The sequence below is a fragment of the Pistacia vera genome, unplaced genomic scaffold (genome assembly GCF_008641045.1).
Source record: "Pistacia vera cultivar Batoury unplaced genomic scaffold, PisVer_v2 Contig227, whole genome shotgun sequence".
Taxonomy (NCBI): Eukaryota; Viridiplantae; Streptophyta; class Magnoliopsida; order Sapindales; family Anacardiaceae; genus Pistacia; species Pistacia vera.
The window spans coordinates 1,487,635-1,559,723 of record NW_022196032.1 but is presented as its reverse complement, the minus strand read 5'-3'; the positions used below and the strand labels follow the sequence as shown (position 1 = coordinate 1,559,723).

The following is a 72,089-nucleotide window of genomic DNA, read 5'->3' as shown; positions in this document are numbered from 1 at the left end:
ACACTTGGTTAAGTCTAACATAACCTTTCAACTCCAATTCTTTCCTTTCCCAAACAATTTCTTCAACAAGATTTAACAAACTCACACATGCATTTCTCTTTGAATTTTCATCAAACAATTCACATGCACATGCAAATACAAATACTTTGTTGGCCACACTTCCGCATCTCTCCAAATCCACCAAAATTGGAGCAAAAACTCACAAACTTAACTTCAAATCTGGCCGGATTCGACAATTCCAAATTCCAACATCAACTCATCAAAATTTCATCCAAAGTTCAACCAAAACATCACATCTACATAACTACTCATCTTGGCTGAATTTCTACACATTATTCTCCATCAAACAAGCATCGAAACAACCAATACTTCTTATCATACATCATACACAAACACTCAAGAATCAACTTACACATATACTACTCAAATTAAAGCTTAGATTAGGTTTACTTACCTTTTTCTTGCAAGAATCCTTTTTTTTTTTTTTTTTTGCTTCCTTTGCTCACTTTCTCCATTGATTCATGCTAAAAACACATAAATTCATGAGAACTCATACTTATAAAACACAAATCACAAACTTTTGCTAAAATTATTACCTTAGAAAACCACAAAATGAATATATATTCACTTAGGCATGAATCCTCATGTAATTCTCTTGGAAGACTTTGAAGAAATGGAGGAGAAATGGGGGAAGAAGGTGGCGTGCCCAAGGGATGACAATGACTTGGGAATTATGTCACACGTGCATTTATCGATATACCCTCACTTTCAATGGATTTAACACATGTTCTTGGTCATTTTCACTCTCCACTCTTTCATCTAGTTGTGAGTGAAAAGACCATTTTACCCTTATTCTTTAATTTATTTCTATTACTTTACAAACACGTATTTATCTCGGCATCACACCACGTGTATTTTCCATAATCTTTCTACCACTCTATTCTCATGGCTAACACACTTAATACATTATATTTATCATACTCACTTTTCACTTAAACACGTGATTCTGTGTGAAATGACCATTTGGCCCCTATTGAAACTTTTATGGAATTCCTCTAAATATATTCACTATGACTATAAAATACTTCCTACCATATTTCTGAATGTGGGTATTATAGTACATGTAAGCAAAGCAGTAAATATCATATCTGCATATGAATATCAGGCTGGTGGCCTTACCTCTCTCCTGGTTATGTCCCTTGCAAATTGGTACTGTTGTAGGTCAACAGGTTGGGGTTCTATGGTTTCTTCTACAACTTCTTCTTTTTATTGGTCAAGGACAATTTTTTCTGCTTCAGCTTCTGGTGGTGGCTCTAAGTCTGGTTGGGGAGAATTTGGTTGCTATGTCATAGGCTCCATTTTAATTTGTGTACAATTAGTAAGATTAGGAGATGTTTCAGGGTTACTAAGGGGTCTTTGATCAATGGTAGTAACTTTACAGGGGAATAGGGGAATACCCCTCAAACTTCTTCAGGACATTTATCATTTATGGCAGTTGATGGACTTCTATTTACTAATAGGTTGTTGTGGCTAATGCTTCCCCCCAAAAGGTGTTTAGTAGCCCTAAGGTGAACAATAGGCACCTAACCTTTTCCAATAAGGTTCCATTCATTCTCTCAGCCACCCCATTCTGCTGAGGGGTCCTAGCAATAGTCATATGCCTCAGGATACCTTACTCTCTATAGAATGTGTCAAACTCAGTATTGCAAAACTCTAGCCCATTATCTGTTCTTAAGGCCTTCACCCTTCCTATCTAACTAGTTTTTCACTAACAGTTTCCACTCTTTAAACTTGGCTAAGGCTTGGTCTTTGGTTTTCAGGAGATAAATCCAAACTTTCCTTCTGTGGTCATCAACTATTGATAAGAAGTAACTGTTTCCACCATGGGACTTGATTCTTTCAGGTCCCCAAAGACCAGAATGTAGGTATTCTAGGCAGTTTGTGGCAAGGTAAGTTCCCTTTGAGAAACTCAACATGTGTTGTTTCCCTAACACGCAGTTTTCACATAATTCTTAGTTAGAGACAGTATCCCTACCAAACATCCCCTGGCTATTAAGTATGTTCATACCTTTCTGACTTATATGTCCCATCCTCGGCTGCCATTTTTCAGTCACAGATAGATTAGTTGAAAGCAATACAATATTGAAACATTTAGGATAAAAATCTCCACATAGGATATAAAGACCATTTCTTTTTCCCCTTTAAGAACAAGATTTTGATTTCTATACACATTCAAGCAACTATTACTAGCCCTATAGGAACATCCAGCCTCATCCAGGCTCCCTATATAAGGTTCCTCTTTAGATCAGGTATATACCTGACCTTGGTCAGTTTTATAAGTTTTCCATCACTTAGTTTTAGAGTCACTGATAAGTGTTCAATAATTGATATTTTCAATTCCTTTACATTAATCTTTGTGATATATTTTGTGATTAAATGAGCTGATTAATGCATTTTCTGAATTAGGAAAGGAATGGAGGCATGCGAATGAAAATGGAGCATAATGTGTAGTTTTCAGACATTGCCAGATTCGACCTCTGAAGGTTCAGTGGAGACTTTGACAATCTTAGAGTTCTAGAATAAGAAAGAGTCTTCTTGATATTTGAAGTAGACATCCTGAGCTTTCCAAATTGGGCTTGCATGTTTTAATCCTAGTAGATTTGGGTACTCAAAGTTTACATTGAAGTCAGAAGATCCAATCTCATTACAGCTTGGGCACTGGTCAATAATTGGGCTATAACTTGAGTTATAGAAGTCCAATTGAGAAGCCTAAAGATTTGTTGGAAAGCTTATAATCAGGCCCAAATTCAGTTGTTTTCTGACCCGAAATCAGCTCACAAGTTCTAGCAGAAAACTAGTCACCTTGTTTTAAGTAGGACTCAATGTCTACAATTTAGGAATTTGAGTTGTAAACCTTTTGGGAGGCTGTACACACATTTTTAGGGTTATTTGAAGGGGTTATAAATATAACATTAGGTTTTTATGGGAGAGAGAACACACACACGAGGGGATTTATTCAAAAACACTTGTTATTCTAAATTTACAATGTTTGGCTAAACTCTTTCAATTCAGTTCAAGGGATTTCAATTCCTAACACATGTCAATGGTCTAATTGATAAAGTAATGTTATTTCTTACCTTTCTATGGATTTGATTTATGTTATTCTGTTTTAATAGAATGTGATATTTGATTCGTTTAATTTACTTCAGGTTTGGTAATTGATTGAATTGATATTGATTGCTAGAATTAGGGATTGTATTACGTAATCGATCTATTCCTAATCACAAAGTAACAATTAGTAATAAAAGATTGTGGACAAACTTTCTATTTTATTACTTGAATAAAAAAAAACTTAGGTTAGATAATCCGAGCTTGTGAGATTGTTGCTTAGATTAACCTATTTCATTGGAACTTAAAGCAACCATTACATTAAATCTAGAGAGCTTCTTCTATGCTATCTAATGGTTAAAGACTGTTAAATAGCATGTTTCATTAGTGAGAATTAAGGGGAATTCAGGTAGTAGAGCTTGTTACTGCCAGGGTTGATACTTCCATGAAAGGGTAGGATAGTGTTGCAATTGAGAATATACATTGATTGTGAGGATGAGATTGAACCGAGAACTGAAGTTGTTTTTATATTGATTTTCATTCATAATTTTGTTTTGGTAATTAATTAGTGTCCTTGATTTTACAAACCCTCGGTTTATATTTTTGTTATTTAGGTCAATTTGGTTATCTAGGATTTTTTTTAAAATAATTGGAATTTAGATTCTACTACTTCCCTATGGGATCGACCCTTACTCATGCTATCTACTAATTAATAATTAGAAGTAAGGTTTATTAATTTTGTAGTGTTTACGACACGTTGTCAATCACACTACCTATTCCCTTAACATAACAAGCCTAACTGTTTCCCATAAAGACAGCCTCATTTTCATGTGTTTCTAGTTCCTTAAACCAGTTCTTATTTGGGCTCATATGGAAAGAGATGCCTGAGTCTAGGACCCATTCCTTAGTACTGTCAAATGTTGACACTGGAAGGACTTCAAGCTCATCTAATTGGTTCTTAATAGAGGCTAGGTTGCTCTTAGTGTTTCCCTGTTTTTGTTTCTTTATCCCTTCAAAATAGTTTTCTTTATGTGCCCTATTTTATTATAGAAAAACATTTTCCTGTCTCTGTTTTAGGTTTGTTATTACCCTTCCCCTTCTTCTTGTTCCTAGACCCTTGATGATACTAGTTACTCTTTCTTGTTTGGCTGGATTTAGGCCTACTTCTTACAAACAGATTGCTACTTGCCCTCTTTTGGACTTTCAGTTCTAGTTCCCTAGCTTTATGTCCTGCTATTATTAAGTCCATGCTAGATACAGTTCCAGAATACTGAAAGGCATTCTTTACTACTAGGTATTCATCAGTTAAAGAATTCAGTAAGATCATTGGTAAACTAGTGTCCCCTACTTCTTGGTAAGTTCCTTTAAGGATCAAGGTCATCTTTAAAAATTCGTCTAAGTTATCCTCAATAGACCTAGCACTATCCATTTTATAAGAAAATAAGGCACCATTCAATAATGCAAGTTTGGTGCTGACTGTAATGCATACAAGGTTTCGAGTTTACCTCATAGGGCTAGTGGAGTTTCTAGCCCATCTACCTTCCGCAGAACACTATTTGATGGGTTCATCACGATGAGATTGTATGCCTCCTCATTAATCTCATCCTTCTTCTTCAATTTCTCCTCTGGCCACTTCGTCGTGTCCTTTTCGAGTGTAATCCCCACCTTGTTGTGCAAGAGAAGCACTTTCATCTTCTTCTTCCAACTGTCGAAATCTATCTTTCCATCGTATTATGTGATTTCCAATCGAATGGTGGTCATCGTGTAAGCGTTTGTGTTGTGTTTAAGAATTGTCTTTGTTTCAAGAAACCCTAATTGAAACCCTAGAGATGAAAAGATTCCTATGTGAGTTTACAAAAAAACCCCAAATCTTCAAGGAACCTCTCAAATCGATGATTTAACAATTGAATCTTTAATCCGAGAACTTTAGATCACTAAGGAATGACTCAATTTGAAAAGTCCCAAATTTTGACAAACCCTAGAATTTCCAAAAAACCCTAGATCAATCTACGATTCAATAAATCAATCAATCCTAACGCCTTTAGGCTCTGATACCACTGTTATACCTCAATCGAATTAATCAAACACAAACACACAACAAATTAAGAACAATCATAACACCAAAATTATCGTGGTTCACTTATCCAAATTGGATAAGCTACATCCACGTTGAGCTCTGGAAATGGGTAAGCCCACTACACTATTTCTTGAGATCAAGATCCAACAAGATCAATTACAATTGAAGATCACACTCTTCACAGTTTACAAGAAATCTTCTTAGCAACTTAACCATAGGGAATCTCACCAGGAAACCCTAAGAATGAGAGCAACAATACCCTCCTAGAATGACTATCCTAATCACTCAACAACCCAAGTTACAAAGATTTATCACACACGAATAAACCCTAATAGAGAGCAATTTATATTAAATAGAGACAATAATCGCAGAGCACCAAAATTTGACTGCTCAAGCGCTTATATACCATTGACCAAATTGAAGGACTTCAGCCATTGGATCAACGACTAGGATTCAACACAAATTAGCTCAAAATGGTAGCATTCCTTAATCCCCAAAGTGACACTGTTTCAATCTTCACTTCAACAAAAGGTTAATAAGGCAAGTTCTTATTGTATAGGGACTTGATTACTATCGTTATTACAAGGACTCCAAAGAGGCCTAGCCACACTAGATATATACTTGTTATTTGTTTGCCATGTTAAATTAAATTTGATTTTATTATTATTTATTTTAAGGAATAGTAGCTGCCGACAGATTTTTCCAGGGTTATAAATATTTCAAAATTTATATCCATTAATCTAACTTGCTAATTCTCTAACCTCCTCATTCTTTGAATCCCCAGAATAAGTTGCTTGACTCCACCCCTTGTTCTTGCCTCTTACGTGTTGAAAACAATATAAATTAATTGTCATCCAACTTTTAACCCTTAACATCTACCAACTCTATTAGTTATTTTGCTTATGTACTCTATAGTCTATATGCAATCACAAGTAAAAATGAAAATAAAAAAGTTTAAAATATTGTGAAGGTATGAGAGAAAAAGAGAAGTAGTGGTCATATGAATTGAGACTGCTTCATGAAATAAAATAAAAGGTTTTTATTCTTAAGAATACACTTAGAAGGATATTAACAACATTTTCTATGAGCCCCCACTGAGCCCTTGGTGTCTCCGTTCCTACTCTTGATAAAGCTAGTGCGTCCAATCTGGAGATCGATCATTATATTGGATACTAGTTGGCGGACTGATCGAGGTGCTATAACCAAGGTTGATAATGCAAGTATAAGAACTTGATTGATATTGTTATTACAAGGACTCCAAAGAGGCCTATACTAGGTAGATGAGTTATACTACACCAACAATCTTTTCTCACAACCTAGACATGGTAGGTCGCAATTGGTCAGCTCATAATTAATTAATGGGACCAATGTGAAAGACATAGCAGAGTTTGTAACTAAATGTCTGACATGTCAACAGGTGAAAGCAGAACACCAAAGGCCGTCAAGTTTGCTTCAGCCCCTTAGTATTCCGGAGTGGAAATGTGAGAGTATTTCAATGGATTTCATCACAGGTCTCCCTAGGTTACAGAGAGGTTATAATGCTATATGGGTGATTGTGGATAGATTAACTAAGTCTGCCCATTTTCTTCCAGTAAAGGAGAGTACCACCTCGGATCAGTTGGCTCAAATTTATGTGAAAGCGATAGTCAGGTTACATGGTGTACCCAAGATCATAGTGTTAGACAGGGATTACAGATTTGTTTCAGCTTTCTGGGTGAGTTTACAGAGGAATTTGGGTACCCGTTTGGCATTTAGTACTGCCTATCATCCTCAGACGGATGGCCAAACAGAAAGAACAAATCAGGTGCTTGAGGATATGTTGAGAGCTTGCTGTATGAATTATAGAATGTCCTGGCATGAAATGTTACCATTGGTAGATTTTGCCTACAACAACAGTTATCAGTCTACGATTAAGATGGCGTCTTACGAGGCTTTGTATGGTAGACGATGCAGGTCTCCACTACATTGGGATGAGATCGATGAAAAAGATGAGTTACGTACCGCTCTTGGGCCAGAGATGACTCAGAAGATGATAGAGGATGTAAGATTAATTAGGAACAGAATGAAACAAGCCCAAGAACGATAGAAAAGTTATGCCGATTTAAAGAGGAAAGAAGTGGAATTCCAAGTGGGTAATAAGGTATTTTTGAAAGTTTTCCCCTATAAACGAGTAATGCGCTTCGGGAGCAAAGGAAAGTTAGCACCGAGATTCATAGGTCCGTTCGAAATATTGCAACGAGTGGGTAAAGTTGCATACAGATTGGCACTTCGCCCTAGTCTGGACAAGGTGCATAATGTGTTCCATGTCTCATTGTTACGAAAGTATGTAAGTGATCCCTCCCATATTCTGAGTGTAGAGGATGTTGAGTTATCAGAGAACCTTGTGTATGAGGAACGTCTAATACAGATTCTAGATCGAAGGATTAAAAAACTCTGAAACAAGAGTATTCCGCTAGTGAAGATCCTTTAGAGGAATCACAAGGTAGAAGAAGCGACATGGGAGGTAGAACGAGACATGCAAATTCGCTTTCTAGAGTTATTCATGTGAATTTCGGGGACGAAATTCTTTTAAAGGGGGGAGAATTGTAATGCCCCGCTTGAGGTACGTATTTAAAATTTGTTGTATTACTTAAAAGTTCATTGATTCAGTTTCAATTGAGTTTGTATGTTGTATTGGTTAAGTATTTGCTTTGAAATTGGTTGAGATTTGGTGAATTTTGGAAATCCAATCTTCGCCGGGGCGAAGGAGAATCTTCGCCGCGGCGATGAGGTGCTGCACCCACGGGTAGGTTCTGCCGTGTTTCGCCGGGGCGACGGAATGTTCTTCGCCGCGGCGAAGAGCCTAACAACAAGTTTCTTAAGTTTTCTAGAGAATTCTTCTTTTGGGGCATAATGACCATTCTACCCCTAATTAGTAGGAATAGTGGGGAGTAAAATGTAAGGAAATTAAGTAGAGAATGTGTTGGTAATAAGGGTGTTTTTGCAAAGAATCAAAGGATATGAATGGAATTTCCAAGGAAGAGCAAGGGCAAAATGGGAAATGATGGTTATAATATGAGTTAAAAAGAGTTAAAGTGTAGAGAAACCTTTTATTCATTCATTTCCACCGCCATAACCATTCTCTAACTTCTCTCAATTCTCCATCCAATCTTCCAAGATTTCCAAGGACTTTTTGAGTAGTTTTGAGTAGATTTTTAATCTAAAGCATCCCTAGGTAAGGATTCTTGCTTTAGATGAGAGTTTTAGTATGTTTTGGTTAAAGTCTTATGTTGTTGTTGTTGTTGTTTAAAGTTGTAGAGAGAAATCAAGCTACCAAAGGAAAGGAAAAGTGTTAAAGAAGTTATTCCCTCACAAGGTAAGTAAATCCAACCAAGTTGAGTTTTGAATAAGCTTTTGAGTAGAGATTTATTTTAACTATATATGTATATGTTATACCTACTGAAAAATTGAGATGAGATGTGTGCTTAGTCCTAGTTGTTGGGTATGATTAAATTATGAGAAGTGTTTTTAATGTGTGATGAGAGAGTGAAATTTAGTTGAAGTTGTAGGAGTTGTGTATGAATATTTTTGGGAGTGTTTTCTTTGGCAGAAACTATGACTGTATGAGGGAGTTTTCCTCCCATTTTGGATGATTAAAGAGAATAGTAGAGTTATAGATAAGTAGAGCTTGGGTATGCACATGAGTTGTTTGAGGAAATGCCTAGGTGAAATCTGCCCTGTCACAGCCGTTACTTTCTAAGTGAATTTTGGGCATTTTACGTATTGAACTGGGCTGAGACCAAAACATCAAAGTTTTAGCCCTGTGGTTTAGCTTTAAAACGAGACCAAAACCGTAGCAATCCGATATGTATAACGCAAGTTATGCCCTTTTTAGTGCAACCTGTGCAGAATGACTATTTTGATGCAATATTGCATTTGGCATTTCATAAGTGCATTAGTGAGCATGAGTTGTTCTTACACATTTTTCTTATGCACTTAAGAAGTAGCTTGAGACATAGTAGAGAATGTAAGTATAAGCTACTTTAAGAGTAAAGAGAGAGAAAGAGAGTATGAGCACTAGAGAACGAAGAGAAAAGAGAATAGAGTAGGTTATGCGATGGGGAACCCATGAGTAATGGGTAGAGTATTCCCGCATGTACGCCGCATTGAGAGAGCGGCATGAGTATAAGATAGAGAAGTGGTGTAGCCCGTGAGAGTGCATGCAGATGAGGGCTATACCCGAGTACCCGAGAGAGAGATTATACACTCACATGGCCAAGGGTTCCGAATCCATGCATAACCAAGTCCGATCGGCTAAAATGAGTAGAAGTCACGTAGAGTGGGAGCGAGTCTCGGCCGTGCCTCCGGTAAGATGAGGCCGTGACTACTAAAGAGAATTAATAGAAAAGAGTTCTAAGAGAAAGAGAAAGAGAGAGAAAGAGAGAAGTACCAAAGAGAAATTGAATGAGAAGTTGTAAGGAAAGAATTAAAGAGAGAGAGTTACGGGGATAGATGTGTAGAGGATTTATTTACTGAGCATTAGTTGTGCTCACCCCGTTGTTTTTCATGTTGTGCAGGATCTATGTGAGGACACGGTCGGATGGGAGTCGGCAAGCGAAGGGAAATGGCTACACTGTCCACCCTGTTTTGATGTTTTGTACATGATACAACTTTTTGTATTTAAAGAATGTATATATTTAATAAAAGAAAAATTTGGGCCCAACCTTTTTATGTTATTTTATATGTATTTTATTATGTACATGTTTTATGAGTATTTGAGTGGAAAGCGGCTATTACAGAGAATGATTTATGTTTTAGAGTTATTATCACATCGTTTAACTTGCGAGTACATTACTCGCTAGCATGGACATGTTCTTGTTCAAGCCAAAATATTTATAGCTTCTCAAGCATGTTTGGAGCTTCTTGGCACGAAACTTTTTGTATTTCCGTACTATCATTCTTATGATTATTTCCTTTCTTTTCTTGTGTAATTGTAGCAATGATTTCTTCTTCAGTTAAAGTATACACGAATTGTTGCTCATTTGAATGATTGAGGAAGACATTAGTATCCATTCGATTAGTATAATGAGGTTGTCAAATCTGATCACTCAATTCTACAATGACTCTTTGATTCTTCTCATCCACTTTATTTATAACTTGCAATTCATCGACATCAGGGGTCATAATTTTGTAATGCTTAAAACAATTATCAATTGTTTGTGGCTTCACATCAGTTTAACCATATAGTAACTATATTTACAATTCCATCAAGGACACTTATCTTTGCTGGTTCTAAGATACGATCTTCTATTTGTTTGAAAAATAGACAATTGAAGCGCCGAATTGAAATCATAATACTATTAAAACATGAATTCAAATCATAATATTGTACTACTAAAATATGAATTATAAAATAAGAAATTTTTGTAACTACACCTCTATTGAATTATAACCTCCTCATAGTAATAAAATTAATTAGTCCCACTATTATGACTATAAAGAGGTTTTACTGTATATTAAATCATTTCCCGTCAAATCATTTCGGATTTGAGGAGTATATAACACAATAACACTTATCCTAATCAAGCACACGTGTTAAAAGAATAATTCTTGTAAATTGTCAAAGAATGTAAATTATTTTTATTCAACTTTAAACGGTAAACTATACTTACTAAATCAAGTAAGATTCATTTAAAATAAAACACGATAACACGTACAAATTCTAAGAACACACGTTAACTCGAGGAATCTCATTTCAATGAACACATGTTTATGTAAGCATGCACTTGAGTTTCAAGTTCATGATCAAGAAATGCATAAGAAAACAAACGCACATCTAATACATAATCTATGATCATGTTTATTTTGAAAGAAAATGGAATACAATGTTTGAAAATGTTTATTAAATATAAGATCAGAAAATGAATGAAATAAATTCAAAGAATATTCATAACTTGTTTAAATCAAGAAATGTCAGTAGCTTTTATGGGTTGTATCAAAAACATAGCTGGCTGGGGCTGGCTTGAATTAATATTTGAAGAGATAGTGAGGCAATCATGATCGTACTGCAAATCTGCAAACTAACTTAATTCCATTCAACCCTCAAATTTCCAAGAACCTTCATCTAATTGTATTTTTGAGATTTATGAATGTGTGCAACATCATTTTCCGAAAACAATATATGAAAGAAAAATAGATTTATTTGAAAATAACAGAAAGATGTACTAATATACTAAATATTGAATAAAATATTTTCCTTAAATAATTTTATAATCAAATTAAAATATATTATAAAATTATCTGAAAAATAAAATAAAACATTTATAGNTATACTTCAATTTAATCACACATGGGGTATTTTTATCACCAAAATAGAGTCACTTTCATGACTCTAATAAAAAGTCTTTTTTATATATTCAAAAAATGTATACATAAGTTACAAGGAGCTACATTAACAAAAGAGTAAGCAAAAAGACTCCGCTTCAGCAGAAAAGGGAGCGATCACTGGTCTTCATTTTCAGGCCCTCTAGGTGCGACCTCTTGGTCGTTTGGCTAATCACCAACCTCCGAGTTGATTGCACGATCTTCAAGAATATCTATTTTTGGCTGATCATCCTCCGGAGGAAGTTCTTGTTCCTCTCGCTGTTCAGCCTCTTCAGCCTCAAGTATAGAAACAAGAATCGCTTGGTAATCATCAGGGAAGTCGAAGATATCCATTTCTGGATTTCTCGGTCGCAAGCTATATGTAGCTTGTATTGCCCAGTGAGCAGCCTTCCTCTTGATCTCAAGGTTCTAGCGCCTCATTTGTTCGTTTAGCAAAATGACTCACCCTTGGACTAGCTTGAGATCTGTCTATGTGCCCTCTTTTGCTTCTTTGAGTTTTCCTACAACTTAGCTCGGGTCTTTTATGTTGCCTTTTCACGCTCTAAGCTCGTTTGCAGTTCCTTTTCTCTCTAGCTCAACTCCTTAGTGAGCGTTACTATTGTTCGTTGGAACTCTTTATTTTCATCATTCTTCTTCTTGAGCTCGACCTTGTTGAAGTCTGATGCTCGCAAAGCAGAGTTCCTTTCAGTGTCATGTATAGATTCACCTAAACTTGGGCAGCTTTGGCCTCCGCATCTAAAGTCGTGAGATCTTGCTTTAGTTTGACATTCATTTAGTTCGTGAAGTTTGCCAACAAATTCCATATCCATCTTCTATTGGGACACGTTCAAGGCGAGCAAAGACTGCATGAGAACGAAATGGGAAGTTAGTTTTTTTTTTTTTTTTTTTTTGTAAGTTCTTAAAAAAACTAAAGCTTTGGCTAGTAAGGAAGAGTTCTTAAAGAGAACGGGTCGCTTTACCTGACTTTGCATTTAGAATGCAGTGGCCACTAGGTCAGCGGGTCGAGAAGCCACGAACCTGTCAAAGGTTGTGGCAAGTTGGCATTCCAAGAGGGTGTAAACCATCGGTTGTAAATGTTTTGGTAGTTGCCCCATTGAATCCAGCATGGACGGGTCTCGCCTCGAGGAGGCAGACACTCCCTTGACCTATTGTTCACTTGCTCCCCCTTGGGCAGTTGTGGCCACTCTCTCTCCCCTTCTCGAGCACTTGGGAGCAGCCAAAGTCTAGGGAGCCTTTCTTGAGAATGCCCCCGTAGACAAGATCTGATAAGGCAGAAGCCCGCCTGGCAATACCCTGAAGCCCTCTGCTTTAGATTCAGTGTCTTCTTTGACGTGTAATTGCTTTCTTTTCTTGGACTTCTGGCCCACATTCTTCTTCTTCGAAGCCCGAGCAGCCGCGAGTTGGGGAGCTTCTTCGCGTCACTCTGCAGGTTGTTACCTTTTGACCCCAATTCATATCCCCCGTACAGGGATACCTCTAGGGGTCACTGCGGTTGGTTCGATTGGATTAATCCTGCGGAATGTGAACCCCTCAGTTTTCTTCGACGTCTTTGGGACCCTTGGTGGCGTGGTCGCTACATGGCATGAAAGTGAATCAGCAAGAAATTCTTCTCTTGTTAGTAAAAGACTTAAAAAACTCTTTTTACAAAGGAAGTTACTTATGTGCTAGAGCTTCCAAAGACGTCTCGGGGCTTAAAAAACCATACTTTTGCAAATTGACAGTAGTCATGAGCAACTTCGCGTCGCGACTCTATTTGGGCAAGCGACCAAATGCCTTGATGCAGCTAAAATCAGCTAGCATGGACAACCTAGTCGTTTTGTTCTCTGCAAGAAAGCAAAAAATTCATTTGCCTTAGTTATCAAAGGAGAGTTAAAGATAGAATATGGGTAGTCTGAGAATTAAAAGGAAAACCTACTCGATTCCCTAAATTTATGGACTACGTCATACTCAAAGAAGAAATATTTGGTTTCATAAGCCCCGACGTTGCTAAGGTAACCTGAAAGAGCAGCATGCATGCATGAAGAGTGGTGGAAATGGAGAAGAAAGCATGAAAGGATGGATTCAAAAAAAGGGTTTTTAAACAAAGCATGGAAATGAGATTATACCTACTCCTTTGCTTTGGATTGATGAAGATTAGCCTCAAAAAGATAAGACCTCCACACTTTAACACCACCTTGAGAGGATTAGAGAGTGGCCGTGGCTAGGGAGAGAGAGCTTTTAGTTTTTGTTTGAGTGAACAAGTTAAGAATGAACTAAAATGCAACCTTTTGCATTTATATATACTTGGGCAATTTTGCAATTATTTATTTTTCACTTCTAAGCCCCTATAAAATCTTATTTTAAAAAGGGACCCCACGAATTTATTATGTTATCCTTTGAATAATCAATATTATTCAAGGGCCCATGTAAACTAAACTAGTTTACATTAACAACCCATAAATTTACCCTTTTTAACCTTTAACTATTAAAAGGTAATTTTCGTTCATCTCATTAATCTTGACGCTTTAAGATATAATAATTAAATATAATTAATTATCGCTTGACCATTTTAACCCTTAAAATGTCACAAACAATTTTCTATGTACTATTACCATAGAAATCTCATCATTACCCTCGGAAGGTGTTAGCCCTCTTCGGATAATCATTTCTCTCTCTCATCCATCTCTAACTTCTCAAGGCTATTGGTGTGATCATGTAGGTCCACCGTGGATTAGCCGTGAGCCGGTTCTGGATGAATCCGAAAACCTGTCTGGAGGCCCAACGACTATGGTAAACATCTAGCAATGTGCCATAGTCCCTAAACCACGATGAAGAAATGCTTCATCGAACCCATTTCAGATCATACGTACCATGCAGGTAAAGTCCCTCCATTGAAATATCCTGATCAAGTACGGATTCATGGAATGTCAAAATCCTAAACTCTATCTTCTACCGAATCGTTGATCAATATGTCCGGAACTCGTCATCATAAACTTCCTTTTGTATGACTAATAATAGACTCTAGCCAGAGATTCTGTTTTTCAACATTTATCGACGTTTGTCTAGGAACTCGAATCCAAATGGAGTCAGCTGTACTCCCGATCCTATATTTCCGAATCAATGGATCCCCTTTTGACCATCGTTCGTTTCCGCATATGAACAACGCATGACTAAATAGGCTTTATTATATGAAACATGATTAGTCTCGTACTTATACACCGTATGAACCATACGCATCTGTATCGGATCTGACTACAGTGTCTCAGGTCAAAGGACTACATTGTGCACTGATATAACCAAACGATAAATCATTGACTACATGCTTTTCCAACTGATTTGTCGTTATTCGGTCATGTTCGAAAAAACAGTTCACCAACCGCTAATCCATACCAATGCCCTAGTGACATGACTATTATCATCATCCGTACTTATATCAACTCATGATATCTTTCGAAAGCATCCGATATGCCTACTGTGCAATATAGTTGCCCAAATTATATTGCTTTCATAGGGAACCCTTTTCGATAATTCATTTACCGATTAAACGAATCATCTGGACAATTCATATACATACTTTATTTTAAATGCATGATTGAATAAAGGAAGTAATTTATATATATGAATTGAAGAACTCTTTCTTCTATTATTTATGATATATATAGATACAAGATAAAATGCTCTAAAACCGACAACACGAATGGTTTCTAGGGCATACACTAATATACACTAACATAACCAAATATGCCTCCTTCGATCATTGATCACTTAGAGAGGTAGTATGAATCCTTGTATTTACTCCTCTTTAGATAATAGGCGCAGCCAAGTTCCACTACTGTCGGTTCGTTGAGGTTGTTTTTGCAAATGCAATCTACATAGCGATTGCTATCAAATATGCATTGGGCGTCAACTGGAATGGTGCGGCTTGGAAGTGGTCGAGAATTGACGTAATGTACCCCTCCACCCCACATTTAAAAATCACTTCCGAGATCACAGCCATCCCTTCGGGAGGGTCCTAAGCAGTGTGTGACCTATGTTGGTAGACGTTTACGTTGATCGCAAATTGGTTTATCGCTTTTGTATCTCCTCCTCTATAATTGTTGTTCGCACCGCTAGCTAGGGACCTACCGAGGTACCCCGTGGCCGCAAGCTTCCCTCTCCTATTGTTTTTACCTCAAAAGTGTCCATTGCTCTTAAAGTTTGAAAATGTGCGACATGTAGAGGTGACTCAGTCTCTGTACACATTGCCTCGTACAACAACTTACAACAAGTTCTATGAGAAACTTGGAATGGGCTTAGGGTTTTACTTTTATAAGGAAGAATGTGACGTTTGGTTTCTTTTATACGTGACGATTGGGTGGGACATGTTTCTAGCCATTGATTGTGACCACGTGTCATCAATCTGCACGGAGAGTAACTATCACGCTTCGTGGAAATCAACCAACATTTCCCTTCATTGAAATCGCCAAGCGACGACATGATTATCTCTTCCACATTAAATTCGCCCTCATCTGCGTTTAATGCCTTAAAAGAGAATTTCGTTTCAGCATAGCTTACATTTAATGCTCATGGCTAGCACTTATTGCACAAAGACACGTCTATCAGATAAAGCTTATTTTATTGACTAAGACAACTATCAAGCGCAACAGATAACATTTGAAGATGTCGTTCGAATAAAACACTCTTCTTCATGTGTCAAGCTCCAAGCGAAGTGATTCTTAGTTTTCGACAGTAAAATATCCAAGTGTCTTCAGGTCGCGAATGACAGATAAAGTTCGAAGCACATCAGTATAGCACTAAGTAGGATCCGACATAGGTTGCTGAACCTCTTTGGAACAATCACCTCAGGTCGCTTGTGTAACGCTCGAAGATCCATGTCATGACCTCCATTCGATTCGCTGGTCAAGTTAAGCCGGCATCCTCATGTCGTTTTGGTATTCTCAACTATTAGTTCGGGTAAGTCCTCCTTGGGACAATTTAGGTCGCGACATAATCATGAAGTTTTCAAGATTCAATTCTTTAACCTTAAGAACTGTGGAGCTTCTATTATACCTAAAAAATTAGGGTTGATGTAAGCCTACATCAGCTAGCTCCAATCAGAGTTCAGGAGGGATTTGCGCTATCCAAGAGCTACCATGTCGCCCCAAGACAAAGAGAATACAGCTGTCACCAACTTGGCAGATTTAGGTTTTGTCTATAAGTCAATGGGAGCCACACACTTATCCAAGCCTCAAGTAACTTAAGGATATATCGTAAGTTATCAGCCAATGGGAGGCAAGGAAAGACTTGCACAACACTTACCTATTTGCAGATTTGTAATCATTACCTTGAATTCATCTACCATAAATAAAGGACTCCCCCTTTCATTTTCGGGATTCCGAGACAGAAAGCTCACACTTTGATTGTAATCTATATTTTCAGAGCAAAGATAACCTACGAGAACGAGACTGACTTGATATTCTATCTGAATAATCAGCTGTTGTACCTCTGCTCATTGTTCGCTATACGCGACTTCTTGTAATCTCTCATATATAAAAGAACAATGGACGTAAGACTTGCCTTCAATATCCAAACCACTTTAAAAATTGTCTTTTATTTATTATTTAGTCTTTGCATTGATTATCATATTTATTCACGTGTAATTTCTAAAAGTAACTTAGCACTTTACACATACAAGTCGTTGGTGTCAAAATCAAGCATCAACAATTATGTTATATATAGTTACATGATGAGAATATATAGTGAAATATTAAATGATTAGGTCAAGAGAAAGAAATCAATACCGCCTTAAGATGCAGTCTTGAGATTATTATAATATTTTTAATTAGCTATGGGACAATACATGTCTCTTGTTTGGAAAAGGACAAAAACTCAGGGACAATCAACAAGAGAGCATGGGTTAAGCAAAATAATACGTTAAAAAAAAAAAAAAAATAGGGGGTTGGGGGGCGAAATGTCATATTGATAAACCGAAATTGATGAAGTAAATCACAAATATTAAGGAGCTCATTATTTAAGGAATGCATTCAATAAGGATTTAAATGTTGGCAGTATTAATTAATCTGAGTTTCAAAATTTAAACCAATTTCAAAGGGGTAAATTCACTAACCCGAAACAATGAATATTGAAACCCAATATGATAATCAATGTTCAACAAGCCTAAAATAAATGAATAAGGGTCCATAATATAAAAATATAAAGTTGGCCAGTGTGAGAGATTTAGGAACTTAAGGGCCCAAACATGAGAGGTCTTCCTAGAGAAGTAAGCAGGCCCAAATATGTTTATTGGGGTTTTGATCTTGACCCCTAAAAAGGAAGAAGAATTCTACAAGAAATAAAGAAGAAAGGACATGTTGATTGTTGACATGGAGTAACCAATGTTCTGATACCCAGACCGCCCTTCGGCCTGTCAAGGGGACGGCTCCTGGGTTGATCGGTCCGAACTTTTGGACCGATCGGTCGGATCGGTGATGTCAGCATGTTCAACAGGTTTGAAATCCAGCAAACACTCTAAGCTTATAAAGTCTCTTCTGTGAGACTACTCCCGGCAGAGGCAACATGAGGTATGCAAGTTGTTTGAATGCTCTTACTTTTAGTGTGGGTCAAATGCTTGAATATCTGCACTAATGTCAAAAGTAATTGTTGCAATTGTGTGCACAGAACTAATTGAAGTTGTGATAACATTCAACACGAACGTCACATTAAATTGAGAATATACAGTTTGCTTTTGAAGTTCAATAAATGAACACCACATTAAATGAACTTTTGACTGCATGGCTATCATATTACTATCTTGTGTTGCCTCACTATCCTTTTAAAACAAGAAATGCAGACACTTTACTTGAGAGGTTTATCTTTAAATTTAGCCTACCTGAGAAAAGAAGGCCAATAAATTGATTGTAGTGGTGTTATTAATCATACAAAATATTCAGTACCATCATGGCCATCTATTTTTCATTCTCATTTTTTTTTCTTAAAATTTAGTCCCCTTGTTTTCGTAGAGCAATATAGGTTTAATCTGATTGCTTTCTGTGCATTTTTGTTACAGAGGATGATGTTCGACCTTATACGACATAACAAACCATCTCAAATGCATGATCAAGAAGGAGATTCATCGCTGGATCAGAGCAATATAGATAAAAGATTTGAGATACTAACAGAAGCTTGTGAAGGAAACTTCAAGCTCAAGTCCAGTGTAAAAAGTAGTTCATTGTGACAGATTAAATTGTGTATAAAAGTCCAGAGAAAGAAGAAAAAGGATTACTTATTGTGGGGTAGGGTTTTTGCAAACTGTTCAACCAACCCCCTCTTCCCCTCATGTTTTGCACCATAAACAAGTTAAATTGTTGTGAGGAAAAAAGATGTAAATTCTTTTTAATAGGAAAATATTTTCTATTGCATTCAAAACATCAATATCTTGTCTGTTTCACTTTCTTCATAGCAGATCTTATCATTGTTATAATGCACTTCATTTATCCTTAATTTTTTAATTAATGATTGAAGCTAGCTAGGGGCCCTGCTTGGATTTGCGAATATTCAAATGCAAATGCCTTCATCATTATTCAAAGGCTTCTACTAGAGACTAAATAACAACTATGCTAAAGCAGGAAAGCAATAATGGAGATTGCTTTGGTCCTTCAATGTCAATTTATATTAGAGGGGTCAAATCATATTATTCTAACAAAGTAATGATTTATCACTCAGTGGATTGCATTAGAAATATCTTTTGATGAAATTTTTTTGTGTATAATTATACAACCATAATATTCTAACGAAGGTTGTTTTCTTTTTTTTTTGGATAAACTGATAATTGCCCTTCATGTGACTCGAACACAAAATTTTTTAGTATAATTAACTACAGTGACTATCGCGTTTGTCATATTCAAGAATGCATATAAAAGTATTAATATACAACCATAATATTCTAACAAAGGTTGTTATCGTATGCAATACTCAAGAATGCATATAAAATCTTTTAATATGGACTTTATAATTTTTTAATATGTAAATTATGTTAATTATAGACTATTAAATGATTAAAAGACAAAATATACAATTTATTACGCAAGAAGTTCAGTGAAACTTGAAAAGTTTTCTTTTGTTAGTTAACAATCTAATGGATAAATGAGTTAAACATACTGCTATATATATATATTGAAATAAAAGTATTAATACCATAAAAAAATTTACCATATATATTTTTTTTTTTTTTAGGTAACTAGAGTATCCAAGCCCACACTGGAGTCTGCTTAATCCTTAGGACCACGGAACACTTACATGCCCAATTAACCAAAATAATTACACAAATGTGATAAGTACCTCTCCTACGACTCGAACACACTAGTGACTAAAGGATTTACCATCCAGCTAAAAGGGGAGAGGTAATTTACCAGATTTTATCAACATTAAATGAAAGATGTTGATAACTTATATTTGAGACTATAACATCACAACTACATGTGAAGATTACTTGAGAGTTGAGATAGATCATTGTTCCAGAAACTTGTACTAATAAACAAAAACATATAAAACTGTTGCCAAGCTACTCAGAAAGGCTAATAATTTTAAATGAATTGGTGGCCAACCTAATTAATATATTTTGATGAGAGAATAAGTAAGATTAGTTAAAGTAAGATTAGTTAACAAGAACTACTTCTAAGTGGTCGAGTGGTTCAACCAGGACTCTAATGATTTGTTCGGTGCAGGATAATGAAGAAATTTTTGAAGCGTATGTGAAGTCATGGACTTCTGGTGCCCTTGACAGAGCTGCAACTCAAAAATCAATGGCATTTACACTGGTCCTGCACCACCTTTCATCTTTCGTATTCCTCTTGCATGCCAGTGGTAAGTTATTACTACAGAATAAGCTTGTAAAGTCTCTTCTGCGAGACTACTCCCGACAGAGGCAAGATGAGGTATGCAAGTTGTTTGAATGCTCTTACTTTTAGTGTGGGACAACTGCTTGAATATCTGCACTTATGTCAAAAGTAATTGTTGCAGTTGTGTTCACAGAACTAATTGAAGCTGTGATAACATTCAACACGAACGTCACATTAAATTGAGAATATACAGTTTAGAGAAGCAATTTTTGAAGTTCAATAAATGGTCACCAGATTAAATGAACTTTTGACTGCATGGCTATCATATTACCATCTTGTGTTGCCTCACTATCCTTTTAAAACAAGAAATGCAGACACTTTACTTGAGAGGTTTATCTTTAAATTTAGCCTACCTGAGAAAAGAAGGCCAATAAATTGATTGTAGTGGTGTGTTATTAATCATACAAAATATTCAGTACCATCATGGCCATCTATTTTTCATTCTCATTTTTTTCCCCTTAACATTTAGTCCCCTTGTTTTCATAGAGCAATATAGGTTTAATCTGATTGCTTTCTGTGCATTGTTGTTACAGAGGATGATGTTTGATCTTATCCGATATAACAAACCATCGCAAATGCATGATCAAGAAGGAGATTCATCGCTGGATCAGAGCAATATAGATAAAAGATTTGAGATACTAACTGAAGTTCATTGTGACAGATTAAATTGTATATAAAAGTCCAGAGAAAGAAGAAAATGGATTACTTATTGTGGGGTAGGGTTTCTGCAAACTGTTCAACCAACCCCCTCTGCCCCTCATGTTTTGCACCATAAACAAGTTAAATTGTTGTGAGGAAAAAAGATGTAAATTCTTTTTAATAAAAAAATATTGACTTTTGCCTTCAGAACATCAATATCTTGTCTGTTTCACTTTCTTCATAGCAGATCTTATCATTGTTATAATGCACTTCATTTATCTTTAATTTTTTAATGAATGATTGAAGCTTGCCAGGGGCCCTGTTTGGATTTTGCAAATATTCAAATGCAAATGCCTTCATCATTATTCGAAGGCTTCCACTAGAGACTAAATACCATACTATGCTAAAGCAGGAAAGCAATAATGAAGGTTGCTTTGGTCCTTTAATGTTAATTTATATTAGAGGGGTCAAGTCATATTATTCTAACAAAGAAATTATTTATCACTAGGGAATGCATTAGAAAGATCATTTTATGAAATCTTTTTGTTTATTATTATACAACCATAATATTCTAACAAAGGTTGTTTTTTTGGGTAAACTTGATAATTGTCTCTCTTGTGACTCGAACATAAATCCATGGATATATTTAACAGTAGTGACTAAAGGGCTTGCCATAATCAAGAATGCATATAAAATTATTATTATACAACCATAGTAGTCTAACAAAGGTTGCTATGGTAATGGTATGCATGTCTATGCAATACTCAAGAATGCATATAAAATCTTTTAATATGGAATTTATATACTTGTAATATGTTAATTATGTTAATTATAGTCGATTAAATGATTAAAAAGACAAAATATACATTTTTGTATGCAAGAAGTTCAGTTGAAACTTGAAAAGTTTTCTTTTGTTAGTCAACAATCTAATGGTTTAAAAGGGGATGAAATACGGATAAATGAGATCCTTGATTATATATATATTGAAATAAAAGTATTATTAAAAAAAATAAAAAATAAAATAAAAACCTGATTTTATCAAACATTAAATGAAAGATGTTTATACTTTATATATGAGAGTATAATATGACAACTACATGTGAAGATTTACTTGAGATAGATCATTCTTCCAGAAACTTGTACTAATTAACATAAACATATAAAACTGTTGCCAAGCTACTCAGAAAGGCTAATAATTTTAAATGAATTGGTGGCCAACCTAATTAATATATTTTGATGAAATAACAAGTAAGATTAATTAACAAGAACTACCTCTAAGTAGTCTAGTGGTTCGACGGAGACTCTCAAATGTATTACTCAAGAGATCTTGAATTCGAGTCTCTTCTCGGCTGCTAATAAGGGTAGTCACTGAAATTTTTACTTAGCCGGTAGTTCCAAGGTTCTGGAAGATTAGTTGAGATGCGTGTAAACTGATCTGGAAACTCTAGTCATAAATAAATAAATAAAATAAAAATAAAAAGATTAGTTAACAAGTCGTGAACCATGTTAAACACAAGATTAGCATGCTATAGATCAATGCATTAACTTTAGATAATTTTTACAACTTAATCATGCAAATTGCCACCTTAAATAATGTTGAATTGGAAAGTTAATATGACCCTTTCGATTAAAATATTTAAAGTAAAGAAACTATAATAGATTTCCTACTCATCAGGATCCCACTGAAAACAACTTTCTCTTAACATTTTACTACCATATATTCACGGAGCCAATTGACAAAAATCTTAATCACATTTGTCAAAACACAGAAAGAGAGAGATGGAGGCAACACAAATTCAAGTGAAAAAGGAAATGGAAGAAGAAGCTCAAACAGAAGTAGAAATCTGGAATTACATATTCGGGTTTGTAAAAATGGCAGTAGTTAAATGTGCCATAGAGCTCGGAATAGCTGACGCCATTGAAAACCATGGTGGCCCCATGACACTTTCAGAGTTATCATCAACTCTCAATTGCGCACCCTCAAATCTTCACCGACTAAGATAAAATAAAATATATGTTTAAAGTTATTTGAGACAATAATTTATGTTTTAGAATTGTTATTATATTTTTTATCTTGTAGCACGTAATAAATCATCAACATGGACACTTTTTTTTAAGTCAAAATATTTCTAACTGCATGTTTGGAGTTTCTTAGTATGAAACTTTTAGTATTTCTGTACTATATTCATCCTCAAGATTATCTCTTTCATCTTCTTGTCTAACTCCAGTAATGATTTCTTCTTCAATTAAAGCATACACGGCATGTTGCTCATTTAGATGATTAAGGAATATATTAATATCCATTTGATTAGTATAGTGAAGTTGTCAATTCTGATCACTCAATTTTGTAATAACTCTTTGATATTAATTTCCATACTATCCTAATGCTACTAAAACAATGAATTGAAATCCTAATACTACTAAAACATGAATTATAAAATAAGAAATCAAAACAATAATTTTTTAATCAAAACAACAATTCTTATAACTACACCTCTATTAAATTATAACTTCTTCGTAGTAATAAACTTAGTTGGCCCTAACATTATGACTATAAAGAGGTTCTACTGTATAGTGAATGTTACATGCTGAGTGCTCATGCAAACTTTATTGCTAAGGGACATTTATATACTACAGATATGTAAAGAAATAAAACTTTATACGTAGATATGTATTTTTTTTTCTTCAAGTAATCCATTCAAAGTTTAATCATATAGTAGCATCAAAAACATGTTTGGGCACATATATTGAATAACATAAACATTATACATATGGAGAATAGTTGATGATTGATCATGTGTGATTTGACCGAACGATATTAATATAATAGTTAAACACCAAAGAGATAAGACCAAGTCTGTCATCCACTGTTTTCCTAATAAATAATACAAATTATTTTTGAAAGTTTTAAATTTTGTGAAGTAGTGGTATGAATATCATTATTGTCTTGATCGATAATTCATCCATGTTTTTGATGCAAATTTGTCAATATGAGTGAGTTTGAATTTGGGAGATAAGTTTTTAGCCATATAGTATCGTATTTTCTTGATCATGGCCATGAATAAACAGTTAAACTCAAGTTTTAGTCCAAGGGAAGCAAGAGAAAGATTGATTCCTGAGATTGATAGGCATCGAGTTAGATCTTATATAACGAACAATAAAGGAGTTTTAGCATGGTAATAGGATTAATTTGGCTGATGGTCAGGTTAATCAACATTTGTTGTGCTTGGTTATTGTAGATAGTAAAATCTACAGTTGATTCGAACAAGGTTGATCTTGTAAGGACGAGGCTATTGACAATCGTATAGACCTGTAAAGACAATGAAGGCAAACGTGAAGGCTCATGGGACACTGGTGTGGTCTAAAGTAGGCACTTCGACGTTCAAGGCTCAAGTCAACACGGTTGAAAGAAATATTTAAGTGAGGTTGAGAGCAGCAAAGAGTTTACCGTGAGTGTTTAGTTAGGGCAAGACTATAGTAAAGTGGCCGGATCACGACTTTACAAAAAGTAAAGTTAGTCGAAACTAAACTTTATGGTGGGGAAAGGCGGCAGTTCTTGAGAGTTGTTACAGATGTATATAACTTCCTAGATTATAGGGATCACACTGATATCCTGGATTATAGAGATCACATTGATATCTAGGATTATAGGGATCACATTGATCTTGTATCCTAATAGAAATTAATCTCCTACCTAGATTAGAACACTACAAGTGTTTATAAATATGTATTATTTTATTCTATGAATGAAAAAAAGAAGCGTGAATATTCATCCTTAATACATTTTTACATGGTATCAGATCCTTAAAAGGTAATTAGGGTTTGGGTTTCAAATTGGGAACACCTGTTTAGGGTAAGATTTGTTCGACACCGCCACCCTAGGGAGAATCAGAAGCCGTCGATCGGCAAAACCCCGAGTTCCGGTCATCAGAATCCCCGCGCATGAGCTCTATGCGCCACCCGAAACTCCAGTCAACAATACCACGCGCCAACGCATGAGAGCGCGTCCACTGTTGACATCTCCTCCGGTTCTCTTCGTCTGCTTCACCGGCACTTGTACAGCACATTTTCGTGCTGGATTGGGCAATCTCTTACTAGTTACTGTTGTCCTTTGTTTGGATATTTCTGCGGGTTTTGTTTTGTTTGGATATTTCTACGGAGTTAGTTGTGAGTTTTTTAGAACTTTATTTTCGTTTGGTTATTGGATTTTTTACTGTGCTTTGGTCTCTGGTTGGTGGTGGATGTTGATTGATTTGGTGTGTCACTGAAGTTTGGTTAATTTGCTTTGTTTTAACCGTTTGTTGGTGTGCATTAGGATTATAGGTTATTTAAGACATGTCTGATACAAAGCCAGTGATGGAGATGATACCGACGATGTCAAAAATTACAGAACATAAGCTCATGGGTATAACTAATTATCATGATTGGCGTAAAATTGTTATATTGTATTTGCGGAGTATTGATAAAGATGATCATATGACTGATGATCCACCTGAGGATGATTCGAAAAAGACATGGCTCCGGGATGATGCTCGATTGATTCTACAAATACGAAACTCTATTGACAGTGAGGTACTTGGCTTAATTAATCATTGTGATTTTATTAAAGAACTGATAAAGGGAATGTTTCTCATATTTATGAAGTGTGTAAGGCATTCTACCGTGCAGAGAAACAAGATAAGTCTCTTACAGCTTATTTTATGGAGTTTAAGAAAACTTATGAAGTGTTGAACATGTTGTTACCCTTCAGTGCTGATGTCAAAGTTCAACAAAAACAACGGGAGCAAATGGCAATCATGAGTTTTCTTGTAGGTCTTCCTTCTGAATTTGAGACTACTAAGTCTCAGGTTCTAGCAAGTCTAGAGATCTCTTCGTTGCAAGATGTCTTTAGTAGGGTACTTCGCACAGAAGGTACCCCTACCGGTTCAATTTAGTGGTGCTCTTGCCAGTCAAAAGAACAACTATGAATGTGGGCGATCACAATTTGGAAGTGGCAACAAAAGAGGAGGGTCAAATAGTAATATGGGAGGAATTGTGTGTCACTATTGCCATAAGCCAGGACACATGAAGCTTGATTGTAGAAAGCTTTAGAACAGAAATAAAAGAAATCTCTCTACCCATGTTGCATCCACCAATGATACATCTGATCAGTTAGTTCTTATCTCTGCAGATGTATTTGCCAAGTTTTCATTGTACCATGAATCATTAAAAGCGTCATCTACTCCTGTCACGGTTTTGGCTAACTCAAGTAAGCCAAATACATGTCTCCTTTCCTCATCCTCCAAATTCGTCATTCACTTTAGCGCAACAGATCACATGTCAGGCAATCCCAGTCTCTTTGCTACTTATCAATCAAAAACCATTTCGAATGTAACTTTAGCAGATGGGTCACCATCCTACGTCCTTGGGTCTGGCACAGTTACCCCTACTGTTAGACCGATCGTCACAGTCTAAAAATTAAACCTAAGTACCATAGTTAGCGGTAAGCAGGATCGAATCCACAGGGAGCAAGACTATCAACCTAATGTATTTTAAGTAGCGGAAATGAAATTGGCAATGGATTAATGAAAACTAAATAAACTAGATGCAAATAATGAAATAGTGCAATTAAAACTAATAAAGACTTTATAATAAAAATGTTGCCGTTACGGTTTTGGTTCGACACGAGACCAACTCACACAATTCTCCTCCACCCTCTACGATCCCCTAAACCTACAAGGCAAGGTAAATCAATGAAATGGTTTCCCGACACTCTAGGTATAATCTATCCTGTCTCACCCGATCACTCAACTTCGATTGGTTAAAGACTATCATTGAACGTCGATAAACGCTACAAGGTAATACCACTATTTGGTACGCGATTAACAAATACAATTTGTCAACACGTAATATCCAATCAACCAACTTCACAATAAACGCAACAATAGTAGAAATTAAATTAAATCCGAACACAACTCAATTACAATCAATGCGAAGTAATGAAAAGCAATATTCATCATTTAATTATTCCAAACCAACGTTTATCATTTAGCAAGTTCTATGAAAATATTAAATCATAATGGACAACAATATTCATCACAAGTTATGCTCAAATCATATTAAAGTATCGAAATCAATCATGAAACGAAAACAAATATAATCCGAAGCACAATACTACCAAATTTCCTATAATCGGGCTCATCCAACTAGTCGAGAGCTGATGAGGAGAGTCGTGGAGTCAATCTCGATCTCGCCTATGCCGTAACAGACAACCGGGAGCTTAGCAACTCATGGTGGTGATGACAGAGGCCGAAACGGTGGAAACGGAGCTGACCATGGAGGAGAAGAGGTAACCGACAGCGATATGATGTGAAAAAGGGGCAAAAACGACCAACGGACAGCTCGGAATATGAACAGCCGCGGTTCGCCGAAAAACATTAATTTTCTGGCAGGTCTCCAGAAAACGGTGGCGGAAATGGGATCCGAAGGTACCGATAGAAAGCTCTGGTGATGGGGAGTTCAGATCAGGTCCTGGGGAGGTGAGAAGTCACCAGAAATGAGCAAGATCTGGCCTGAAGATGAAGAGGCGCGGCGGCAAAATCGCGGATTCCGACGGTTTTCGCGACGGCTGAAGCTAGGGAAGTGTAGATTCGGCCGTGGGGAAGGGAGATCTACCCTTGGGGAGCTGAACCGTCGCCGGAAAACGGCGAAATCTCGCCTGGAAGACGAAAAGTCACAGTGGTGGAAGGCAAAGCGTCGCGACGTGGTGGTTCTCGCTGGTGGTTTGCCGTGGTTTTGACGGGATGATGATGAGCTGTGCACGAGGGAGATGAAACATCACCGGAGGTCACCGGAAATGGAAGACGAAGGGTCGTCGGAAAAGATGAAGATGAACAGCCCCCTGGACGCGATCTGCATTTTTTTCTTTTATAGAACATATTGTAAAATATCAGTTTAGTCCCTACATAATTGAAAAGTGACAAAATCAGCCCCTTAAAACTTGACATTTTACCCCCTAAACAGCATAAATGAGACAAAATCACCCTTAATCCATAAACCACAACCTAATATCAACTCATATACTTTCCAAAATCATTCCAAACACGTTAAATTCATAAGAAAAATATTAGGAAGCGATTTTCGTGAATAAATTCATAAATTCTTTAATTGTCTCAATATACTTCAATTTAATCACAAATTGGGTATTTTTATCACCAAAATAGAGTCACTTCAATGACTCTAACACCTACCCCACAGCTTCCCTTGTCAAATGTCTTACATTTACCTTATTTTCTTTCAATTTGATCTCTGTTACTCGTGCTCTTAACTGTTGTGTTTTATTCTTTCCCAATTATTGCTTGTTTCAGAATCTTGTAACAAAGAAGATTATTGGTAAAGGACATGAATCTGGAGGTTTATATAATCTTGACAGACCAAAATCTACACCTGTCGCTTGTTCTAGCGTTGCATCCCCGTTTCAAGCACATTGTCGTTTGGGTCATCCATCTCTTCCTTAACTGAAGAGCTTGTGTCCTTAGTTTAATAAAGTGTCTACATTAGAGTGTGAGTCATGTTAGTTTGCTAAACATCATCGTGTCAGTTCTAGTCCTAGAGTCAATAAAATAACTAATTCTCCCTTTGAATTAGTTCACTCTGATGTTTGGGGTCCCTATCCAGTTCTGTCTAAAACTGACTTTAGATATTTTGTTACATTTATGGACGATTACTCTCGTATGACTTGGTTATTCTTCATAAAAAATCGTTCTGATTTGTTTTCTTGTTTTAGTGCTTTTTGTGCTGAGATTGAAACTCAATTCAATGTTTCTGTTAATACATTGCGCAGTGATAATGCAAAAGAATATCTATCAGTTTCTTTTCAAAATTACATGACTCAGAATGGCATTCTTCATCAAACTTCATGTGTTGATACTCCATCTCAAAAAAGAATAGCAGAACAAAAAAACAGACATCTTCTTGAAACTGCCAGAGCCTTATTATTCCAAATGAATGTTCCTAAACCATTCTGGGCTGATGCAGTTTCCACCGCCTGCTTTTTGATTAACCACATGTCGTCTTCTGTCCTTCATGGTGAGACCTTGTACAGTATTCTTTTTCCTAACAAAGCATTATTTCCTCTTGAACCTAGGGTATTTGGTAGCACTTGCTTTGTTCGGGACGTTCGACAGTTAGGCACTAAATTAGATCCCAAGTCATTAAAATGTGATCTTTCTTGGTTATTCTCGACTTCAGAAAGGATATCAATGTTATTGTCCAAGTCTTAATAAGTATCTTGTTTTCCATTGATGTTGCTTTTCTAGAAGAAACACCACACTTTCCCTCTTCTCCTTCAGATCGTCAGAAGGATGATGATAATGATGATTTGTTAGTTTATACCTTCACTTCCCCTACACTGATTCTAAATTAGCTCAAGTCTCTAACCTTATCACTATTCCTACGCTCCCTACATCGGCTCCTATCTCTGATCCTGCTCTTGTCAAAGTCTACTCTCGTCGTCCACCTCCTTCTGCTTCATGTCCGACACCAACTTCTTCGTCATCCGATCCAGTTTCAAGTGACGATCTTCCTATTGCATTACGAAAAGATAAACGACAATGTACTTATCCTGTTTCTTCTGATCATTTGTCACACTCATCATGCTCCTTTATTGCTTCCCTTGATTCTATTACTATCCCTAAAACTGTTCATGAAGCCCTTTCTCATCCTAGTTAGCGTAATGCCATGATAGAGGAAATAAATGCCTTCGATGACAATGGTACTTGGAAATTGGTAGATTTACCTTCAGGGAAACAGCCAATTGGATGCAAATGGGTGTTTATAGTTAAAGTTAATCCAGATGGGTTAGTTGCTCGGCTAAAAGCTCGTCTGGTTTGTAACGCCCCACTTGAGGTACGTAATTGTTGTTTCTTCTTTCGCTCTTATTTGAGTTGGTTTCTTGGTATTATTGTTTGATTGAGTGTTGTGTTGAATGCTTGCCCTGAATATGGTTGAAAATAGAAGAAGTTCAGTGTGCCAAGCTTCGCTGGGGCGAAAAATAATCCTCGCCGTGGCGAAGAGGTGTTGAAACCACGAGGAAACTCTCTGGACAGTTTCGCCGCGGCGACAGAAGTTTCCTCGCCGCGGCGACAGGCCGACCAAAATGTTTGCTAAGTTTTAGATAATTTCTTCCCTAAGGGCAATTTGACCACTCTACCCCTAATTAGCAGGAAAAGTGGGGAGTTAAATGTAAGGATTTTTCATGGAGAATATGTTGCTATGGGGGTGTGTTTGTAATGAATCCAAGGATATAGATAGAATTCCCAAAGAAGAGTAAGGGCAAAATGGGAATGCTTGTGTATAAATTTCATTAAAAGGAATTAAGACTTTGCAAACCCTTCATTCTTCTTCTCCATCGCCACTCTCCTCTCTTGCTTCCTCTCAAATTCTCTTTCTTTTGATCAAGGAGTTTTAAAGGGCTTTTGGAGTGATTTGGGGTAGAAAATCAACCTAAGGCATCCTAAGGTAAGGATTCTTGCTTTGGTTGTGAAGCTTTGTGAGTTTTTGTATATATTGAATATTGAGGGTTTTTGTTCTTTTGTTTAAGAGTAGAGAAAAAGTCAAGCAAACCAAGTGAAAGGAAGAGTTAGTGAAGTCTCTCCATAACAAGGTAAGTAAACCCCAACCCAAGTTGAGATTTGGGAATTTTCTTGATTAGGGTTTTGATAGCACTTATGTATGTATGTTATATACATGTTATATGCCATGTTATTGAGGCTTAAATAGAGATTTCTAGTGCTTTGTGATTGTTTATACATTTCAAATATAAGAAGTGAGATGTGGGTTGGAAAGGTAGTTTGAGATGGAATTGAAGGATATTGAGGAATCCTTTTTGGAAGTGTCTTTCTTTGGCAGGATTTGTGGCTATGTGAGGGGGTTTCTCCCCATTTTGGATGGTTAGAGAAAGATTTAGAATTATTGTTATAGTAGAGTTTTATTATGCACTTGAGTTGTTTGATGAAATGCCTAATAGAGGTTTGAGTATGAGTAGTGAACCTTAATTCTTGCAACATTGCATGTTGGCATTTCATAAGTGCATTAGTGGAGATGAACCATCCATAGGCATTAATTGTGCATTGAGAAGTGACCTAAGAAAGAGTAGGAAACTTTGTGTATGCACTTGCTCTATGAGTAGAGAACTTTGTGGATGCAACTACTCTAAGGGTAGAGAGAATGAGAAGTGCTAGAGTAGAGTGAATGAGAAGAGTATTAGAAATGGGTTGATGCTTTGTGATCATCACCCGACAGTTATGAGAATCGGGTTGATGCTTCGTGATCATCACCCGAATAGTTATTAGAAATGGGTTGATGCTTTGTGATCATCACCCGATATTTATTAGAAATGGGTTGATGCTTTGTGATCATCACCCAATAAGTATTAGAAACGGGTGGATGCTTTGTGACCACCACCCGGTTAGTTATTAGAAAAGGGGTTGATGCTTTGTGATCATCATCCGACATTTATTAGAAGTGGGTTGATGCTTTGTGATCATCACCCGACAGTGATTAGAGACGGGTTAATGCTTGGTGATCGTTACCCAAAAGTCATGAGAAACGGGTAGGTGCTAGGTGGTCTCCACCCGATAGTTACGAAAACCGAGTAGGTGCTTCGTGATCCCCACTCGGTAGTCACTAAGAACGGGTTGGTACTGTGTGAATTCCACCCGATAGTCATGGAGAGTGAGATGGTACTGTGTGAACGCCATCTGGCCGTACCTCCGATAAGATGAGGCCATGACGTTTAGTAGAAACAGAAATAGTATAAGGAAAGAATTAAGAGTAATACATACGGGGACAGACAGATGGAGGGTTTTACTTACTGAGCATTATTTTGTGCTCACCCCGTTATTTTTCCTTTGTGGATGCAGGATCTAGGTGCTGATGCAGTCGGAGGGGCGTCGGCGAGCGAGGAGCAATAGCTACACTGTTTCCCCTGTTTTGTCTTTTAAAAATGACTTTTTGTAAACAATACTCTTTGTGTATAAAAGACATATGACTTATAATGAAAAGAAAGTTTTTGGGCCCCATTTTTTATTGTTATTATGCATACATTGTATTAGCTTACAGCAGTTGTCACATGGTTGCTAAAGGATATGCTCAAACTTACGGAGTTGATTATTTTGATACTTTGTCCCTTGTGGCTAAGTTCACCTCTATTCAACTGTTTATCTCTATGGCAACTGCTTATGATTGGCCTTTGCATCAGCTAGACATCAAGAATGCTTTTCTTCATGGCGATCTTCAGGAAGAGGTTTATATGGAGCAACCTCTTGGGTTTGTTGCTCAGGGGGAGTATGGGAAAGTATGTTATCTTCGCAAATCTTTGTATGGTTTAAAACATAGTCCTCGTGCTTGGTTTGGAAAGTTTAGCAGATTGTTAAGAGATTTGGTATGCTGAAATGTAAAACTGACCATTTTGTTTTCTACAAATGGTCTGAAACTGGCATCATTCTTCTAGTTGTGTATGTGGATGATATTGTTATTACTGGGAGTGATAGCGTGTGCATCACATCTTTTAAGTCTTTTCTTCATACCCAGTTCCACACAAAAGACTTAGGGATATTGAAGTATTTCTTGGGGGTTGAAGTTACAAGGAGCAAAACGAGGTATATTCCTCTCTCAGAGGAAATATGTGCTCGACTTGTTAACTGAGACAGGGAAATTGGGGGCAAAGCCATGTAGTGCTCCAATGGTTCCTAATATGCAGCTTACAAAAGATGGTGAACTATTTGGAGATCTTGAGAAATATAGAAGATTGGTCGGGAAGTTGAACTATCTTACTGTGACTCGTCCAGATATTGCATATTCAGTAAGTGTTGTCAATCAATTTATGGCCTCCCCAACAGTTCATCATTGGGCGGCTTTGGAGCAGATCTTGTGTTATTTGAAAAGAGCCCCTGGACGTGGTATATTATATGCCAATCATAGTCACTCTCATATTGAATGTTTCTCAAATGCAAATTGCGTAGGTTCCAAGGTAGATAGAAGATCCACATCAGGCTATTGTGTCTTTGTCGGAGGAAATTTAATATCATGAAAGAGCAAGAAGTAGAATGTCATGTCACGATTAAGTGCAGAGTCGAAATATAGGGCTATGGCATAAGCTATTTATGAAATAATGTGGATATATCAGTTCCTGACTGAAATAGGCCTTGAAACTTTAGTACCAGTGAAAGTATGGTGTGATAACAAAGCGGCTCTTCATATTGCATCTAATCCAGTGTTCCATGAACGAATGAAACACATTGAGATCGATTGCCATTTCGTCCGTGAGAAACTACAACAAGGTCTGATTTCCACTAGGTACGTGAAGACTGGAGAACAATTGGGAGATATCTTCACAAAGGCGCTAACTGGGATTTGAGTTGATTATCTTTGTAACAAGCTGGGTATGATTGATATCTATACTCCAACTTGAGGGAGAGTGTTACAGATGTATATAACTTCCTAGATTATAGGGATCACATTGATCTTGTATCCTAATAGAAATTGATCACCTACCTAGATTAGAACACTACAAGTGTATATAAATATGTATCATTTTATTCTATGAATGAAAAAAAAAAAAAAAGTGTGAATATTCATCCTTAATACGTTTTTACAAGAGCAAAAACTTTTTAGAGCAAAAGTTATGGATTGTATGTGAATCAATAATGAGAGGGTTAACCTTTGTTTCTATAATGAGTGAATAAAGCTTGATCCTTGTAGAACTATGTGTTCTCACAGTAGGAGTTTGAGTAAACAGGAAACTCGTAATGTTTATTCATGTAGAAGTAGAAGTATTAGTTCATGTAAGATTAGGAATCTTGCATAAACTAAGAAGTAAGTAAGACTCTGAGTCCTATTTTGGAACGAATATGGGCTAATGGGCTGAAGCCCAATTTAGTTTAACTTGTAGAAAGACCTAACTCATGGAGTGGCTCAAAGCATAAGTTGGCTCAATTCGTAAGATGGCTTTGATTGTAGAGTGATCAAAATCGTAAAGTAGCCCAACTCATGGAGAGGGCTGACTCGTGGTGTGGTCCAGCTCATAGAGTGGGCCGGCTCATAAAATAGGTCTTGTTATAAGATAGGTCATCTCATTAGATGATCTTTTCCACAAGGTAGCTTTAAATATGAGCCCAATCGGAATTGAGTTAAGACACTGGGCAATAGAATGTTTATTTCATTATTAGGCCTAAGAAAGTTTAGTACGATTTTTTGCCCATACAATTATATTGATATTATTCTATTAAATGAACTGAAATTTCTTCTAATAATGTAGAAAGCAATCTCACAACCATAATGCATTACAAAAGTAATTAACAACATCTTCTCATTAAACACACCATAAGTTAACAACTATTTAAATACATGATTAGCGTTTAATTAATGTTTTCTATAGCGTAGATAATGGCTCTACAATTTAAAATTTTCAAGCAAGAAGTTGCTATTTTTCAACAACGTAATTTTATAATGAAGAAAATCTCTCCAATCATCAACTAATTGCTATATATAGATGGAAAACAGTCAATCTTGTTCAGGAACACACAGAAAGAGAGATAAAGAGAGATGGAGGTAATCACAGAAAGAAAGGCAACGACAAAGTAAGAGCAAGAGCAAGAGCAAGAAGAAGAAGCTCAAGCAGACGTTGAAATTTGGAATTATGTATTCGGGTTTGTGAAAGTGGCAGTCGTAAAGTGTGCCACTGAGCTCGGCATAGCTGACGCCATAGAGAACCATGGAGGCCCCGTGACACTTTCAGAATTATCATCAGCTCTCAATTGCGCGCCCTCCTCTCTTCACCGAGTAATGAGATTTTTAGTTCACTACCAGATCTTCAAAGAGAAACCCACCAGCCACGGATCCATAGCCTTCGAACAAACCCCAATCTCACGCCGCTTCAGAAAACATGGACAAAACAGCATGGCCGCTTTTGTTCTACTGGAGAACGGCCCGGAGATGGTGGCATCATGGATAAACTTGAGCGCCGGCGTCCAAGTCAATGGAACGCCGGCTTTTGAGGCGGCTCATGGGAAGGATATATGGAGCTATGCAGTTGGGGATGAATCTTTTAGTAAGCTAATCAATGATGCAATGGCTTGTGGAGCTAGAGTGGTGAAAGTGCCGGCGATTATTAAAGGTTGTCCTGAGGTGTTTGATGGAGTTGGTAGCTTGGTGGATGTTGGTGGCGGGAACGGAACGGCTTTAGGGTTGTTGGTGAAAGCTTTTCCATGGATTAGAGGGATCAATTTTGATCTTCCTTATGTTGTGTGTGATGCTGAGCAGTCCCATGGAGTTGAGAATGTGGGAGGTGACATGTTTCAGAGTATTCCAATGGCTGATGCTATTTTCATTATGGTTGGTATTTATTTATCATTAAATTTAATTACGTGATTAAAAGTTATTTATCTTTAAAAACAAGATAAATACAAAACAAATTATAAAAATTTTCAGGTGCAAACATGCTGGGATTTTGTTCTTAAATTTTAGGTTAAGATTTCTGAGGTGAAGAATCTATTAAAAAGACATAATTTCTTCTCTTTAAGAATCTAAAACAACTTCTTTTAAAAAATGAGGAATGGATAGAATATTTGATTGAATTTATATGTTAAAAGTCTTTGCTTCTTCTTTCTATACATACTTCAAAGTAATATAATCTTCTATTCTCTACTTCTGTTAAGTAAAATTATGTGATAATAATTTAGTTTTACTATAAATAAAATAAATAAAAAGGTTAAAACTCCATCCTACTTTTGTTGTTATAAATGTTGATATTACATAGGACAGGCTTACCATGTAATAACTCTTTCTAGCTAGTAAACTTTGTAAAATATAACATAAAGTCATTAAATATATCATAGAAATATATATGTATTTAAGTACAAAATAGTAAGCCCAAAAATTCTTTATTTTATATACTAATTTCTTACAACAACAAAAGTATCATATACATAATCTCAAAATACGTGGACGTAGTGTCATTCTCCTCCACTCTCGAACGTTCCATCCCACGTTTCTCACATATTTCCTGCAAAAACAGAGAAAACAACGGAGTGAGCACTAATTACTCAGTAAGTAAATCGCTATGATACTTCTATCTTCTTTACTCATATTCTGAATTTATTTCCTTACATTACACTTCTCTATTCTTCTCTGTTCTTACTTCTCTCTGTTCTTTATTTTATTTCTTATTTCTTATAAGATAGTAAGCATGGTATCATGCATAGGTATGATGCAAGTAAACAAATGCATAGGATGTGCATTTTTTTCCTATTTCTTATTCTGTTTTTCTTTCTTTCTGTGTTTTTTCTTTGTTTTCTCTGTCATTCTATTCTTTCTTTTCTTTTTTGTTCTTCCTTTCTTCTATTCTTTCTTTTCTTTCTATTCTTTCTTTTTTCTTCTTTCTTTTCTTTTCTTTTCTATTCTCTGTCAATCGGTGTAACGCCCCACTTGAGGTACGTAGACTAATGTTTCTCCTTTTTGTTCTTATTTGAGTCGGTTTATTAGTACTATGTTGTGATTGGCTTTGATTGAGTGGTATGTTGAATAATTGCCTTGAAATGGTTGAAAATAGAAGAAGTTTAGGGTTCCAGGCTTCGCCAGGGCGAAGACGAATCTTCGCCGCGGGGAAGGGTGTTGAAGCCGGGGAAGCTGCTGGACAGTTTCGCCACAGCGACAGAGGCTTTTGCTCGCGGCGACGGGCCGATCAAAATGTTGGTTACGTTTTAGATATTTTCTTCCCTAAGGGCAATTTGACCATTCTACCCCATTAGTAGGAAAGTGGGAGTAAAATGTAAGGATTTTGCTTGGAGAATATGTTCATATGGGGTGTGTTTGTAATGAATCAAAGGGTATAGATGGAATTCCAAGGAAGAGTAAGGGCAAAATGGGAATTTCTTGTGCATAAATTGTATTAAAAGGAATTAAGTCATTGCAAAACCCTTCATTCTTCTTCTCCACCGCCACTCTCCTTTTTACTTTCTCTCAACTTCTCTTCCAATTGTTCAAGGATTTAGAGGGGTTTGGAGTGATTTGGGGTAGAAGATCAATCTAAGACATCCTAGGTAGAGGAAATCAAGCAAACCAAGAGAAAGGAAGAGCTAGTGAGATCTCTCCATCACAAGGTAAGTAAACCCCAACCCAAGTGGGATTTGGAACTTTCTTGAATAGGGAGTTAATTGCAATTATGTGTGTATTTGTGTGTATGTATATACATGTGATATGCTATGTTATTAGATTCAAATGAGATAACTATGAATATGGTTGTTCATACACTTTGATTATGAGAGTGAGATGTGGGTTGGGAATGAGTTTGAGATGGAATTGGGATATTGAGAAATCCTTTTAGAAGTGTTATTCTATGACAGGATTTATGACATGTGAGGGAGTTTTCTCCCATTTGGGATGGTTAGAGAAAGACATAGAATTATTGTTATAGTAGAATCTTGTTATGCACTGAGTTGTTTGATGCACTACTCATACTTAAACCCCTAGTAGAGGTTTAAGTATGAGTAGTGAACCTTAATTTTGCAACATTGCATGTTGGCATTTCTAAGTGCATTAGTGGAGATGAACCATCCATATGCATTATTGTGCATTGAAAAGTGACTTAAGAAAAGTAGAAAACTTTGTGTATGCACTTGCTTTACGAGTAGAGAACTTTGTGAATGCAACTACTCTACGGGTGAGAGAATGAGAAGTGCTAGAGTAGAGAAAGTCATTAGAGACGGGTTGATGCTTGTGATGTCACCCGATATTTGTGGAAACGGGTTGATGCTGTGTGATCGTCACCCAATATTTAATAGCAACAGCTTGATGCTTGTGATCGTCACCGAAGTCATTAGAAATGGGTTGATGCTTTGTGAGGCACCCAAAAGTCATGAGGACGGGTAGGTGCTTTGTGGTCTCCACCCGATAGTTATGAAAAACGGGTAGATGCTTTGATCCCTACCGGTAGTCACTAAGAGCGGGTTGGTGCTATGTGAACTCCACCGATAGTCATGAAGAGTGAGATGGTGGTTGTGGGAACACCATCGCCATACCTCCGGTAAGATGAGGCCATAACGTTAATAGAAAACAATAGAAAGAAAGTGTGAGAAGGAATTAAGAAAAATAGTTACGGGGATAGACAGATATAGAGTTACTTACTGAGCATTATTTTTGTGCTCACCCCGTCATTTTCCTTTGTGAAGTAGGATCTAGGTGATGATGCAGTTGGAGGGGCGTCAACAAGCGAGGAGCAATAGCTACACTGTTTCCCCTGTTTTTGTCTTTTAAATGGCATTTTGTAAAAAATACTCTTTGTGGTATGAAAGACTTATTACATATAATAAAAAGAATATTTTTAGGCCCATTTCCTATTATGATAAGAAGCATTTTACTAGTTACAGCAGTTGTTACAATCGGTATCGGTTGAGGCATGGATTCGGAACCCTGGTCATATGAGTGAGTACAGTCCTCATCTACATGCACTTTTACGGACTGTACAACTTTTCTTCTTCTTCTAGGCGCCTCACTAAGGCGGCATGCATTAGGTATATTTCTGGGTACAGTCCTCATCACGGTACTCTTAGGAATGTACAAGTTTTCTTTTTATTCTTAGGCCACACTAAAGGCGGCATACATGGGAAATTCTCTTCTTGTCACTCACAGGTTCATCGCCAACAACCTTCTTTCTTTTATCTTTCTTTAGAAATTAGTATTCAATTTCTTTTCTTTAATAATTCTCTTTTCTTTCTTTGTCTTTCTATTCTTGTATGCATGTAGATGGCTTTTCTATTGTCTTTCTTATTCAAATGATTGAATGCAAAGATGAAATATAGCATGTAAAACATGTCATTCTTACTTTCTCTACCATCTACAAACTCATATCAAAAAGATAATCAACATACTCATACGCACTTCTTTATGAAATTTCATCAAACATTGGTAGCACAAATAAAGCACTAAGGTGATTACACTTCCTAACAATCTCTAAACCCAAAATTTTGGAGCAAAGCTTCATAAAAACAACTTCAAACCTGGCCAGGAAAATACACTCCATAACTCTACTCAAATTCTTTCTTAACTCATCCAAACTTCCATCAATTACTATAAACACAATTATCACTTCTCATGGTGGAATTCTAACCATGAATCATCATCAATTCCATCAACAATCAAGCATATAAATACATATAAAACTTTCTCTACACAATTCTTGCTCAAATCATGACTAGAGTTGGATTTACTTACCTTGACTTTGAGTAGTTCCACACTAGAATCTATCTCTTTGGTATACTTCCTTTTCTTCTTAAACCCTAAGCATATAAACTATAAGAATTCAACACTTAAAAAATTAATCTCACATCTTATTGCAATAATTCTTACCTTTGGACGCTTAGGATTGAATATCTACCAAAATCTAACCAAAAATCCTCTAAATTGCCTTAGAAATTTGATGAAGAAATTGAGAGAATTTGGGGATGAAAGTGGCATGTGAGGGGTAGAGAATGGCAGGGTTTTCAATTCTTGAACCCTTAAAATCTCATTTATTACTTATACTTTCCCATTTTGCCCTTGTACTTTCTATGAAATTCCATCTTTATCCTTTAGTCAATTACAATTATGTCCTCATTTCCATTGCATTCTCCATGAAATTCTACTACTTTTCACTCCCCACACTTTCAACTAATTCTGAGTGGAATGACCATTTTGCCCTTAAGCAAGTTTTCTAGAATTTCCTCAAAAATTCCAACAAATCTTTGCCCCGACGAAAATTTTTCTTCACCTCAGCAAAGCATTCCAGAGAGTACGTCACTACGGCGAACTTTCTTCCTTGCCGCGGCGAAGACGGCAATTCTAAGAACTCGATTTAGGCAGTGTGTACAATGCTGCGGCGACAAAACTCCTTTGTCGCGGCGAAGTCTGCAATTTCCAATTTTTCAATCTTTCACTTTAAAACAAGCAAAACTAAGGGTATTATAGCATAAATAAATTACCTCACTGTGGGTGTTACATACCACATCATCTAGTTAACACGAAGGGGTGAAAATTGAGTCGAGCTGCTCACGAGCTACTTAACTCGACTCGATGTTGGCTCGAACTCGGCTCAGCATTAGTCGAGTCAAGTTCGAGTTCGAGTAGTTAATCGAGTTGAGTTTGATCATAGTAGAAATTAAGTCGATATGTTTGTGAGTATTTTCAAACTTGATGGTTAAGTTGATAGTTTTTAAAGTAATACGAGTCATATATAATTTAAAAGTTATAAAATTTGCAAATCCACCCCTTTTAGATGAGCTAAAAATTGAGTTGGAACTAAAACTCGACTAAATCTAAATTCTACGAACTCGATTTCTAATTTCAAGTACCGAGTTCGGACTTGATTTCTCAAGCTCGAACTCGAACTCAAACTTGGTATTGTAATAATCGAGTCGAGTTAGATTTACCAGATATTCGACTCGACTCGACTCGATTTCACTCCTAAGTGAGACCGTTAAATGACATAGTGACATGTATTGTCGCATATATGCCAAATTTTTTTCTTTTGTCCACCTATCATCATGGTTGATCAATAATTATCCTTTTATCTTTCATAGTAACCACCACCATAATGAATGGTTATGAAAATTAACAATATATGTCATTTTGCTATCAGATGTTTCACCATGTCAACCTAATGACATTATAAGATTGTCCCATGTAAATTTTTTTGTGATTGTGATGATATCGGCGTTTGTGTTTGAAAATTTTCACTTCTTTTCTTTCATTGGATGAAAGCAAATTTTATATATTGTTAAAGTACTGACACACTTTTCCGTGGATAGTCTAAATGGTTAGAGTGAATTAAGGATAATGTAGATAGGCGTACAGTCTCAATTTTGATTTTCTATCTGAGCATCCTCGATTTAAGTGGAGGACAATAACGATGGGTTACTGTATTAATCTCTCATGAGGATTAGTGGTCTGAACACCTTGTTAAAAAACAAAAAAGTACTTACACAATTTACCCATTTTTTTCATGTGTTATTCTTTTCAATAATGAATCCAAACACAATTAAATTTGTTTAAATATCTGTAAAGAATTAAGACTTTGGCAACTTGGCTATTATACAAATACGATATTTTTGTCAATAATGGAAGCTAAACCAATCACAATTAAATTTTTATAAATATCTTTAGGGCCCGTTTGGATCGAGTTTAAATTTTTTAACAAGGGTAATATTTGTTTAATTTAGCAGATTACCGTGCTCAAAGGGGGGTAAATTATCGGGAATATTTGTACCTCATGGGGGGCTATTATTAAAACGTTACCGGGTAATCATAATTTCTATCCAATCTTGCCCCTAAACAGTATATTATGCAGACGAAAATATCCTTGGCTTGGTTAATAATTACAAAACACCCAATTTATAAAATGACAAAAACACCCTCACCACCACAGTGCCAGATTCCGGCCACCAGCACTGGAATCTGGTTAGAATCTGTCGTAACGACTCAGAGTGGTCAAATCTAGCCATTTATTCACCGATCTGGCCTTTTCCGACCAAATCCACCATGGATCTGGCCGGAAAAGAACAGATCTAAGGCCAGATCTGGTCGTCGACGGCCGAAAAAGGCCATATCTGGCCGTCAGATATGGTCAAAGAGTTGGCCATCGTTGACCGTCGCTGACGGCCAAATCTAGCCTTTTTCAGCCAGATCGGTGAATAAACGACCTTTTTCGACCGTTTTTAGGCCGTTGTGACAGATTCTGACCACCACTGACGGTGGTTGCCAGAATCTTGCAACTATGGGTGAGTGGGGTTATTTTTGTTAATTTTTAAACTTTTCTTTTCTAGGGGTGTTTAATTAAGTTAATAAACTTAAGGGGTCTAAAAGTAATTAAAAAAATAGAATAGTATTTCCCAAAATAATTAAACAAATAAGTATTCTGGGAATAGGATAAAGAATAAGGTTTCAAATAATAAAACAAACAAGCCCTTAATTATTTACATCTAGTAATCATCTAAAAGGCATTTTATTAAAAGGTATTTCGGGACATCTGTTATTACTGTCAACCAAGCACATTAATTATTAATACATCTCAATTGAACTAAGCATAATAATAATTTAAATCCAATAATCTACAAGGTAATCTTTTTTTCCGATAATCTTATTACTAAGATAAAAAAAAAAAATTATATGATTCAAATACCCCTATAATGTAACAACACTCTCTCCCGATAATTAGGGGCCGACACCTTCGTTTAAAAAAAAAAAAAAAAAAAAGTACTTACACAATTTACTCATTTTTTTCATGTGTTCTTTTTAATATTGGAAGCTGAACCAATCACAAATAAATTTGTTTAAATATCTTTAAAGTAATCATAAAATATTAGCTTTACCATGTCATCAAATCTCAGTGATAGCCACTCAGTCCTCCATTTTATTGCTATATATACATGGTTACATCGAGAGCTTCAATCACCATAATAAAACTGCCTACACTTCCACACAAAGGGAGAGAGAGAGAGAGAGAGAGAGAGAGAGAGAGATGGAGTTAACACAAAGAGGGGCCATAATGGAAGAGGAAGAAGAACTAGAAATCTGGAATTATACATTCGGGTTTCTGAAAATTGCAGTAGTGAAATGTGCCATAGAGCTCGGCATAGCTGAAGCCATTGAAAACCACGGAGGCCCCATGACACTTTCTGAGTTATCATCATCTCTCAATTGCGCACCTTCCTCCCTTCACCGTATAAGCAGTTTCTAGTTCACATCTCGTCAAAGAGACGCCCACCAGCCACGGCTCCATAGCCTTTGAACAAACACCTATGTCTCACCGTTTGTTGACACAAGGACATAACAGCCTGGTAGCTTTTTTCTTCTGGAGAGCCCAGTGATCTGGCACCGTGGCATCGCCTAGGCGCTCGCGTGCTCGCGAAAGAAGAATCACTTCGAGACGGCTCATGGGAAGGTTGTGGAGCTATACGGCGGTGGATGAGGTCACAGCAAGCTCTTGAATGATGCAAGGCTGTATGGCTAGAGGAACAGTGCCTGCGGTTATTGAAGGTTGTCCTGAGGTTTTTGATGGGATGGGAGCTTGGTTGATGTTGGTGGCGGGAATGGGACGGCTTTAGGGTTGTTGGTGAAAGGTTTTCCAGGATTAGAGGGATAACTTTGATCTTCCTATGTTGTGTGTGCTGCAGATCAAGAGTGGCATGGAGTTGAGCATGTGGAGGGTGACATGTTTCAAAGTGTTCCCATGTGGACGCTGTTTTCATCATGGTAATTGGTATTGATTTTGATAAATTAATTTAGATCTTATCAGTTTGATTAATATGTAAATTATTTTTTATACTGCAGCAAGTTTTGCATGATTGGGAGGATGATGAGTGCATCCAAATCCTTAAGAAATGCAGAGAATCGATTCCAAAGGAGAAAGGGAAGGTGATATTAGTTGAAACGATTATTGAAGAAGAAGAAGAAGAGAAGAAAGGGACAAGTAAAGTTTGTGAGATTGATGCTAGACATGGTGATGATGGCTCACACTAACAAAGGCAAAGAGAGAACCTTGAAGGAATGGGATTATGTTCTTGGGCAGGCAGGATTTAGCAGATATAATGTTAAGCCTATTCGTGCAGTTCAATCTGTTATAGAAGCTTTTCCTTAATTAATCACCCTATTAATTAGGGTCAATTAAGACTATCAGTTAATTATCCTTTGTTGTAGTAATGTAATGGTGGCTATTGCCCTGCTCCCAGTTGGGTTTTGTTATGTTCTTGGTTGCAAGATTTATATAATAATTGTATCTTTTAATTTGAAGGTTTCGGCTGGCCGGCAAATATTGGTGTATTATTTCTTTTTTTATCATGAGGAGTGTTCGGTCTAGGGCACAAGAACTATCGGCCAGTAGTCATCCCTATTAGTGTCTAAAAGGATTCAAACTCTTTACCATCAAGTAACTCACTGATGGTTATTGTTGTTGTTGTATTACTTTGTTCTTTAGTTCTTTTTTTTTTTTTTTTTTTTTTTTTTTTTTTGGCTATTCGAGTAGGCATTTTTGGTTTGTGACTTTGGAAATTTTGATTTGTGATTTGAAAGGCAAGGTCAAAAGGGAGGAAAGCTCTCAGGTTCTTATGTAGTTAGTTTGTAATTGAAAACAATTTTAATTTTTTTACTTGTGAAAGGATATTTTTATTTTGAAAATTTCTTATATAATTTTTTTTTCAATATATAAAAGTCTAGTTTAACCTGCGCAAAAGTTAATAATGTTCAATACTAACGGGGTATAAGTGTCTTCCTGGATCTTTCCAGGTTTTCCATATGAGAATAGAATATAAGGCCTTTACATGCCTTCCTTTTTCTTTTTCTTTTCTTTTTTTTTTTTAGTTTTTTATTTTAATTTTGGCATTAATAATTTTATTAAAATAAAACTCGTCCTCTATATTAAATATTGTTTCATTTTTCTAATATATAGGAAATACAGAGACGGACTCTCTAATTATATCATGAATCCTAAGAATTTGACCAACAGTTATTCATATTTTAGAAGTCTATATACAATCATTTCACAAATGTTAAAGTGGTCACATTCAACTCATTAAATTAGAGAAAATAATGTTAGAACTTAGAACTTAGAATCATACTCTTTAACCAACACAAAAATTATAGTCCTTAAAACATCGGTCCTACACCCATTATTTGAGGTGACTCAGTCAGTCAGTCTGCCGCCAAGATACTGACTCACCTGCGTTTGTTCGTCTACTCCTATTCTAAAATAACGCGGCTCCGCTTGGTTCACATATTAAAAAACTATTCTCAAAAGTTTTTTAAAAAAGTTAATTTTATTTAATCTTTTTTCAAAATGGTTTTCTAAATTATTCAATTTCCTTTAATCCCCTAAATTTATTAATTTAATTAAACAACTCTTAAAAAAATTTTAAAAGTTGACAAAAACACTCTAATAACCCAAATTTATTATATTTCGACCACCACTGTCGAAAGCTGGCAGAAATCTGGTGTAATGACACACTACCGGCTGAATCTTACCAGTAATGTGCTGATCTAGCATTTTCAGTAGATCTGGCTAAAAAATGCTAGATCTACGACCAAAGATCTAGCCGTTAACGACCAGATCTGTGACCATAGACAGTCGTCAACAACGGCCAAGTTATGGTCGTCGTTGACCATTAACGACAGCCGTATCTTTGGTCGTCATTAGCGACCAAATGCGGCTAGATCTGGCTATTAATGGCTAAATCTAGCCGTAGATCTAGCCTTTTCCAGCCAGATCCATGGTGGATTTGGCCGAAAAAAGTCATATCGGCGCATGACCAACAAAATCGAGCTGGTCATATACCGGTAAGGCAACTTTGGCCAACCTCTGGCGGTGGTAGCCGACTGTCCATATTTTTAAGTGGATTAAGGGTGTTTTTGTTAACTTTGAATATTTTATTATAGGGATGTTTAGTAAATAAATAAACATAGGGGTATTTATATTAATTTTCAAAATTCTACATCGTAATACCCACCCAATTTAACTTTTTTTCAAAATATTATTCTAAAAACTATCCAATAGTGAACCAAACGGCATGTTTTTCCCTATTCTCAAAATCATATCCTATAATATTCAACTATTTTAAACCTCTGTAGATTTATTAATTTAACTAAATACCTCCAACAAAAAAGTTTTATAAATCAACAAAAACACTCACAGCCACTCACATTTGTCAGATTTCGACAACCACTACCGGAAGGTGGCCGAAATCTAGCGTAATAGCGCACTACCGACTGGATCTGGCCGAAAAAGACTAGATCCATGGTCAAAGATCTGGTCGTTGACAGCTATAACTTTGGCCACATTTAGCCGTCAATAGCGGCTAATGTATGGTCGTCGTTGACATTCAATGTTGACCATATCTTTGGTCGTCATTGACGGCCAGATCTGACCATCAAAAGCGAGATTCGACTATAGATTTGGCTTTTTCCGACCAAATCTGTGGTGGTTTTGGTTGGAAAAAGGTCATAGCGATGCACAACCAGCCAAATCTAGTCGGTCATACGCAATGAAAGAAGATTTTGGCGGTGGTGGCCGAAATCTAGCAACTATAGATGGGTGGAGGTATTTTTGTCGATTTATAAACTTTTTATTATTGGGGATGTTTAGCTAAATTAACAAACCTAAGGGTTTTTTGGTTAATTTTTGAATTTTACTTCGTAATAATAACCCAACTCAACTTAATAATAATATTTCAAAAATACTATTCAAAATAATAAAATAAACGCATATATGTAAAACAAAAAATAAAAAAAATAAAAAAAAGAACTTTTTACATGATGTCTATGTGGAGTCAAAAATTGTTATCTTAACAAAGAAAGTGTTCGGCTGAGGTGGCTCCTTAATAAATTGCCATTTATATGTTATAATACATATATTTTTAAAGAAAACATATGATGATTTTTTAATTGATCACCCCAATACTGAATTCACTTTACTGGTTTTCCTCTTTTTTTTTTTTTTTTCTTTTTTTTTTTTTTTTAAATTTAACTATTGGAGTTTACAAGGAAACTGAACTCCGACCTCATCCCGCCCCCAAAGACAGTCACAAGGGAGACTCGAACCTAGAATTTTGCCTAAGGCTAAATTTAGTGAGGCTTTACCTTTTACCATATACTAAGGAATTTTCGCTTTAAACCATATTTTAATATTTTAAAATGTAGATTTTGTTGGTAATTAAATATCAAAAATCATCAGAATGAGGGATAATTACATGGTGGCCCATATATCTTGGAAAATGACTTCTTGAGTACCGGAGAATCATAGCACAAGTATGAAACCAATACCTGTACGACAAATACCGAGCGGCACGTGTACCTTATCAAACTCAAAGTTTCCAAGTTCAGTCATCTCTTTTGCGCTACCTATTACGCCCACTCCGCATTCATTCGCTATATGAATTTCCACGGTTCCACCATTGAATCTCACTTTCACGTCCCAGGTTCACAAAACAAATTACGATGTTTTCAACAGTAATATCAACAACCCCACCAGGTGTTTTCCTCCCAAGAAGACTTTCGGTAGTTCGGTGTTGTTCTGTTTCGGTGTCCGGAAAGCAGCAAAGATCGACCCAGTTCGATTTAAAGACTTACTGGACAAAACTTATTGCGGAGATTGACCAAAAGTTGGACCAAGCAATCCCGATTAAGTACCCAGAAGGAATCTATGAAGCCATGCGCTACTCCGTCCTGGCCAAAGGTGCCAAAAGGGCGCCACCTGTCATGTGTGTGGCGGCTTGTGAGCTCTTTGGTGGTAATCGCCTTGCTGCCTTTCCCACTGCTTGTGCTCTTGAAATGGTTCGACTCTCTTTACTTCAGATATTCTTTGGAGTTGAATTGAATCTTTTATTTCTTATTTTTTGGTAAAGTTTATTTATTTTTTTACTTTTAATTCTTGTTAAAATTTCAATTTTGACTGTGATGGTTTACTATGTTATCATAAAATTAAGGCATTATTTGACCTGAGAATCTTGATATAAATGAGTTATGTCAACATTTAAAAAGTTTTGTGTCATCAGATTGTAGGTACAATGTCTATTTTTATATTTGTTATATATATTCTCTGATTAGTTTGTTAGCAAACAAAAAGTGAATGTTAGATTTGGAATTTTGCATTGCATACCAGTGTCAATTCTCAACCCAGTGGGGCAGAAGGAATCTGTTTGCATACATTCTGAAATCATTCTGTTGGTTTAAAGGCAAAAATTGCTTTGAATTCTCTGCTCTTGAGAATTGAATCACAGTTGAAGTAGAAGCGGTCTAATTAAAAAATTTTGTTTAACAGGTCCATGCTGCTTCATTGATTCATGATGATCTTCCCTGTATGGATGATGACCCATCACGCCGGGGCCAACCCTCAAACCACACAATTTATGGCGTTGACATGGCTATCCTTGCTGGGGATGCACTCTTCCCTCTTGGATATGAACACATTGTATCCCACACACCCTCTGACCTTGTACCTGAAACCTGCATCCTTCGTGTGATTGCTGAGATCGCCCGTGCTGTGGGATCAACTGGCATGGCTGCCGGGCAGTTCCTTGATATTGAAGGTGGGCCTAATTCTGTTGAATTTGTGCAAGAGAAAAAATTCGGTGAAATGGGTGAGTGCTCTGCAGTGTGTGGAGGATTGTTGGCTGGTGCAGAAGATGATGAAGTGCAGAAATTGAGGAGGTATGGAAGAGCTGTTGGGGTATTGTATCAAGTGGTTGATGATTTGTTGGATGCGAAAACACAGAGTGAGGAAGATGAAGAGAAAACAAAAAAGAAGGGGAAGAGTTATGTTGCTGTCTATGGCGTTGACAAGGCTATGGAGGTGGCTGAGGAACTTAGAACCAAAGCTAAGAAGGAATTGGATGGGTTCGAGAAGTACGGTGAGAAAGTGGTGCCACTTTATAGCTTTGTGGATTATGCTGCCGATAGAGGATTTTCTGTTGGTGATTCAAGTTGATACAGTTTTCTTTGTGCATCACACTGCTGAGAAGGGGCTGAATATTATTGTTTTAAGTTCATTAAGGATTTTCGGCAGTGTTGAGTGCAGTGAATACTCTCAGAGTTTGATACATAGTACACGTTTGAATCATTAAAGCCGGCTCATAAAGAATGTTTTTCCATTGAAAATGGAGATGTCAAGCTTTGTAATTGTATCTAGTTGAATGTTTGTAGCTGTTCTTCAACATTGTAAGTCTGTTGCTTAAAGTTAAGAGGAATAATGAATGATAACAAGCAATTCAAGATTATTTTGTTCTTGTCTCCTGATCTCTTAATGCCATTAAGCCTCTTTTGTTGTTTTAGTAGTCCTTTCTTTCCGACATAAAGTATGAAGGCAAAAGCTCTCCTCCGCTGCAGTTCGGTTCAATGCTAGTGTGCCATGGAGGAATAGCTATATCTTATTAGGGAGCGTTAACACGTCAGCGCAATCTTCGATTATCAATCTTTAGATCATATCTCTATTTGGTAATTAGGAAATGGTCACATCAGTGCACATGATACTTGCCTTGCCGGTGACGGCTTGTTCTAGTAAGGTGAAGACTTCCAAGGACAAAGCTTAAATACAATGAATATGTAAAATGTTTCACACGAAGTATTTGTACTAGTAAGTTGAAGACTTGCATAGACAAGGCTTAAATTCAATAAATACGTAGATGTTTTACACGACATACTAATTGGTAGGTCCTTATGCCATGAATTTTAACACTTGGTTGTTAAATGATATTTTCCTACATATGTAAAATTCAACAAACCATGTACCTTTTTCATATTGTTTTTGACAGCCCATAAATGGCAAGATTGGTGATTTGAGACCATGAATTAATCACCTGACTAACTATAGCGTGGGAAGGTTTATATTTACTCAACAATAACAAAAATATTTGGTACCTACATTTACTTAACGTCTATGTGACTTGTTTATATCATATGTTACGATATACTGTAACATATTTTAATTGATTGTATGATATATTCATCTTACGTGTGAACAACTAATCAAGAGAAAGAGATGTGTGTGCTTATTAATGGTTCGCTCTATTGTGGTTCATGTGGGTATGCAAAAAACTTTTTGACTTTTGAAAACGTGTTCTCTATTTTCTAAATGCATTGTCTTTTGAAAAACACCATATTCACAAGAATTAAGTTAATAGAGTAAAAATTTTAATAAAAAAAATATAAGCAAAAGAATTTTTCTTTAAAAAAAAAAAAAAAAAACAACTTGGATATTTAAGCCACTTAGATAAAGTGCAAGAAATATAAATACCAAATCGGATAAATTACGCTGTCACCCCTATCTTTGGCATAAAACATTTCACCCCCTTAATTTCAAAAACTAACAACATCCTCCCTAATTGGTCGGGTGTAAGTGTAGTGTTAGCAAATGTGAGATTGGGTAAGTATCGATTGGGTAGTCTCCCTGTTATATTTTTGGCTGTGTCACTACAGTTAGGAAGGATTCTTAAAATTTTAAGAAGGGAAAAAATAATAAAAGTAATAGCAGAAATGATAGCATTTTCTGTATCATTGAAATGTTTCATGAGTGTTATTATTGTTGTGAAGATATTGTGATGCTGTATGAAGAGCATTTTTTATACTATCTAATACTTTACAACCTTTCGGCTGCATACGTTGATCTAATTCTGCTCCTAATTGCAGATGATGTATTTGGAAGAATCATCGCTTATCAAATGGGATTACTCCAGTTCATTGTTGTAAGAATCATCGCTTTTGGAAGAATTAGAGCAGGAGTTGATTGTGGGTGTGTGATTGTACAAAACGAAAATATTGTGGGGGTGTACCTATCAAAATTTAAAACATGAGTGAACAGTATGGGTACTCGTGGGTCCACTCATACCGGTATAGGATAGGGTCCGAGTCTAATTTTTAGAGCCTATTTAGATCGACTTGTTTTATGTTCATACCCGACCCACCCGTCCGTTTTGCCAAGTCTACTAATTGTCAAAGTAACATCAAAACTAGGGAAGTTATTCGAATAAGAGTGTTGTTATTCAAGCCCTAATAATTAGTTAGGTAAGCCCATATTAGTAATAAATTCTAGTTATAATTTAATAGTGATTTTAAATTACATAAATCACCCTTAAATATATTTTAATTTCTTTTACAAAACCTTTTCACTCAAGTTTCATTAACCTAAATCTAGTTCCTACAATTTTTAATTAACTTATTAATTCCAAACTTGAAGCAATACACCTATGTGTTGGGTCTTTTTAAGTTGGTTCCATTGTTCTTACTTAGATCATTATTTTGAGTTGGGTCTTTTTCATCAATTTCAATTACTTTGTTTCTCAATTGGTTTATGAATTTGTTTGTTATGTTTTATAGCTATAATGAATTTAGAGTGCCATCTACAATAAGTATTTGATAAAGAATGGTTGATCAAAAAAAATTCGTATGTATTTGAAGGAGATTTATGAAACACCTTGGCCCAACTGTCAAATATTATCTGTTTTGGGCCTCGGGATGGGCACATTCCTTGCCCCAGCCCGAACGAGACAGGGATTCTCCGAATAAATTAGGAGCGGTTTTGGCATAAAAGCAATCCTCGATTTCAGAGACGAGGTTAATCTTTCCCCCACCCCAAAATGTCTCCACCCAACCCCACCCCAACTCTATATTGTATCATATGCATTATACATTATACATAATATGCTATTATCCGTAATTTTATGTGAATACATAATATATATGTTATATATGTATAATGAATCATTTGATATTTTTATTTATTACAATAAATCAATAAAATCATTATAAATGTTATTTTCCTAGATTATAAACTCTGAAATTAAATTGATTTAATCAAATTAAGATTGAAAATCTAACTTGAACTAGTAAAACTATATTTTTAATGCATATATGTTTGGTATTATTTCATTCATGTAATATATTATTATCATCCACTATTATTCTTTTTAAAGTTATTATTTCTCTCCTGCAAATTGGTCAATTATAGATTATAATGTTTTGGTTAAAATTTTAAAATCGAAATTACTTAAAGTTATTATTTTTTATTTGTTAATTGAAATTATTTAAATTATGACATCTCACGTCGCTTGAAAATGAGAGGGTTAAGCTAATTAAATAGCATGTGGTTTCACAACCTATTAGACGCGTGTTGGGCATAACCCAAAGGCAAAATCGTGAAGACCAGGAAGAGCAAGGCCCAAAGGAAGCAAACAATATTTGACAGTGAGGCTTCGAATAAATATACGTTATAAAATTTTCTCAGCCAAAATGGGCTGATTCATTTCGGATTGGGTCTCATCTAATCCAACAAAATGGGCTGGGCCAACCCACCTGGCCCATTCACAAACTCTAACTAAGGACAGAAACACAAGTTAAAGTGAACTCCAAACTAAAGTTAACCATGTCAACTGCTACAATTGCATTAACCAGACAACATCGTAGAATTGAGCGTCAGCACGCCACTCTTCACATGTGCCAAACTCTCAGTCAATACTTATTATCCTTTCTTCCATCCATCATTCACAATCCCAACAGATCCCAGTTGAGTGAAAGCAAAGCCATTCTCATTCTCTGAGAATGGCTAACGATGAAAGCTTTAGGCACTCCCTGGATCAGCTTCCTCCGGCTGTCTTGTGTACCATCATCACCAAGCTTGATGTGGCTTCGATCTGCTCCGTTGCTGCCACGTGTTCTACGTTCAAGGACTGTGTTTCTCAGATCCTCTCTTTTCTCTCCGTCTTCCAGATTCTTGTAAGTTTTGCAATGTTCTTCTTCAAGCTCTTTGTGATCAAGTTTGCTCTTTTTATTTTTAGTCGGTTTATTTATGTGGATTGTTTTTGTTTGTTTGACAAATTAAAGCATGTGTGAGCAAATCCCTGAAGTTTATTTGAATGTTTGATGAAAAATGTAAAGGAAAAGTTAAATTTTTTACTTTTGCGTAATTGGTAGTTGTGGTTTTGTTTTATAATTGAGGAGAAATTTCGAGATAGTCTACCCAGATGAATGGATAATATTTTAGTGTTTTTCCCTTCTCCATTTTTTTATACGGGTTGCTTTTGTTTATTTGTTTTTCTGACNACTCTCAGTCAATACTTATTATCCTTTCTTCCATCCATCATTCACAATCCCAACACACTCCAGTTGAGTGAAAGCAAAGCCATTCTCATTCTCTGAGAATGGCTAACGATGAAAGCTTTAGGTACTCCCTGGATCAGCTTCCTCCGGCTGCCTTGTGTACCATCATCACCAAGCTTGATGTGGCTTCGATCTGCTCCGTTGCTGCCACGTGTTCTACGTCCAAGGACTGGGTTTCTCAGATCCTCTCTTTTCTCTCCGTCTTCCAGATTCTTGTAAGTTTTGCAATGTTCTTCTTCAAGCTCTTTTGTGATCAAGTTTGCTCTTTTTATTTTTAGTCGGTTTATTTATGTGGATTGTTTTTGTTTGTTTGATAAATTAAAGCATGTGTGAGCAAATCCCTGAAGTTTATTTGAATGTTTGATGAGAAATGTAAAGGAAAAGTTAAATTTTTTACTTTTGCGTAATTGGTAGTTGTGGTTTTGTGTTATAATTGAGGAGAAATTTCAAGATAGTCTACCCAGATGAATGGATAATATTTTAGTGTTTTTCCCTTCTCCATTTTTTTATACGGGTTGCTTTTGTTTATTTGTTTTTCTGACGAATGAAGTATGCGTTAGCAAACCCCAGGAGTTTTGGTATATTACGATGAGAAATGTAAGGGGATAACCAAATTTTGACTTTTGAGTAATAGAAAATTTAAGATTGTCAATCTATATGGATTGTGTTAGGTTAGGGCTGTTATGCTATTATATTCATTTATTGAAATAAGGAAATGGGAAAGTGATTTGGTTCTGAAGTGTTTGTTTGTGGATTTATGTTGAAGGATGTTGCACCGTCAATGGAAATTATGAGGCCTTTGTTACCACCAAATCCTTTTCTTAGGAGCCTAAAGGTTGATTGTGGAAAACTTGATGATTCAGCCATTGATTTTATGCTTCGCCCTTCGCTGCACGAGCTTTGTCTTTACAATTGCACAGATTTTAGTGGGAAATTGCTATGTGAAATTGGAGGCAAATGCAAGGATCTCAGGTATATCATTTATGTATTCGCTTTTACCCGTATAATGCTAGTTACATGCTATACATATATGTGATTGAGAACATATAATTTCATAGTAAAGTGATTGTGTTTATTTGTATATAATCGGCAACATTATTGGATTCTATGTCAAATTTCCTTCAGGTCTCTGTGCTTGGGCTCAGTTGCTGAAAAATGGGGGCGATCTATTCATATTTCTGACTTGGAGGAGTTGCTCAAAAATTGCACTCAGTTAGAAGTAAGGCTTAGTTTTTAAAACAAATAGGAAAGAGTGTATTGAAAAATATATAAGGAAATGTTTTGGTGGATATTTTACATGGATCAGTTGATCTCAGAGCCATTTAATGTGGTTTATTCATTGAAATTTATCGGCCTCCGATATGCGGCTTTAATCTATTTCAAAAGGGAAGCAAATTGTTACTGTGTATACTGATAATTGGGAATCTGTTGTTATTAAGTCTTCCTCTTCTTCTTTGTTATCGTTTATACTTCACATCCAATAACGGTCTTTGATCAGGTAGCCATGTTTGTATTTACATGATAATTATGACTCACATTAATAGTGTGTGGATGAAAGTTGTAATATAGAAATGTACAATCATTTCATAGACTTTAACTTAAATTTTTAAACACTTTTGTTACATGTATAATATGTTTCTATTGGCGATCTGGTATTGGCTCTAAACTTTTGATAGGGTAGAGAAAATGAATGACAGTTTTCTGTCGAAATAGCTGTTTAGTTTGGGCTTTTTCCTTGGGTGGGGGGAAGTATACTATGAAGCAACACTGTGCTTGGTTATTTCAAGTTCTAGGCTGATCTAAATTTATCATATTGAAGCTTAAGTTGATTAGATTACCTCACTGAACCCTTTATTTACCATAGTTTGTACAAACATTCATGAACTTGAAGGAATGGTAATGATTAAGAGTGGTTCAAGTTGGATGGACTATGTGGCTGGTTTCCTCCTTGGCCATGGGCCTTTATCAAATGAATGATAGATAGCAGCTCTGTGCATATTATCTAATATGTAAGGATTCTACTTACTGAAGTTTCCTAAAACCTATGTAGCTGATGTTTTCTATTTTCTTCTGTATTATTTTTTTCAGTCTTTTTTGTTTTTATGTTTTCTTTGACGTTTTGAAACTGTCCAATACATGCAATCTGATGTTTATTTTTATTGTTTTGGTAGGCATTGATGCTAATGTTTGACATCTCAATATTTCTTCGTCATAATTTTGCTCGAGTTTGGGCTTTAGCTTCATCAAAACTCACATCACTTGAGATTGGCTACATATCTGCTGTTATGGTGACTGAATTGCTTAGCCCAAATTTGGGACCCCGTCCATCACCAAATAATATCCAAGCACCCATACTGCCAAGCATTCAGAAATTGTGCCTTCAAGTAGACTATATTACTGATACTATGGTTAGTACAATATCACAAGGTCTCAGCTCATTAACATATTTGGATCTTCGGGATGCACCTCTCATAGAACCAAGAATCACATTTGACCTCACCAACTGTGGCCTCCAGGAACTTAATCCACATGGGAAATTGAAACACCTCTCACTCATACGGAGCCAGGAATTCATCTTTACCTATTTTAAACGAGTTAATGATCTTGGCATTCTTTTAATGGCTGATAAGTGTGCAAAGATGGAAAGCATTTGTCTTGGTGGCTTTTGTCGTGTTACAGACACAGGTTTTAAGACGTTATTGCATTCTTGCTGTAACCTATACAAGCTTAGAGTGTCTCATGGGACCCAGTTAACCGATCTGGTTTTCCATGACATCACTGCAACCTCACTGTCATTAACACATGTTAGCTTGAGATGGTGTTATCTTCTAACCAACAATGCAATAAGAAATTTGGCAACCAACATAGCTCTTAAAGCTCTTGACTTGAGAGATTGCAGAAGCCTTGGGGATGAAGCCCTCCAAGCAATCAGCTTCCTTCCTCAATTGAGAATCTTGTTGTTGGACGGATCTGATATAACTGATGTGGGTATGTCATATTTAAGATATGGAGTCATAGGTTCATTAATTTCCTTGTCTGTTAGAGGGTGCAAGAGGCTTACAGACAAATGCATCTCTGCTCTTTTTGACGGCTCTTCTAAACTGCAGTTGCAAGAATTGGACCTATCAAATCTTCCCTACCTATCAGATAATGGAATTCTGGCACTTGCAAAAAGTCGGGTACCAATTTCTGAACTCCGGATGCGACAATGTCCACTGATAGGTGACACCTCAATCATGGCTTTAGCGTCAATGCAGGTTGATGACAATAGCTGGTATGGTAGTAACTTACGGTTGTTGGACCTTTACAACTGTGGTGGCATTACACAACTTGCATTCAGGTGGTTGAAGAAACCTTACTTTCCAAGGTTGAGATGGTTGGGAGTGACAGGGAGTGTAAATAGAGACATTGTGGATGCTTTAGCTAGAAATAGACCATTCTTGCATGTTGCGTGGCGTGGTGAGGAGCTGGCGGTTGACCAGTGGGATAATTCTGATGGTTTGTACATGCATGACTACGATGAGGTGGATGAACTTGAACAGTGGCTTCTGGAAGGAGGAGAGTTAGACATCGTTGATGAAGAGATGGCAGATGCTGAACTGATGGATTGATCTTCCAAGGCAAGGTTTCACTCTGTGTATATATATATATGTGTGTGTGTGTGTGTGTGTGTGTGTGTGTTTGCTTTTAAATTGTTTGCTAGTTGGGAACATGCAAAAATTTGTAACTATTTTTAACTCAAAACCTGTGGTTGTAATTTAGAAACTATGATATTTGTCTTAAAACTCTAATGTAGTCCAACAAAATGATGGATTTGAACCACATTTCTCATAGGATTTGGTTGCACTTCTTGTGGGAATTGTATTAAGTAAACATCAAATTCTATTGTAACTTCGATTATTCTCCGATTTCTGGCTGATTTCAGATATATAGAATTCATTCTTCCCCTTACTCGGAAGTTCAACGTCAATTAGTGAACGCTGTGAAAGACACAAGGCCACCAACTTACGGTAGATATAGATTAGTTTTATGAGGTGTCAACTCATAGATTAGTTTTTGAGTAATTGACAAAGTTTCAATTTTTATATTAAAGGTTGCACTAGCTAACGATGGTGTAGAACATAAGAAATGGAAAGATTTCGTTGTTTTGGAAATTTCCCAAAAAGCCAATCATAGGTTATTCACTCCATTGGAACAATAGAGTCGTTATGCTCATTACTAAACTTGTTGAAGAGATGAAATAGAACCAAGGTATATCTTTTTTATCAGAGGTTGAATCGACCATCAGAAGAAGAATTAGGTCAAAGATTAAGATACATTTGGGAGAATCAAACTTCCATCGAAGAGAAGCAAATGAAAGGCTTTCATAAAAATTCTCATGGAATCGAGAATGAAGTTTTGATTTTGTACATGCCAGATCATGACAAGGGAATTAAGTGATTGAGTGGGGGAGAATGTACGTGATTAGGTTGAGAATAATGCAATCTCCTATTAAACAAAAATAGGTTCTCTTTAGCATATAAAGCATTCAACTCATGACATATGACATGGATCTCGGTCTCAAAAACTGTTGTAAGATTCTCCAAAGAAAAGCTAGTTGACCCATAGTCACAAATCACATATTCAAAATATGCAGAAGAATAATAGGAATGTCAAAGTTTGTGGAGACAAGTGGTAGTGAATGCAGTTTCCAGGTTACATTATCTTGTATCTCAATGTACAATGTGTTTTGCGTAATGGAAGTTGATAAATGGTCTGGTGATCCTGAGTTCTTGGTGGCATGCCCACCAAGTATTGTTCTCTTAATGCTTCTTGACGGCATCCACAATTGAGTCTCATTTTGACCTTTACCCCTTCCTGGGTGCCCAAGATAGCGATGTTGTCCCCTCCCATTTGCACCCCCATTATCTTCCTTCTCTCGTTACCCATGATTTTGCTATCCACCTGTCAAACTTTCCTCAAATTCATCCTCATGAATTTGAACAAACAACTCTTTGCTTGGAAATTACAATTTTGTCCTCAGGTTTGACTTAAAGTAAGAGTAAATGACTATTTCCCACCCAAGGTTTGTCTTAATGACACTTTCCTATCCAAAAAGTTCAAAATATCAATGTTATGAAAACCAGACTGGTCCCACTGTTGATCGGCCTCTTTTCCGGTCAGAAATTTCAAGTTCACTATTTACCAAAATCTCTAATTTGATCACTGGCAAACAAAGGGTTACCAAGTGTTAGAGTTAAAGGGTTTTTGTAGAATGGAGGTCAGTGGTTCATGGGATAGTGTTGGATTGAATTTTGGATGCCGAAATAAGCCTGAATTTGGCCAGAAAATTCAACCCAATATGGGAGTCACGGTCTGCGAATGGGGGGCTATCAAGTGCCAAGGTTAGAGGGGTTTTGTAAAATGGAGGTCGGTGGTTTAGGTGGTGGTGTTTGATTGAATTTTAAAAGTCGTAATAAGCCATAATTTGGCCGAAAAAATCAACCCAATCACGGCGGTGTTTGCGAGTCGCGACTAGCGAATAGAAGGCTGCCAAGTTTTGGGGTTAGAGGGGTTTTGTAGAGTGGAGGACGGTGGTTCAGATGGTGGTGTCGGATTGAATTTTGGCCGTTGGAATCAACTGAATTTTGGTCGTCGAAATCAATTGAAATTTGGCTGAAAAGTCAAAACACAAATAGATCGTAGGGGTGTATTTGCTATATTTCAAACCTGTAGGGACTAAAAGTTTTAGGGGCATTTTTGTAAGATTTTTAGCTTTTTGGACCACTAGTTAAACCAGTGGTTTAACCGGTCAAACCACGAACCAGGGCCTTGATCGGGTCAAGGCTCGGTCTAGTTTTCAGAACATTGGAAAATATCACTTTCCTAGCCAAAGTTAATATTTCATTACTATCCAAAGTCAATTTCTGCGGCGAAAACTTTCTCCTTCACCACAATTTGAACCTTTGGTCTTCTCTTTATAAAACCTTTCTCACTCCAATACTTGATTTCTCATCGATTGTCGATCGCCATAAAGCTAGAGTTTTCTGTTCTCAACTGATTTTCAACTAATTTCGACGATGAATATTCAATCGATCGCTACCATTTGATCCACCGGCCTCAACTCTAAAAACTCCTTCTTACCTTGGCTCCTAGTAACTTGTCAAACGCCAACTGAGAAACTGAAGTCTATTTTGGGTATTGACGGAATATAAACTCTGGGTGGGAAAATAGTATTTTGAAACTTTTTGGATGGAAAAATGTCATTATGGCAAACCTTGAGTACTCTTATGGTGCTTTTGGTTAGGGTTGTAGGAAGATAAATCCGGTAATCTATTTTTTATTTCGAACATTCTCATATTTGGTTAGCAATTAATAAAATATTTCGATAATATTGCAAAACCAATAGTATTTACTGTAGGTGATAAAGGGGGTAATCATATTACTATCTCAAAGTGTGTTATTTTTTTATTACCAAGGTAATTTTAGTTTTGTTCATGTTTTACCCTTAATTAATAACCATTTCAAACACAAATGCTCTCATATGTCTACCAAATAACAATTAGCCCAATTGTGCAAAATGACTTCTATAACCTCATAAATTAATTTTTTGGACGAAAATGCGCCATAATACATGTTACCATTTTACCCCTAAATAATTAATTTTTTTGACATTAATGCCTTTGTTATGAAAACTATTTACATGAATACCATCAAAAACATCCCAACTACTCAAGATGACTGTTGGCCATTAGCCACCACCGCCATCATCGTCAACAGTTGTTGGAACGGCCACAACTTGTTAGATATGGCCAGTTGTGCACCGATTTGTTCATTTTCGGCTAGATTCAATTGGTCGTGCATTGTTCCGGTGATTGATGGTAGTGGCTAACGATCAGCAGTCGTCTTGGGTGGTCAGGGCTATTTTATTAAATTTTAAACTTTTATTGTGGTTCGGATGTTTTAGTTAAATTCTCAAATATGAGGGGCTAAAAAAATAATCTAAATAATAATAATAATATTTAAAAAGAATGGCAATTCAGTAAATCGCTCTCCCATAATTTTTTTATTACTCCAAACCAAACATATTAATTATTTATACCTATTAATCTAACCAAATATATATAATGTAACATTCTCAAAACTAAACGCACTAGGGGGCGTTTGAATCATATAATGTCTTATTATAGGGGAATATTATGTTAACGGAAAGAAAGATCACCTTGAAGATTATTAGGAATGTTTAGAAAATGTGTTTGGTTGATTTGAATAAATTAGTGAATATCTTTGGTTTGAAGGATACATGGGTGGGTATGTTATATAGATTACTAATTGCTCTCATTTTTAATATTAATATAATAATATTTTTTATTATTATTTTTTGAATCATTTTTTAACTCCCTACATTTGAAATTTTGCTAAAACACCCCAGTCATAAAAAACTTTAATTTGTAGCAAAATCACCCTCACCCCAAGCCACTGTCGACAGCCAACCACCACTGCTGGCCATTGCTGACAGTCGAGGAATGGTGCATACTGGCCGTATATGGCCTCTCGTACACCAACAAAGCCAGAAATGGTCATGGGTCATTAATCCATGGTCAGAAAATAGCCAGATCTATGGCCATTTCACAGCTAGATCTATGGCTATTTCACAGACACATTTTTGGTGGTAAAGCGACCATAGAAACGGCGCATGACTGGTCAGATCCTGCCAATCGTGCACCATTACAGCAACTAACACCAGCAACCAGCAGTGGTCTTGGGTGGCTAGGGGTATTTTGTTCACTTTTGAACTTTTTTTGTGGCTAGGGTGTTTTAGCTAATTTCTCAAATGTAGGGAGGTTGGGGTAATTGTTATTTGGTAGACATTTGAAGGTAATTGTGTCTGAAATAGTTTTTAGTTAAGGGCAAAATTGGTAGAAAAATCAGATTATCCCGATAATGTTTTAATAACACTCATTAACAAGGTAATAAGATTACCCTTCACATTACCAATAGTAAACACTATTTACAATAAAAGATTACTGTAATATTTTATTACGTACAAACCAAATACCAGAATCTTGTAAAATAAACGAAGATTATTCTTATTATCTTATATTCTCCGGATCCAAACGCCTGTTAAAGTAATGCTCTTATACTACTTATCTCATCATCCTGTATCGAGATCCAAAGTTCAAACCAAAGCTGAAATCTCAACTTTACATAGGTAGTGATGAGAGTAAGATTGAATGAAGATAACCACGTCCAGAGGTTAATTAAATCCAATATGTCGATATCTTTTCCCACCTTAATAAGCTAGGGCTAATATGATTAATTTATTTCATGAAAAATATGGTAAGATTCGACAGGTCATCAGACATATAAGTTATAACATCAATTGTAGAGTGAAGATGTAAACAAGTAATAAAAGAAAAAACCTTATCCTATAACAAAATTGACTTTGAGAGAATTTAATATTTTTTTATTATTTATTTATCAAAACGTTTTTTAATATAATTTTATTTTATCAAAACGTTTTTTAATGTAAGTTTATATTTTATATTTAACTACAGTAGTTGATTGAAACAGAAAATTACATGAAAAAAGATAATGTCATTTTCAATACTGATATAACAAACATTGAAGGAGCAATTTTCAATATTTTCTTCCCTCGGTCCACTCTAATATAATGTCAATGTTTCTCTTATTTATATTATTTTATTTTCATTTAACAATATCTTTTAAAAATATATTTTTTTTCAAAAATATACTTCAATTGCTTCTCAATCTTTGATAATATGTTATTATGTATGTAAACATGAGTAATACTACACCATTGATAATATGTATCCTTCAATAAAAATTTATCTTTAATTCTGTAAATATGATATTTTTCTAATAAAAAAGTTGTTAAATCTGTTTTATGAGAATTATATTTAAATATTATTAGATATAATAAAATTATTAAAATAATGGTTTATGTAACATAATTTGCATGTGTACAAGGAAACTATAGGAATTCAAAACCAAATTGAAAGTTCGGTGTTTGGTTTACTATTTTTTCTTACGAGCAAAGGCTTTTCCAGAATCGGTCGGATTTGATGGTTTTCCTTTTCTAATTGACAAGTTAATTTTCTCTAAAGTTTTATCTGACAACTCTCTGCCAGCTCACCTGCCACCTCATCATAGACCCCACAAGTCGTTGAGCCTCCTAGGAGTTAGGTAGGAACTGCTGATTCTTGTCTAGTTGAATCTCCACTCTCCACGTTGGCATTTGACCCGACCGTGACTCACCTGCATGTCATATGCCACCCCCACTGGCCACTGGGCCACCCACTCATGCCTTCTTTGTTCCCCCCCTTATCTTTTGACCAATTTCAACCAACGTGGCTCAATTTAGTTTTTTTTTTTTTTATAATTTTAAATTTATTATAAATGAGTCCCATTTTTTAAAAATTACATTTTAAATAAATAAAAACACTTAAAATATTTTTGTTTATTAATTTATTATAACATAAATTCTAATATTTAATATAATGTCATATAAATTATATAAAAATGGTAATGCCAGCGGCGACCACCCGCCGCTTCGCTGGCAATGTCCGCTTAAAACAAACTTATCCTCACCCGCCTCTTAGACACCTCGAAAGGCCAGTTTGCCGCGTCATCCACCCATATCTATCCACGTGCAAGCCATGTCAATCATTTTGGATTAGCTCCATCTCACCTCGCCGCTCAGGCCACTCAATCTAAAACTAAAACCAAGTGTGGTTTATTCCTTTTAAGGATGCGAATCCTCTGCTTGCTACTCTGGGTCAACTTCTTTCTCACTCCTTCTCCGCTCGACACGTCATAAATACGGAGCCGGGTCTCCCCTTCCTTTCTTCCATCCCATCATCATGTGACGCTTAATTTTGTAATTAACTAATCTAATCCCGAATTACGTGACTTAATTGTTTTTTATTTATTTAATTAAGTTAATCCCGAATCCCGTGTATCAGGACTTCCGTTTATTGGCCAGTTAAAATCAATTTTCTTTGCGGAATATAGAAGCCGTTACACCGTTACTCCCAGCGACACAATGTTGTCAGATCTAGCTATTATTTTTGCCTTGTTTAATTCAATTAATTACACTCCTTTTCAGGGATTAGTTTACTAATCTATTATTTTTGCATGTTTATCTTGTGAGCATCTAGGTATCTTCCGTTAACTTATACCATTTTTTTTTAATTTATCATACCTTCAAACTTTCAACCATGTTTAGTTACTAATTTGACCATTTATATGTAAAAACATATTCTCCGAATATTACTTAAAATTAAGTAATAAATTACCATAGAACCTCTATATAATGGTGCCTTATATAGAATAATTTTCATATAATCATAAAAAAAAATTATCCAAATAAACTTCACTTTGTAATAAGTTATAATTTTTCTAAGTCTCGTCTTAAGAAACTTGTCTCTAGATTCTCTACATAGTAATAATTATATGTATATTGCAAAATAGATACACTGCGTTATATTAAAAGAATAAGATAAAGTAAAATATTTATCTAAGTTACAGGTATGTAATAACTAACCAGCATGAACACATTTTTATTAAAGTCAAAGTATTTATAAACACTTAAGCATGTTTAGGGCTTCTAGGCACAAAACTATGTCTATCTCTCTTATCAATGTCTATACCTTAAATTTGACATGCTCTATTAATTAATTATTAATATAGTGCAACTGGTATAGAGGTATGTTATGCCTAAAAAATCATACTGATGTTAGCACTACCTAAAAGACAAAGTGTATTAGCTGTCAAAACTCAAAAACACTCACTACGTTGAGTTCAAAAGTGTATATATGAGCATCTCTCTTTATGAAAAAGGGGTTATACATATGAAAGTTAGGCAAACGTTTGAGCTTTATTATTTTTTTCTGTAAACAAAACATTTCTCTATTTTTGTATATCTTATAGGCAATATCAGAAAAATAATCAGAAAATAATAAAATAACAGTGAATATAGGATTCGCTTTAAGCATTCGAACCATTATAAAAATCCCTCTTATCAGTCTTTTATTTATGTTTCTATAAACATATATCATCTCTGCTCTATATACAACTCTCACAATCAATCACATGTAATTTTTAAGATCTGTTTAGCATTTTGCATGTACGAGGTCGTTGATGTTAAAATCAAGTATCAACAAAGTAAAATATGCACTAAGATAATTAAATGAAAATAATAATTTTTGTAACTTCACCTCTATGAGGTTATAACCTCCTCATAATTATAAAATTAGTTTAGTCCTATCATTATAACTATAGAAAAGTTGCACCATCAACACATGTTTAAATCATGCATATTTTCTTGTTCGGTGTAGTGCGTTTTATTTTTCAGAAAATAAAAAGTTTGAATCCGAAAATATACATGGTCACAGCAACATTAATGGAAGAGGTAAGGTTAAGAAGAAGAAGATGAAGCCAAGTGGCAAAATGATAGTGAAATGCAATAAGATAGCGACTCTGATTTTTCATTTTTTTTTCCTCAATTGGGGTGGGAATCCAAACATTATGGAAATTAAAATGTCACATTTTTTTTTTTTTCTNACCATTCTACCCTCATTTCTCTTCAATGACATCACCCCTTACACTTAATAATGGCCACATCTCGAAATACATGTAAATTGACCATTTTACCCTTCCATTCAAAAAAAGAAAATTACTTGAAAAGTAAATTTCATACCTTAAGGCATTGGAATAATAACGCGGGGTTTACAGTTGTTCATATGCAGAAACGAACGATGGTCAAGAAGGGATCCATTGACTCGGAAATATAGGATCAAGAGTATCGCTGACTCCATTCGGATTCGAGTTCTTGGACGAACGCCGATAAATGTCAAAAATCAGAATCTCTGGTCAGAGTCTATTATTAGTCATACGAAAGCAAGTTCGTGATGATAAGTTCCAGACATATTGATCGGCGATTCGGTAGAAGATCGAGTTTAGGATTTTGACGTTCCATGAATCTGTACTCGATTAAGATATATCAACAGAGGGACTTTACCTGCATGGTACATATGATCTGAAAAGGGTTTGATGAAGTATTTCTTCATCGTGGTTTAGGTACTATGACACATTGCTAAATGTTTACCATAGTCATTGGGCCTTCGGATAGGTTCCTGGATTCATCCAAAACCGGCTCACGGCTAATCCATGATGGACCTACATGGTCACACCAATAGCCTTGAGAAGTTAGAGAAGGATAAGAGAGAGAAATGATTATCCGAAGAGGGCTAGCACCTTCCAAGGGTAATGACATGATTTTTATGGTAATAGTTACATAGAAAATTATTTGTGACATTTTAAAGGTTAAAATGGTCAAACAATAATTAATTGTATTTAATTATTATATCTTAAAGCCTTAAGATAAATTAGATGAACTAAAATAACCTTTTAATAGTTAAAGGGCAAAAGGGTAAACTTATGGGTTGTTAATAGGGGTGAGCACGGGTAGCGGGTAGAACCGGAACTGGGGGTAAGAATCGGAACCGGAACCGGAACCTACCCAGAACCTGCACTATACGGGTAGGTTCCGGTTCCAATTTTTTGGAACCGCTACTGTGCGGTTCCGGTTCCGGTTCTTACCCTCGGAGGAACCAGAACCGGAACCAGAACCTGTAAAAAGGGTACCCTGTTTGGAACCTGTTTGGAACCTGTTTTGGAACCTGTTTGGAACCTGTTTTGGAACCTGTTTGGAACCTGTTTTGGAACCTATTTTGGAACCTGTTTGGAACCTGTTTTGGAACCTGTTTGGAACCTGTTTTGGAACCTGTTTTGGAACCTGTTTGGAACCTGTTTTGGAACCTGTTTTTGGAACCTGTTTAGAACCTATTTTGGAACCTGGACTATAATGAAAAATTTGTGAAATGTAAATAATGGGGAGTTTCTATTATTTTACATATAAAAAATTTAAAATAGTAAAAGTTAAATTTTAGAATAACCTAATTAAATAAATATACGAATACAATTATACTTATTACATAAAATTACACCATATTAAAAGCTTTAATATATTATAATACATTAATATTAAAGTTTTGATCAATTAAGTGAATAATTGAATTATGATCCAATTAAAAGTGTTTTACATTTTTAATGTTATTAAAAGAATTATTTTGAAAAAATATATTTTATTGAGTAATATATATTAGTTATTTACTTCAATTATTAAGTTCTAAGTATATCTATAATAAATTAGTAATTAATTAATTATATATGATAAATTGATAAACATTAATAAATTTAATTCAGTTAAATATCATGTTTAATCAATTATAACATTACATTATAGTTAAATGATTACTTAATTAATTATATTTTATAACTTACTTAATGATTTAGTATAATTAATTATAGCATTACATTAATTGATTACTACTAATTAATTGACTTTATTATAAACATAGTACAAACTTAATTAATGATTAAAAATTTATTAATTATAATTTACATTAAAAATTTATAATATGATTATTAATAGTTAATTCACTATAATATTACATTTAGTATGATTATATTAATTATAACATTACATAATTAATAATTACTTAATTGATTATGAGTTATGATATTATGTTTTAAACATTAGTATTATTAATTTGCTACATAAACATTAGCACAATACTTAATAAATGATAAGAAATTTAATTATTATAACATTACCTTATAAACATTTCATTATAAACATTAATTAAACATTACATTATAGTTAAATAATTACTCAATTAAATTATAATATTATTATATACATTATATATATGATCATTTACTTAATTATAGCATTACATAGTTAAATGATTACATAATTACATAATTAGTTATGAATTTTAACATTACATTATAACATTAGTAATTTACTAATTTACTTATTATTACATTACTAATTAAACGATTAAAAATTTAATAATTATACATTACCTTATATATTTATAATATAATTACTTAATCAATTATAACATTCTATTATAATATTAGTATATTAATCAAATGATTTGAAATTTAATTAATTATAATATTAATTATAGATTATAGTATGATTATTAATTCATTATAACTTACATTATCTATTATAGTATGATCATATAATTAATATAACATTACATAATTAATAATTACTTAATTGATTATGAGTTATGATTTATATTTTAAACATTAGTAATTACTAATTTACTATATAAACATTAGCACAATACTAATTGAATGATAAGAAATTTAATTATTATAACATTATCTTATAACATTTCATTATAAACATTAATTAAGCATTACATTATAGTTAATAATATACTCAATTAAATTATAATATATAATATTACATTATATTATGATTACTTACTTAATTATAGCATTATATAGTTAAATGATTACATAATTACTTAATTAGTTATGAATTTATAACATTACATTATAACATGTATTAATCACTATCTATTACATTACTTAATTAAACGATTAAAAATTTATTAATTATAACATTACTTTATATATTTGTAATATGATTACTTAATCAATTATAACATTCCATTATAAACATTAGTATATTAATTAAATGATTTGAAATTTGATTAATTATAATATTAAATTATAGATTTGTGTATGATTACTTAATTCATTATACATACATTATACTATTATAGTATGATCATATAATTAATATAACATTCATAATTAAATTTACTTAATTGATTATGAGTTATGATATATATTTTAAACATTAGTAATTACTAATTTACTACTAAACATTAGCACAATACTAATAAATGATAAGAAATTTAATAATTATAAGATTACCTTAAAACATTAATTAGCATTACATTATAGTTAAATAATACTCAATTAAATTATAATATTATTATATTACATTATATTATTGCACTTTACTTAATTATAGCATTATATAGTTAAATGATACATAATTACTTAATTAGTTATGAATTATAACATTACATTTAAACATTAGTAATCTACTAACTATTACATTACTTAATTAAACGATTAAAAATTTAATTATATAACATTACTTTATTATTTGTAATATGATTACTAATCAATTATAACATTCCATTATAAACATTAGTATATTAATTAATGATTTGAAATTTGATTAATTATATATTAAATTATAGATTTGTAGATGATTACTTAATTCATTATACATTACATTATACTATTATAGTATGATCATATAATTAATATAAAACATTACATTAAATAATTACTTAATTGATTATGAGTTATGATTTATTTTAAACATTAGTAATTACTAATTTACTACATAACATTAGCACAATATTTAATTAAATGATAAGAAATTTAATTAATTATAACATTACCTTATAAACATTAATTAAGCATTACATTAAGTTAAATAATTACTCAATTAATTATAATATTATTTTTACATTATATTATAATTACTACTTAATTATAACATTATAGTTAATGATTACATAATTACTTAATTAGTTATGAATTATAACATTACATTATAAACATTAGTAATTTACTATACTATTACATTACTTAATTAAACGATTAAAAATTTATTAATTTAACATTACTTATATATTTGTAATATGATTACTTAATCAATTATAACATTCCATTATAAACATTAGTATATTAATTAAATGATTTGAAATTAATTAATTATAATATTAAATTATAGATTTGTAGTATGATTACTTAATTCATTATAACATTACATTATACTATTATAGTATGATCATATATTAATATACATTACATAATTAAATGATTACTTAATTGATTATGACATTATATTATAAACATTAGTAATTTACTAATTTGCACAATATTTAATCGAATTATTATAATTTTATTAATTATAACATTATATTATAAATTTATGGTATGATTTTTAATTAATTATAACATTCTATTATAAACAATATTATAATACTTAATTAATGATAACAATTTAATTAATTATATATTACATTATAATTAATATATATTACTTAGTTAATTATAACATTACAATTTACATTGTAGTATGATCACTTATTTAATTATAACATTACTTGTTTCTAATATTAATTTACTAATTATATTTGGTATATTATAAATACCCAATTAACCAATTATAACATTAAATTTATAAATTTATAAACATTATAATTTATTAACTTCTCAAATAGACCCCTGGCAAATGGCAATGTTGTAATTAGTATTAAGAATTGTTGTTTGTTTAAATGATTTTGGTGAAGTTATTTTATGTGAATTGTGATGAATAATTGTTTGTGTTTTGGTTTGATTGACGAATTTTATGTGAATTGTGATGAATTGATTGAATCAAGCGTTGCTTAGAGATTACAGGTTATGAGTTACATTGGACACAAATGAATGATACGAAAATTTGTTAGGGGTGTATTGTAAACTTATAGGTATTTTTGTTATTTTTTAAACTAATAGGGGGGTAATTGATTTTTTACAGGGTACCCTGGAAAGGAACCGGAACCTGCATTTTAGGTTCCGGTTCCTTGAATTGAAGAACCTGTACTGTGCGGTTCCGGTTCCGGTTCCTTTTTTTGGGAACCTGTACTGTGCGGTTCCGGTTCCGGTTCCCCGAAAAAGTGCAGGGTACCCGGAACCGCTCACCCCTAGTTGTTAATGTAAACTAGTTTAGTTTATATGAGCCCTTGAATAATATTGATTATTCAAAAGGCAAATTAATAAATGCTTGGGGTCCTTTTAGAATAAGATTTTATTAGGGCATGCAAGTGAAAAACAACTAATTACAAAATGACCCATGTATATATAAATGCAAATGGTTTCATTTTAGGTTACGGGTTCATTTTGTTCACTCAAAAGAAAAACAAGCTCTCTCTCTCTTAGGTTCGGCCACTCTCTCATTCTCTCAAGGTGGTGTTAAAGTGTAGAGGATTCATACTTTTGAATCTTGGCTTCATCAAACCTAAGCACTAGGAGAAGGTATAATGTTTTTATGCTTTATTTGCGTTTTTTTTTAATCCTATTAATCCATATCTTTACATGCATGTCTTGTTTACATGCTTCCAATCAACATTTTCCGTCACCTCTTCATGGTTCTTACATTATTAACACCAAGGGGTGGGCAGCGATCAATTGAGGGTGGGGGTGAGTGGGAGGGGAAGGGGAAGGGGGCATTGGAAAGTGGCTAGAAGTGGTCAGCAGTCAGGTTAGGGATTTTGAAACAGTGGACAGGGGTAACCCTACCCGAAGAAGGCCCCAAGTCTTGCTCTGACCGATCAAACCGACTGAGCCGGGCTAGGCTGAGTTTTAGAACATTGGTGCAATTAGTGTAAAATGTAGTCAATCTTGTATTAGATTTTCACAGTGAGAAAGGAAAAGGACATTATGAAGCATTGCATTGATCTTGTTATACAATGCTAGATGTGAGGTATTTACAATTTTATGCTTCCGCATGTTAATAATTATTTCCTACATTTAGATTAGTGGTATGGTTGTACAAGGGAATTTCTCTTAAATCTAGTAAGTGTTAAGTGAGAAAAAACAAATCCTCAGTGTTTTAAGAAATGAAATGTAAAAGTACGTCTTAAGAGTTCTCTTCTAATTGTATCTCTTCACCTTAATTCTGTTGTATTTTTGAGTTGAAATCTTTCTTGTGCTTTTTCTGTTCAAAAATAGAAAAGCGTTACTTTTTAGTTAGTTTGTGAGACGGAAGAGAATGGATGAAGTGGGGAAATGAAATGAAATTTGTAAATGAAGCTATAAATATTTGAGGGTAGTTTAGTCTCCAACTAGTTCTATAAACAATATGAAGGGAATTAATTAATCCATCAATCTAAATAAATGAAACACTGAATGTATACATTTTTATTTTTTCATATTGGAGTTTGATTCACCAAACTGGTCGGCTCCTCTGTGGCCATAATCTGTCTCTTGTTTTAATTAATAAAGGGTTTTAATTAAAGTAACATAAAAAGACCGTAACTAAAGATTGCAAGTTACAAATCATCAAAAACCTCATAAATAGAGATTGTGTAAGTCAAGGAATATTGATTTAGCAATGTTAGAAGATTAAATTGCCGTTACCAATATAATGACATGAATGAAAACTTCATTCTCGATTCTACGAGAATTTTTATGAATTATGAAAGTCTTTTGTTTGCTTCTCTGAGAAGGAAGTTTTATTTTTCTAAAATGTATCCTTATTTTTTGTCCAATTCTTCTTTTGATGATCGATCCAACCTTTGATAAAAAAATATAAATTTTGATTCTGTTTCATCTCTTTGACAAGTTTAATAATAAGCATAATGGTCCTATTGCTCCAATTGAGGGAAGACCCTATGCTAGTTTTTGATGAATTTCCAATTGAACAATTTCAACAAAATCTTTCAATTTCTTATTGCACCTCTATCTGTGAAAAAAATAATTGATATGCCCATAATTAACACTGAAAAGATGGCAAAATGAAATGATTATCCGTTTGTTTTAGGGATGTTCGGTTCCGGGTACACTTTTTGAAGGAATCGGAAGTGACGGTTTCTTGAAATTTGGAACCAGAACCAGAACCTGTAACAACGGTTCTGGTTCTGGTTCCGGTTCTGGGTACCCTGTAAAATTCATGAGCCCCCAAAAGTTTTTAAAATGCAAAAAAAAAACCCTTAAAAACTTACAAATACCCCCCACCTGGCACTTGTTAACAAAAATAAAATTACAAATTATAGATTCAAAATTACAAGCTCCATTATTTTGTAAAGGTAGATTCTCAAAAGTCAAACAAATTTATTTTAAATGTTATGAAATATAGATATAAATGTATTCACATTACTTTTTCTACAAAAGTTTTTATTAACCCCCCTAATATTTAATTTTATTTTATATTAGTCTCGATTCCTGGTTCCTGGTTCCGGTTCCTGTTCCCGTTCCCGTTCCTAACTATAGGAACCAGAACCGGAACCGCACAATAACGGCTCCAAAAATTTGGAACCGGAACCTACCCATTGACGATTGGTTCTGGGTAGGAACCAGAGCCAAACCTAGGGTACCCGCCGGTTCCGGTTCCAACCGGTTCTTTTGAACACCCCTAGTTTGTTTCCCTATTTATCACTATTCTATCCATATTCCAAATACAAATACACGTTTGTTTCCCTATTTTCAAAATCCTATCTTAAATTAAGAAACTTTTAAACCCCCTAGGTTTGTTAATTGACAAAAACAACCCCAACAAAAAAAATTATAAATTAACAAAAACACCCCCACTCATCTATAGTTGCTAGATTCCGGCAATCACCGTCGGTGGTGACCAGAATCTATCACAACGGCACACTACTAGCCGAAAATCGCTGTTAATATGCCAATCTAACCGTAATTAACGGCCATTTCTTTGGCCGTCAGATCTAGCCTTTTTTGGCTGT

The 72,089-nt window shown here is 34.9% G+C and overlaps 4 protein-coding genes and 1 pseudogene across 5 annotated transcripts; all 5 read left to right on the top strand.

Annotated features, from left to right (window-relative positions):
• Nucleotides 1-20,274: 20,274 nt before the first annotated feature.
• Nucleotides 20,275-21,216, top strand: LOC116130919 (transcriptional elongation regulator MINIYO-like). The gene is made up of 2 exons (XM_031416599.1): nucleotides 20,275-20,439; nucleotides 20,937-21,216. The coding sequence occupies exons 1-2, from the start codon at nucleotides 20,308-20,310 to the stop codon at nucleotides 21,078-21,080; spliced, it is 276 nt and encodes a 91-aa protein (XP_031272459.1). The 5' UTR covers nucleotides 20,275-20,307; the 3' UTR covers nucleotides 21,081-21,216.
• A 13,764-nt stretch (nucleotides 21,217-34,980) lies between these two features.
• On the top strand, nucleotides 34,981-35,633 carry LOC116130963 (acetylserotonin O-methyltransferase-like). Its single transcript, XM_031416637.1, has 2 exons — nucleotides 34,981-35,415; nucleotides 35,512-35,633. Exons 1-2 carry the CDS (start codon nucleotides 34,981-34,983, stop codon nucleotides 35,545-35,547), a joined length of 471 nt encoding a protein of 156 aa, XP_031272497.1. The 3' UTR covers nucleotides 35,548-35,633.
• Nucleotides 35,634-42,515: 6,882 nt separating this feature from the next.
• Nucleotides 42,516-44,010, top strand: LOC116131008 (annotated as a pseudogene).
• A 2,873-nt stretch (nucleotides 44,011-46,883) lies between these two features.
• Nucleotides 46,884-48,829, top strand: LOC116131009 (heterodimeric geranylgeranyl pyrophosphate synthase small subunit, chloroplastic-like). The gene is made up of 2 exons (XM_031416675.1): nucleotides 46,884-47,373; nucleotides 47,861-48,829. The coding sequence occupies exons 1-2, from the start codon at nucleotides 47,038-47,040 to the stop codon at nucleotides 48,524-48,526; spliced, it is 1,002 nt and encodes a 333-aa protein (XP_031272535.1). The 5' UTR covers nucleotides 46,884-47,037; the 3' UTR covers nucleotides 48,527-48,829.
• A 3,147-nt stretch (nucleotides 48,830-51,976) lies between these two features.
• Nucleotides 51,977-56,640, top strand: LOC116131007 (F-box/LRR-repeat protein 10). Of its 2 annotated transcripts, none has more exons than XM_031416674.1 (4): nucleotides 51,977-52,305; nucleotides 53,456-53,661; nucleotides 53,815-53,908; nucleotides 54,861-56,640. In XM_031416674.1, exons 1-4 carry the CDS (start codon nucleotides 52,132-52,134, stop codon nucleotides 56,298-56,300), a joined length of 1,914 nt encoding a protein of 637 aa, XP_031272534.1. In that variant the 5' UTR covers nucleotides 51,977-52,131; the 3' UTR covers nucleotides 56,301-56,640. The 2 variants fall into 2 exon arrangements, with proteins under 2 accessions (XP_031272534.1, XP_031272533.1); XM_031416673.1 differs by lacking the exon at nucleotides 51,977-52,305 and adding an exon at nucleotides 52,639-52,904.
• The last annotated feature ends 15,449 nt before the right edge of the window (nucleotides 56,641-72,089 follow it).

Excerpts from the sequence above, each read along its gene's own strand:
- LOC116130919 (XM_031416599.1), top strand. The coding sequence starts at position 20,308 with ATGGCATTTACACTGGTCCTGCACCACCTTTCATCTTTCGTATTCCTC. Across the intron at positions 20,440-20,936 it reads CCCGACAGAGGCAAGATGAG|AGGATGATGTTTGATCTTAT; the intron begins GTATGCAAGTTG and ends TTGTTGTTACAG.
- LOC116130963 (XM_031416637.1), top strand. The coding sequence starts at position 34,981 with ATGGCCGCTTTTGTTCTACTGGAGAACGGCCCGGAGATGGTGGCATCA. Across the intron at positions 35,416-35,511 it reads CTGATGCTATTTTCATTATG|GTGCAAACATGCTGGGATTT; the intron begins GTTGGTATTTAT and ends AAAAATTTTCAG.
- LOC116131009 (XM_031416675.1), top strand. The coding sequence starts at position 47,038 with ATGTTTTCAACAGTAATATCAACAACCCCACCAGGTGTTTTCCTCCCA. Across the intron at positions 47,374-47,860 it reads CTGCTTGTGCTCTTGAAATG|GTCCATGCTGCTTCATTGAT; the intron begins GTTCGACTCTCT and ends TTTGTTTAACAG.
- LOC116131007 (XM_031416674.1), top strand. The coding sequence starts at position 52,132 with ATGGCTAACGATGAAAGCTTTAGGCACTCCCTGGATCAGCTTCCTCCG. Across the intron at positions 52,306-53,455 it reads TCTCCGTCTTCCAGATTCTT|GATGTTGCACCGTCAATGGA; the intron begins GTAAGTTTTGCA and ends TTTATGTTGAAG. Across the intron at positions 53,662-53,814 it reads GGCAAATGCAAGGATCTCAG|GTCTCTGTGCTTGGGCTCAG; the intron begins GTATATCATTTA and ends AATTTCCTTCAG.